Raw genomic sequence first — 72089 nt, forward strand, 5'->3', positions numbered from 1 at the left:
AATTCACTCAAGAACACTCACCAATAATCTGAGGCTGATGTTTGTGCGCACACATTTGTGAGAGAGACAGAGCACACATGCAGGAGTTCCAATGAAAAAAAATATTGCAGGGGGAGGTAGGTCAGCTACAGTGCAATAATAATAATAATAATAATAATAATAATAATAATAATAATAATAAATTTATTTATACCCCGCTCATCTGGATGGGTTTCCCCAGCCACTCTGGGCGGCTTCCAACAGGATATTAAAATGCAATAATCTATTAAACATTAAAAGCTTCCCTAAACTACAGTACTCAGAATTCTTTCAGAGAACTCAAATGGTATATGAGATACAGTGGTATGTCGGGTTACATATGCTTCAGGTTACAACCGCTTCAGGTTAGACTCCGCTAACCCAGAAATAGTGCTTCAGGTTTAGAACTTTGCTTCAGGATGAGAACAGAAATAGTGTGGCGGTGGCGCAGCAGCAGCAGGAGGCCCCATTAGCTAACGTGGTGCTTCAGGTTAATAACAGTTTCAGGTTAAGTACGGACCTCCGGAAGGAATTAAGTACTTAACCCGAGGTACCACTGTACTTGTTTTGCTTTAGCTTCCCCCTCAATAAATTGCTTCTTTGTTCCCTGGGTCTTGGTTTCAGGAAAGTTAAAATGACAAGCCACCATATGTTCTAAGGTCTTGTCCAGGGCCAAAAATATTACTCCCGTTGCAGTAGAAATCTCCCCGGATGCCTCGATATGTGGATGATTTAGCAGGGAAAGAACTGAGAGGAGGAGGTTGCCAGGAGTAACAAGGGTGTATGATGTCACCACAGGAAGAAAGGTGTCCGTTTGAAACAGGAGTGGTTTCTGCAAGTGCTGCTGGGAGGGGGAAGGAGGACGTAGGCAGAACTGCATGCATGCTGGCTGAATCAGGCTGTTACAGAGAGACACGAGGATGGTGCTGCTAGGAAGGACAAGCCCCTCTTGGGATGTAAACGCTGTGAACTCTCTCTCTCTCCATAAAACCCAGGTGTAAATATGTTTGAATAAAACATATTTCTTAAAGGAACACAAACCCTGGTTAAGTGCCAAGACCTCTGGAATCTTGCAACCGGTCAGCAGAGATTGGTGTGGCCTGGAACAATGCAAAATGAGAACACAAAATTCATACTAAAAACAAAACAAAACAGGGACAAACCAATAACCCCTTCCCACAAGAACATTTCAAAGGCCATATCAATCAGCCAAAAGCCTGGTTATAGAGAAACGATTTCATCTGGCACCTAAAGGCGCCAGAAAAGGCCCATTCTTGTGTTGCCATCCTCTGGACCTCATGTAGAAGAAGGGCCTCAGGTGGTGTTCATAGGGTCCAGGTCAATTCATATGGAGAGAGGCAGTCCTTGAGGTATTGCAGTCTTAAGCCATTTAAGGTTTTATAGGTCGAAATCAGCACTTTGAATTGGGCCTGGAAACTAATTGACAGCCAGTGCAGTTGGGCCAGGATCAGTGTAATATTAATGTAATATGCTCAAACCGTCTTGCCACAGTCAGCAACCTAGCTGCCAAATTCTGCACCAGCTGAAGTTTCCAAACCGTCTTCACAGGCAGCCCCACATATAACGTGTTGTAATAATCTAACCTAGAAGTTACCAGAGCATTGACGACAGAAATTAGGCTATACTTGTACAGATAGGAGCTGAAGTGGGCCACCAACTGAAGCGGATGGAAGCCACTCTGCACCACTGAGGCCACCTGAGCCTCAAGCGACAACAAAGGATCCAGACGTAGGACAGCATAACGTGTCTTCGTAAAAGACTCTTGAGGCGATGAAATGCTATGGTGGTGGAACTTGCCATTGTAATTAGACCCAAGTGATGGAGCACCATTGCAGAGAGCTGCCAGCCAGCCAGCCAGCCAGCCAGAGGAAAGGTTAACCAGAGCCCTGTGATTCCTGACAGAACCTGCAGCCACGTGAACACCATTTTGTAATTCTTCAGAGGGCTGAAATTGCAGCCGAAGGTTCTTGAATTTGTGTTTGTTCTCTTTTCTGTCAGAAACTCAGAATGCCGAGTGCTTTCTCCTCATGGGGCCATCGCTCCCATTCGTATCCAGGAGAGCTGTTTACAGACTGCACAGGGTGGGACTGCAGAAACAAGATTGTTTTGATTGTTCTCAGAACAGTGCAGTAGGAAAAGTCTTCAGTGCTTTTTTTCTCCTGTGCCACAGGGGAGGGAAGAAAAAACACCAACTGTGCTTTAGTGACATTGTATGTAGGTCATATGAAAACTGAAGACAAGCACAATTAGAAAGTATGTTTTCTGAAACTGCTTCACAAACTTAACTGATCTTTGGAAAGAGTATGGTCACCTCCCTTTCCTTCCCCTCTTTTAAAGATTTTTTAAAAATAAGCAGCAGCAGGATAATAAGCAAACAAAGTGATAAGCACTGAAAGGGCCTTTTGGCATGGCCACGGAATGCATGTCCTCCCAACAAGTTAAAGTGCAGCTTGGCCCTTGCATCATACTCCGTCTCCCTCCAACATTTTGCCAGTGAAAAATGCAGGCGGATTATTTATGGGGCAGATATTTAGCTAAGGGTCAGAGAGCCTTGTTGTAAAGGAGCAGTTATGCTGCTATTTCCTTCCCTCTCCTCCCTTTGGAAAAAACAACAATGCTAAATCTGCTTTTGCAGTAGTGAGCTTTGCAGGGGATTGAGCAGCTTTCGAAGAATGTTAAAAACCCTTTCCAATTACCTAAACATTAGAACAGATGGCTAATTAAATGACACCGTTGCTGCTGCTGAAGAGAGGGAGGTGGGTGAAAAAGAACAAATCTTAAAAGAGCTAGTGTGGTAGAGCGTGGGGAGAGGCAGACTAGAGTTCAGATCCCTGCTCAGCTGTGAAGCTCATTGGGTGACTTTGGGCCAGACTTTTTCTCTGAGCCTCTACTACAGGGTCATTATGAGGATATACAAGGAAAGGAGGAGAATCATGTAAGCTGTTTCCTTAATGGCTGCAGATGAATTGGATGGGAAAAGGTCAGATTGCTAACATTTCAAAAACATAGCTGTTAGCTTTTCTCTTTTCTTGTGAGGAATTCTATTCAGAATACGGGAATTTCCCTTTAAAAAAAGGGAAACATTGACAGCTATGTTCAAAAATCTAAAAGATTCATTGATTTTAAAAATCTGCCAGTTTAAGACCAGAGTTAAAACTACTTCATGTTGGCTCAAATGCCATAAAGCCAGGAAATTGGAAGCTAAGGCTAATTACATAACAGATGTGTCCCATGATCAGTAATGATTTGCACTGTCATAAACTGTGTTTGCTTACAACTTAAGTGTCATGCAGCCAAATCCATATGCGGAGGGTGGAGTGCCTGGAACCACACTGTACTGATTCTATATTGCCTTATGAAGCATCTGAGCCATACTGTGTTGCTAAAGGCCTCTATTGGCACTCCCAGTCAGGCAACTTTGACTCTGAGCTTATATTTAAAGAAAGAAGTAAGTCTCTATCCCACCGAGAAAGAAAGTTAAAAAGCAAAATGTGCAGGCACCCATCTAAGCCATTTCTGCGGAAAAAAGCCAGCCTGTCAGGATTTTTAGATACTGTAATGAGTTTTGATTGATAAGTGCATTGTTTGGACACCAGTAAGTAGGAATCCCTGGAGTCCTAAAGAGTTGTATTTTTCCTCTTCCATTTATAGCACTTTTCCAGCTTTTGTCCAGTAGTCCTTGGAATCTCCAGCATTTGCCCTTCCTTCTGCCCCTAGCAACTAGAATGCATCTTTCCTGGGTGTGTTTATCAGGTGCTCCCTAGAAGCTATATTTTGCAAATGCTATTATGTGATAAGTGAAGGCGGATGCTGAAGAATCCCCTCCCCAAATGACAGGTGCAAAATGTGAAAACTATGCGCAGATGTTTCGGCAGGACCTAGAGCCAGACACTCAATAAAAATTCACTGTGTGGTTAGTTACCTTATAGTACAATGTCAACTCAGAAGTGAGTCTCTTTGTGGGGCTTATTCCCAGGTAAATGGGAACAGGATGACATTTGGGGTGGGGGAGGTTATTGTGCCATTAACAGCTGTATCTTCACAATCAGGACCAGCAGGACAATGGCTGATTTCCTACGGCAAGCGTGAATTTGTCTAGGGTGTTGAGAGAAGCAGCAATGACCGCATTTTTCCTAATGCCGGCTAGGGATGATGGGTGTTGATGAGAAATCAACATCAGGCTGGGGAGAGGGGGTTTCATCTGATGAAGCAGAGATGAGAGTGGTACCACTGTGAATGTTTGGGGGTATGTGAATCCCACCTGAACAGTCTGGAAGCACTCATACTCCAACTAAACCAGAAGCCCCTGTGGGGATGGAACAAAGAGCAAAAGATAAACTCACATGATCCAACTATGAGAGAATGCATATCTAGGCGGCAGCTGTTTACGCTTCTGGCAGCAGGACAGATGTCTTGGGGGGAAACATAAATGTTAGTGTGACTGGAAGGATTTCCAGAGGGGTAGACATGCTAGTCTGGCTGTGTGTACACACTTCCATTTACTCTACATTCTATGTGCTCCCACTGCTGCATTGGGAAGTGGTGTACACACAGTATTAGCTACAATCCTTATATATCCTTGTGTTTCTTATGAAATACAGTACCGAGTCCCCCTCCCCAATCAGCATTAATCCGAATTGAGAAAGAAAAAGACCTGGCTGCGTTTTGAGCTGGTAATACTGTATGTACATAGCCACAGTTGCAGCAAAAAACAGCAAAGAATTTTGAGGCACCATAAGTTGTCTTCAAAGTACTCAAAACTCTTTGTTGTTTTTGAAAGAAAGAAGTGGTGTAGAATAATAATTCAGCAGTGAATTATTCCATGCTGTTTCAGAGTCATGAAATGCCCCCTCTCAGGTTGCTGTTGAGGCACTCCTTTAGGTATTTCTGCTTGCCACTTCCTCATTCTCTCCAGGAACCAGGAAGAGCTAGAACTCTGGAAATTTCAGGCTTTCTCCCTTTCAGACTTTCCCCCCTCAAATGGGAAGCTAGCCAGGAAGCCTATGCTGGGTGGACTGCAGGGATCAGATGGACTGCAGCAGCACCACAGATGAGCTTTGTAGTCACCCTTCCTCCTCACGTGTTGTAAGTTAACTTGGCCTGTGGGAAATTCTTTCCACTGTTCATAAGTCCACAGGGCAGATCCTGTCGTGAAGCCTTTCCCTGGCATGTATTGTCTCCACCACTAGAAAAATAATTTCCTTTCCCCTCATGGAGTGTGAGCTCATGTAGTTATTTGTGTTAGCACACGGAAGTGAGAATGTATGTCAGAGTTGTGTGGTGCTTGGCACTGTTCAGTACAGTACCCAATATGATTAACCCCTGCCTTGAAAATGTGTGAAGGCAATTTTTCCATTTATTTGACGGTTGATTTACGTATTATTTAAATACTGTACTGGATACCCCATGCTTTCAATAGCGGGAAGAACGGGGAGTTCCCCAGACAGCTTATAGTCTGAATTCAAACAGGAAAGTGTAAAACAGTAAAATTATATACAATACCACAATATAAAGCAATAAAAAAATCCATAAAATGCAGTATATGAACAATGATGCAACAGCATCACATTAAAAACACCAACAAAAGCATAAGCACACAGGGCATCACGTAACGGAAACGTGTGCAGTATCTGGGATCAGAGAGGGATCAGACGATGACAAACCAAATGTGCTCTATGCGCTGTGAAACAAAATCATACATAGTATTAGCAGGAAATACTGCAGTGCAGGCATGGCCTCTGGCAACAATAAGATGGAGAGTGAAGCATATGACTACCGGTCATGTGCTGTGTTGCGACATGGTAGTTTCACTTGAGTAAAAGTTGTAGGTGATTATTATTGTCCCCTGAGCATATTGCATCTGGCTCTCCACACAGCTGACCCAAGTTACTGTTTTGTGCATGACTACCACTGGTGGACCTCAATGTTTTTTTTTTTGGGGGGGGGGAGAACACATTTAACAATATGTTTATGACTCTGATGCCTGTCCTCAGGCTGCTTTGCAGGGTTGTTGTGAAGGTGAAATGCAATAATCCCATATATTCTATAGGGCTATTGGAGGAAGGACATGATAAAAATGTTAAACAGACATTATGCATTTAGAATAGGCTGATTCAGCCAGAGATATGGAGGTTGCAGCAACTTGTATTTTTCTGTCATAATCATTATCCAGCTCTCTTCATCTTGGGTGATTCAGGGCCTTTTTCCACAGAAGAGGAAAGGAACAGCATAATAATGCTGCAATACAACACCACAATAACTCATAATAGGCCAATGTGGTCATTCTGCAATTATTTACGCTTTAAGTGGTTTATGTTCCTTTGGCATAGCTGCTGCACAGCACATCCTGGTTGTGCTCTGAAAAGACTCACCCATCATCCCTCAGCTCACTGTTCTTGACAGGTGCGTTTTGTTGTGTTTCTTTCAGAATACACTCCCTGTGCTATCAACAACTCATGGTTTTGACATCCCTTTGGTTACACTCCAAGATTTTACCTCAAGTGCCCATCATCCTGAAGCACGTTTGCTTGTAAGTGCTAAATTTTCCTCAGGTGGCAGCATCATGTGGGATGAAATGAAATCTGTTGGGTGTGCATTTCATTCTTTCTGGGGGTGTTTATTTCTAATATGCCATTTAGAAGCCAATTCACTGGGATCAGTTGGATTGTACGACACATTTTTTCTTCTGGGTCAAACCTCTCTTCAAGACCAAAGGGTGAGATGGGCTGAAGTTTCAGTCAGCCCTTTTAAAATAGATATTTTAATTATCGGCTTGCTGGTGCTAATCTCCATGCTAAACCATCATCATTATTATCTACACAAAGATAACTGAAACCCTACACCAATAAAATGATTAGTTATGCCATCTGAATATGATATACACAGTGTATACATTGGTTGTACTGTGACGCTCTGGGAACTTTGGGAGGATGTAATCTGGACATTACCCTGTATTTATTTATTTATAGTTATTGCATTTATATCTCACCTTTTCTTCCAAGAAGCTCAAGGTCTTCCCCTCCTCATTTAATCCCCATAACAACCCTGTGAGGTAGATTAGGCTGAGAGGCAGTGATAGGCCCCAAGTCACCCAGTGAGCTTCACGACCAAGTGAGGATTTGAACCCTGGTCTCCAAGATCCTAGTCCGACACCCTAACTGCTATTCCAGTCACACCGACTCTCTTGTTGCCTTGTTGTTTACTATTTCTGGAAAGAAAACGACTTTGTTCTGACTAAAAAAGTATGTTTGCTCCATTAATTTCCCTGAACGTGTGCCATAATAGGTAGATAAAGAGCAAGGCCGCGTCCCAGCCAAGTGAACATAGCCCTCCATTTGTGACTTGAGGGATATTTTTATTTAGCAGCGTCGCTTTCCATCATCTGCAGTTGCTGCCTCTGAAGCTGCTCAAGGTTCTGTGGGCTGGTTGCGTCACGTAGCATTTAAATGTTTAAAATTGGCTTTGATGTTCCTGTGGAAATTAGCAGCACGCTGTCTCCCACCTCTCAAGGCTCTGGGGTTTCAGCTGAGTCTCCTCCAGTGCTGTATTTTAAAATATAGCGCTGTGCAAAGGGATCAAGGCAGGGTGATAAGCCGTCATGAATGTTCTTGTTCTGAAAGTGCTTGTTTCTGTTCTGTCACCCAGGCTGAGAAATGGTCTGATGCCGAATTGAAGGCTAGGAGCAAAACGCACATCTGTGTCCACAGACTGATAGGGAAGCATGCGATAGAACACCACAATGACTTCAAAGTTTTGTACAAAGGAAGCAAACCTCTCGAGGGAAGACTTGGGAAATTCTGTCATTGAGAAATAAACCCAACTTACAGAATGTGACTCAGTTCTCTCTCTCTTTTTAGACCATGCTTCAAAAGTAGGTAATTTGTTATCTTCTTTATCAGTGATTAGGATCTTTCTTTTAAAAAACACAAACTGGACCCTGACTTTAGAGAAAGTGCTATGCCACTTCTGGTCTAAAGTCTGCTTTCATATGTGACTCCCTGCATGTCATGTCTGACTCTTGCAACAGAACAACAGAGTGATGAGTACAGATACAGCTGTTCTTGAGCCAAGATGGGTATGTTCCCTCTGAAAGAACAAGCTGGGATTTACTGGGTGCTTGTGGATCTACTTTTGCTGCTAGAAGCTCAGGTAGCCTCAGTGGCTAGGAGTGTCCTTTACCAGCTACGGCCAGTACATCAACTACAGCTGTTCTTGGGCAGGGATGGTTTGGCCATAGAGATCCCTACACCAGTAACCTTAAGACTTGATTGTTTAAGCATGTCCTTGGGTCTGGTCTAGAAGTTCCAGCTAGTGCAAAATGCAGCAGCTAGACTGTTGACGGGGCAGATGATTGCCAACATATAACTCCAGTGCTCAAAAGCATGTGCTAGCTGCCCATATGCTGCTGAGCAAGCTTCAAGGCTCGTGTATCAATTTGCAAGACCTTTATAATAATAATAATTTTATTATTTTTACCCCACCCATCTGGCTTGGTTTCCCCAGCCACTCTGGGCGGCTCCCAACAGAATATTAAAAACACCAAACATTAAAAACTTCCCTAAACAGGGCTGCCTTCAGATGTCTTCTAAAAGTCAGATAGCTGTTTATTTCCTTGACATCTGATGGGAGGGCATTCCACAGGGTGGGCGCCACTACCGATAAGGCCCTCTGCCTAGTTCCCTGTAATCTCACTTCTTGCATCAGGTAGGTAGCCGTGTTGGTCTGACACAGACAAATAAATAAATAAATAAATAAATTGTCCAGTAGCACCTTAGAGACCAACTAAGTTTGTTCTGGGTATAAGCTTTCATGTGCGTGCACACTTCTTCAGATACACTGAAACAGAAGTCATCAGACCCTTATATATAGGGTCCCTCCCACTATATATAAGGGTCTGGCATCCCAGAACATGATGCCCCAATTTTTGCCTTCAAAGGCCCCTTCCAGCTGAGATAAGACAAGCACCCCTCCCTGTTGAATATCTGGTTTCATAGTTCTAACCGGTTTTTAACTTTTCTGTGTAATATTTCCTGTATACTGCTTATCGACAGTTGCAGTTAAGTGGTACATAAATTGCTTAAATAAATATAAACAAATATTTCTTTCAAAGCTGCTGTATGAAAATAGAGGGAAAGCACAATCAAACACACACACCTGTAACTGCTAGCAGACAGGCATGTGAGGTAGCGCTGGCCAGCAAATCAAATAAAAACCTTCTAAATGCCAGAGCACAATGGATGTTGTGGGCTTAGTGCACATGTGCCTCTGAGATTTATATAATACCGAACTCCTGCGGCAAAGACTTCGACAGCCGCAACAAGGAGACAAAACAGCTTGACTTCTTTGTGTGGCGGGCTATAATGAGGCTCATGTGGCGAGTGAAAGCTGATGCACTCTACAGTGGACTCTTAATAATTGCTGTGGGTGGGTATAAAGGCACATGGCAGTTCTTATGCAGCTGACTGTCCTCGCAAAATCTCACCTTTGCCAGGCCTCCTCTATACCAAGAAAGCAAGCGTAGGTAGTTACTACTGATTGCTCAGCATCATCTTGATAGGGGCTCATACCCTCCCTTGAGACAGAGAGAGAGAGAGAGAGAAGATATCCCTGAGTCTTACACCTCAGGTGCTACCAGAACCAAACATGTAATTATATTTCATTATAATTTAGAATAATATGTTGATGAAGTCAATTACTTAAAAAAGAATAAATAGGATAGTCTACACTAGGGGTGTAGGTAGGGATATACTGGTGGATTTATGGGTGGTTTAAAGCAGATCAAGGAGGATTTGTGACTCCCAATGGCATAACAACATGACTTTCCCCCCTCCAAATTATACTGCTGAAATGAAAGCTCAACAGTGGGTGGGCTTTTAGTATGGAAGGATTGAGTGCTCGGTTAGTTCTGGTACTCAGAATAATTCTTTGACTCTGGGTTCTAGTAAAAAGCAAAGTAGGTCCCCCAAGCCAGAAGTCTGCCTTCCCATGGGTCTGCACAACATCACTGACTGCAACTGCTGTGGTTTGTATTATGCACTGTACCCTCCCAAGCGTTAGAAAGCATCCTTATTCTTGTACAGGTTCAGAGGCTCCAGATTATAAAGCAAGGATATGGACAATTAAAACATTATTCTACAAAGTTCAAGCCCCTCCCTAGTAAGAGACAGACATTCCGAATATTTACAGTGCAATCTTATGCACATCTAAGCACATTTCAATTATTTCAATGGGGTTCTCTCCTGGGTGAGTGCAGATAAGATCGTAGCCCTAATTTTCGGAAGCAGCTCCAAGGAGGCAAGAGTCTTTCAAAACAATGACTCATAAAGCTGAGCTCAACAACAACAACAAAAGCCTGGCACAGATAAAAGTCTGCCCAGGCTGGGTTTTTTTTTTTAAAAAGGCCATGTGGCAAGCAAACACATGGATATTTTTAAGCTGCTCAAGCAAGGGCTGCTCTTGCATCACAGTAATTCCTTCTACCCTTTCTGAGGCACTGAAGTAGACAAGTCATAAAGATACATGCCAGTTGGTGGTGGTGGTGAAATCACTGTCTCTAAAACACGATTTTGTTTGAAGTAAAGATGGTGCTTACAGAACTCCCCCCCCCCCCGCCCAATGTTGCACAACAGCCAAAAGCTGCTCTGTAATCTTGGCACATCTATTTTGCACCTACTTCCAAGACTTGCTGCTCTTTTCCACGCTCAAAAGCATTCTTTCATGCATGAGACATGTTAGGCAAGTTTCTCTCTTGTATTAACTGTTGATTAGTCAAATAATAGTCCTTCTTGATTAGTGATACCAACAGTATCATTCATATTTGCATTCAATCTTGAAGTTTCATGGTAGAGATTAGGGCTGGGCAATATATCGATGTATTGTCCAAAACTGGTTTGAAGTCCGTATTGTGATATTAGTTTCATAATTTTTGACCTGGCAATATATCGCAAATCGTGATGTGTATTAGGTCTGGGCAATAGATTGTCCGAAACAGGTTTGAAGCCATGAACTTATCATGGCAAGTGTGGTTCACCAGCACAAAGTCATGGAAACATCCAGAGTAATACCAAGTTATGGTGATCCTCTGGTATGGATGCAGGTTATGGTTCACATGGCTGAGCCCACAATCTGCACAAGTGTGCTAATTTTATTTTCCATAAATATGGAGCACATGATCAGTACATCTTCATTTAATTGACTTTTAGAATGTTTGCAATGGCCTGGTAAAAATGACAATCTATATGGTGAATCAATCAGGAAAAACCCATATGGATTCATTGCATACCATGCTAACCTGCACCCCAGTGACCAAAAGGGTTGTTACTTTAAGGCAACATTTGACTCCTAGTCTAATGGAATAGCCTTATCAAAGGAGGTTCTGCTACCTGCTTGGTTGGTACACTTGATACCTTTCTAGTTAGGCACTCCCAATCAGATCTGTAAGATCACTACTCAGCAAATGCAGAAGGGTTTAAGTACTTTGCCTTCAATTAGGCTTCACATTTTGCCTCCTCAATGCTGATTTCCTTTAGATGATCTTGTAAGTCCCGAGACACTTGGCTGACTTTGGTGCAAACATTTGAGAGCAGTTCTGTTCCCTGCTGTATCTAATATGTCACATGGCTTTTGCTTTGTGCCTTTTCCTCTCTGAAGGATATGACTGATTTGATGATCTCGTGGGTCCATCTATCAATATCCCTGTTGTTATCTACAAAATTGACAGGCTCTTCATCTTTTCTATTATGCTCCATACACATCTAAACTACATTTTTATGAAAGGTCTTGTCTTATTGAATAAATCCCTTATTGTATGTGTGTGTTTTAAAAACAAAGCCCTTGCTATCTGTATTTATCTGAGCTTTTCCATTGGAGTTTTTGCTGTCAATGTGAATAGTAACTTGTGCAGGGAGGGGGGACATGGCGGCATGAGTTTTGCCAGAATCATGAGGGGGGGGGGAGGTTAAACAATTAATTCTATGTCTACTTTGGCCTTCCATCTCCTCATAGAATTATCCTTGTGCATTTCACTGGCAGCTCACACACGATTGTGATTCTTGAGCCAAACTAGACATGATGCTAAATGTGTCACATGGAATTATGTTACTTAAAACACACACAACAAAAAGCAATCTAGCAAGCACAAGGAAGAATGGGGAAGCCCTTCAAATTAGGGGCTATGTAGGGCAAGATCAGGAAGATGGATTAGCCCCAGGTCTCTAGTAATTTACAGGGCCGGCCCTACCATTACAAAGAGTGTGGCAGCTGCCTCAGGTGGCAGATGTTGATAGGGTGGGCAGCTGCAATGCATATACAGTACAGTATGTTTAGTTTCTGACATCTCAAAGTAGGACTGGGAAAAGGTCCTCTCTAAAATCCTGGAAAGCTGCTGCTAGTCAGCAGACAATGCTGATATACTGAGGCAAAGCAGTGGTCAAAAGCAGTGTTGCAGACACTCACAAATAACAGTGCTTACTAAGAATAGCTTTAAGCTAATTGGGCAACTTTCAGCAGTTATATGTGGAGATCTGGCTGAGTTGGTCACCAAAGAAATGTGGTGGGAGATGAAGATATAAAACAAATGTTTTGAGGAGCTGAGATGTTTGCAATGTGTCTTAATTCACAATGGTGGAGCCAACAGAATAATAATAATAATAATAATAATAATTTATTATTTATACCCCGCCCACCTGGCTCGGCTTCCCCAGCCACTCTGGGCGGCTTCCAACAAAATATTAAAATACAGTAATGCACCAAACATTAAAAGATTCCCTAAACAGGGCTGCCTTCAGATGTCTTCTAAAAGTCTGGTAGTTGTTGTTCTGTTTGACATTGGTGGGAGGGCGTTCCACAGGGCGGGTGCCACTACCGAGAAGGCCCTCCGCCTGGTTCCCAGAAGACAACAGAACACCATTCATGTGTTTCCCTCTTCCTTCTGTGTTCTCAATGGGAATGCACAGACAAGGAAATCCCCTTTCTACCTCTTCTCCTAGGCTGCTTGGACTCTTGTAAATGATTAAGCTGAATGCCACATTCCCCCCCCCCCTTTCAATGGCAGAGTCCATAAACATAAACTGTATTGAGAGAGCAGCCATAAATGGCTCAGTGAACTGGACAAGTGCAGAGAAGCAGATTCCCAAATCACAGGCAATGGAGAAAGGAAATAAAGAGGAAACGTGCAACAGGAGGACTGAAGCCGGGTACAACCGGATTTTCTTTGTTCTGCCCTGTACAGTGCAAGAGCCTTCTGTAAAGACACATTTATAAATAAGCCTGTGTGCCCTGCATCCAGATTCAAGTCCTTTACAGACATCCTGCCAATTAGCTGCCAACAAAACAGCAATGGCAAACTTTCCAGGTCACCTGCTCGACTCCCACACAGAGAGGCACATGCTCTTTAATGTTTCAATGAAAGTAGAAGGTTGGGCAACTGTCTTAGAGATATTGTGTAAGGTCTGAATTACCCATGAGAACTTTAAATATTATTGTTTGTTTGTTTGTTCATCTATCAGTTTTTAGTCATACTTTTCTATAAAATGTATGGCAACTTTCAAGACACTTACGGTAGAATCCTATGCATATCCACTCGGAAGTTAAGTCCCCCACACCCTGAATGACACAAAACGTTAATATCATCTAATGCGATAAACATAGCTATGTATAATCTTAAAAATTATGATATGAGCAGATAAATAAGCAAGCAGTAAAAAGTCATACATTTAGACAGTGGGCTGTAAGGATACACAGGCTCGCTGCAATTAAATGAAATTCAAGGGTTCTGTAGAAGAAGGGTTTGGATTTGATATCCCGCTTTATCTCCTACCCGAAGGAGTCTCAAAGCGGCTAACATTCTCCTTTCCCTTCCTCCCCCACAACAAACACTCTGTGAGGTGAGTGGGGCTGAGAGACTTCAGAGAAGTGTGACTAGCCCAAGGTCACCCAGCAGCTGCATGTGGAGGAGCGGAGACGCGAACCCCGTTCACCAGATTACGAGACTACCGCTCTTAACCACTACACCAGTGTTTCCCAACCTTGGGCCTCCAGCTGTTTTTGAACTACAATTCCCATCATCCCTGACCACTGGTCTTGCTAGCTAGGGATGATGGGAGTTGTAGTCCAAAAACAGCTGGAGGCCCAAGGTTGGGAAACACTGCACTACACCACACTGGCTCTCTGTACTTTGAACCATTGCATTCATTTAATTGCACAACCTCTTCCCATTGTAGAAAAGTGACATACATATTTCCCACAGTTAATAAATGACACAACTTAAGATGCCCAAATGCTTGTTGAAAACAAAATCGCCATTCATGGCAATACTGAATAAATAAGGAATAAAATAAGTGAGCGCATGCTGACCATGCTTGATAAAAAGTAAGCCCCAATGAGTTCCTAAGGAAATGAGCATCAACTTCCTATGCTTAGTGTATAACAAAAGTCCCTTAATTCAATTCTCAGCACCTGCAGTTTGGGCTGGGAAAGAAATATGAGAGCTGCTTTTCTGGAGATTCACCTCACAAGACTCCTGTAATGTCCTAAGGCTTGGAACCAACTGGGCAGAGCCAATTGTGCAAGCCTTTCCCACACAGTTGCCAGCCGGCAGGGATCAAGTACAGTGGTACCTCGGGTTACAGACTCTTCAGGTTACAGACACTTCAGGTTACAGACTCTGCTAACCAAGAAATAGTACCTCAGGTTAAGAACTTTGCTTCAGGATGAGAACAGAAATCATGCAGCAGCAGGAGGCCCCATTAGCTAAAGTGGTACCTCAGGTTAAGAACAGTTTCAGGTTAAGAACGGACCTCCAGAACGAATTAAGTTCTTAACCCGAGGTACCACTGTGATGATAGTTGGAGGGAAAGGAACAGTGTGAGTTATTCTGCCCATATTGTGCTAGCACTACAGTAGCCCCATGGGGTGGGAATGGAGGCTCTGAACAAAGGCTCTCAGCCACTGCTGTACCTGCAAAGCAAGCCTTGAAGTTGTCTGTGAAGATTCAGACATGCAGGACGTCATTTGAAATTGTGGGAATCAAGTGATAACGTATAGCGTACACTGAGCTGTCCAGAAGAGTGACAGTATAGCTTGCCTTGGAGAAGAACCCAGATGTGAATCTTGAAGTCTCCCTGCAACCACCACCCTTTTTTTTATTGCTGCTACTGCTGCTGGCCCAACAAAGCGAGTGAGGTGGTTCCTTCCGACTGGGGTAGGCACCAGTGCTTTAAACACCAAGATCTACAGGAAGCATCTAGAATTCCAAATCATTACACGTGGCATTCAGCAAGTTTTTATCTAGACTAGGCAATCTCTCATTGAACTTGTATGAACCAGCTGTCTCTGTGTCATGAAGCCAACCTTTCAGATTGAAAAATCTGCAGAATGAGAAGAGTGGTGCAGAAAAAGGGCTGGTGATAAAAGATAAGAGTTCTGGATTCCGTTCAATGCTACAGTACATCAATGTTACTCATCCTTTGCCAACAGGGTTCTTGGCAAGGCATAAAGCAGAAATAAACAGTGTGTGTGTGTGTGTTCTGTTTCTTTTCTTATTTATTTCATCTGCATCTCACCCTTCCTCCAGGGAGCTCTAAATAGCTACAGGTTTGTCACCCTCAGTCTCACCAAAACCACCTTTTGAGTTAGGATAGGCCAAAGTTAGGCCTGATTCTCATAAATGTGATAAAGCTTGGCCAGCTCTTTCCATTCTATGAATAACAAAATAAATCAGCATTCAAATGGGGTAGGAAACCTGAGTACACAGAATGAAGTCCGCTTGCGCAAGGAGAAGATTCCCACCTCTCTTCTACCCACCTCCCTGAAACTGTTTTGGGTTCCACCCCCATCCAGAGCACTTTTAGGGGGACCAGGGGGAGGGGAATTGGGGAGGGGGTCCCACTGTGTGAGCAAACCTTGTTATGTGCAAACAACTTAGCTGAATCTCATCCAGAGGTTTCTACACACCACCTCCATATGAAACATTCTCCAGGTATAGGCAATACATACACAGGGTTATATTTTGAAGACAAAGTTGTGAAATTGCTACTTTGACTTGTGATGGGTTTGCTCTACCGACAGATGGGCTGCAAAGGGGGTGCCTGTTACCTACACACCTATAATTCTCCCAGTCCTTTGGGTGTTCAGAATGACTCAGCAATTAGACCTTGAAGGTAATCAGAGGGAGCAGGGAGGAGGTGAACTTCCATGAACTCCAGTGGCGTTCACCTGATACTAATCTTGGCATCCGGCCTATTTGTGTCAATGTGTCCCTGAGTGCAGCACAGGTTGTGAACTTTGTTGACCTTCGCATGCAAACGCCAGCCCAAAGGAGTGTGTGTGGTGGTCCAGCAACAGAATGAGTACACATCAAGGCCAGAACTTTGCACAAAATGAATGTCATGATTTCCCCCCTCCTCTTTAAAGGAATGTTTATTAAAAGGCTAAGTATCTCCTGCGTCAGAAGTTTCAGAACACTTGTTCTCAGGTTTTTGCTCAGTCATCCCTGCCTCTTTCAAAAACCTTGACTCCTCCTGAGCTTTCCAAGTGATGGTTGGGCAAAATGTTCTCCAAGCCCAGTTGCTCAGCTGGTCTTCTGCTCTTCCTTGGGTACGTTGTCACTTGTGCCAGTGTTGGTTCCTCTCCTGCCCTGCTTCAGAATGCCATGAAGAGGCAAGTCCCTCTTTCCATTTCCTGTAGATCTACATATACCGTATCTTCTGCAAGAAGGGGTTTCATCTAAAGGTTTTGAAAGCTGGGTTGCTTGGAAGGGAAACATCCTCACACCATTAGAATACAGGCACACTCATAATTAACGACCCACTCTTACAACTGAGGATTCTGGATTAAGGGATGCATATTTTTAAAGAGCTACAATTGTGGAACAGAGTCAGACTCATTTTCAGACAATTTAAGAAGATCCAAAACATCCACCTTCTAGTCCCTCTCCCAGCTACACACACACACACTCCTCTGCATTTGCCACACAACCACACAAAAGCTGCCTCAGCCATACATACGTTCCCTCTCGACGTTTTCTGAATTAGAGATACCATCTCTTCTTACATAAAAGGTCATCAAACTAATTTGCTCTCTGAATTTCTATGACAGGAAAGAGTCCATTACTGTGAAAACAGTTCTCTCTGCTTCTCCCACCCCCACCCCCACCCCACCCCTGCATCTGTTGTGTCCAGAGATGGAGGAAGGGGGGGGGGAGGACACTGATAGGCATTTTATTTTCTTCTACAGTACTTAGTGGCTGAGTTAGTATTTCATTAAATTAACCCAGATAACTGGAATTTGAGACAGACATAGGAATATAGGACACAGTCTTATACTGAGCCAAAGCACTGATCTACCTTTGCTGACTGGCAATGGGTCTCCAGGATTTCAAGCAAGGATCTCTCCCAGCCCTGTTTGGACATGCCAGGGAATAAAATCTGGGTCCTTCTGCATGAAGAACATATGCTTTTAGCCTAGGATATCCTATCCAGTAGTGAAACATTTTTTTTAATAGAGAGAGACCAGGAAATGCAAGTAAAAAAGAGCAAAGGCCCATCCCAGCACTGCTACTTGAGATCTTAAAACACACACAGAGAGAAACTGGCAATGTCAGGGATTCAACCTAGGATCTTAGAGATGTAAAGCAGGCACACTTATCATTCATCTCTCTGTGGTGAAATACCAGCCTTACCTGCACTGCAGGGATTTTCTCTACCCTTCTTACAGGACTAGCAAAGAACTCAAAGGCAATACAAAGTCAATACTCAGAAAAACCGTTTGTTACAATTCAGCAGCATACAGCGGGTTTTCCCAGGGGAAAGCGGGGAAAGCAGAAGTGTGGCCGAGCCTTCAAATATTTCAGATTAGACATTGTATTCAATAGATCATTTTACTAGCACTTTTCTAACACCTAGATTTTAGTCGCCATCTGGTGGTTCCAATATGGAACAACTTCCACCATTGGAGGAACTTGTTAACGTGCGTTTTCCAAAATGAGGGTTGATCAGTTAATGAAGGCAGGTCCAAAGTCTGTTTTGGGGGCCTAATCCGGTTCCTGTAGCAGTATATGTCCTGGGGTAAAATCCTAAAAAAAGCTTAGCAACTCCAATCCTAAAAAAAGCTCAAGAACTTTGGTCAGCCCTCATGCATATTCACTTCATCAAATCTGGCCCTCTTTGAAAAAAGTTTGGGTGCCCCTGAGTTAATGTAATTTATAGAAAAGAAAGTTTTCTTCACAGTTAAGACTAGCTCATAGGAATGTAGTAAGCTTCATTATATCAAATCAAATCAAACCATTGGTACATCTAACTCAGCATTGTCCACACTGACTGGCAGGGGCTTTGCTGTGGATTGAACCCGGGACCCCAAGGAAAAGGCAACTCAATGCAACTGAGCTCCTATATTGTTCAGTGATGCATACTCCTGAATAAGCACTTTCTGCACTTTTCCCAAGTCACAGTTACTTGGGAGTAAATCTCACTACACTCAGCGAGAATTACTTCTTGAGCTAACATGCATAGGTCTGTTCTTTTAGGCACCCTTACTTGGGAAAAAATACAGATGAGATCAGTGGTGATTACTTTTGCATCAAAATGCACTGGAAGTAGGACTGATTTACTTTTCCATTAAAAAAATCACATTCATATGTTGCTGGACCACGGCTCCTATCAGCCCAGCAGTGCTGGACAATGTTTGTGGTAAACTGCTCAGTGAATTATAACAACAACAACAATTTATTTATACCCCACCCATCTGGCTGGGTTTCCCCAGCCACTCTGAGCGGCTGCCAGCAGAATATTAGTAATAATAAAAAAGCGATAAAACATCAAACATCAAAAACTTCCCTAAACAGGACTGCCTTCAGATGTCTTCTAAAAGTCAGGTAGTTGTTTATTTCCTTGACATCTGATGGGAGGTGTTCCACAAGGCGGGTGCCACTACTGAGAAGGCTCTCTGCCTGGTTCCCTGTAACTTGGCTTCTCACAGTGAGGGAACCGCCAGAAGGCCCTCGGCGCTGGACCTCAGTGTCTGGGCTGAACAATGGGGGTGGAGACGCTCCATCAGGTATACTGGACCGATTAAATAAATAGTAGGGCCCTCAGTATCTAGCCATTTCCAACCTGACTCCCCCCCCCCCCCCAGTCTTAGGCTGTAATCTTGTACACTTTCCTCGGAGTAAGGTTTTCTTCCTTTATTGCATTTATATCCTTCAAGGAGCTCAAGGAGGAGCACATAGTACTTCTCCTCTGCATTTTATCTTCACAACAACCTTGTGAGGTAGGTGAGCAGAGCCGGATTTAGGTTTGCTAAGACCCCAAGCTACTGAAGGTAATGGGGCCCTTTATATGTCCAGCAGTCCCTTGTCAACAACAAATTGTCACTGTCTTTTGTGTTGAATATATGCTATATGGCAATTTATGGACTTAATAGCCATTTGCCACGGTTGCTGTATGTAGTTTTTATTTTATTTGTTTTTTATCTTACATTTTGGAAATGTACATCCAGGTTTTTTCCCCCTTTAAATTTTTTTTGGGGCCCCAAGAGAGTGGGGCCCTAAACTATAGCTTGTTTAGCTTATACGTAAATCCGGCACTGTAGGTGAGGGGAGAGGGAGTGCCTGGCCCAAGGTCACCTAGCGAGCTTCATGGCTGAGTTGGGATTATGAACCCTGATCTCCCAGGTCCTAGTAAGACACTCTTAACTTTTGCACCACTGAACTCAACGAGGCTTATTCCTGAGTAGTTATATTCATCCATCCATCCATTGGAGACCCCTGCATGCCACATTCTGGCGCCGAGAGCGTCTCTCGTGCAGCATGAGCTCCCCGCCCCCTTCGATTTGAAAACCAAGCGCCGCTCCCTCCATTCAAAGGACGACGCTTTCCAGTCGGCGGACATTTTCCCGCTCGCTGCCCCGCCTCCCCTTTAAGCGCACGACGCCGTTACTAAGGCGGCCCGAGGAGCGGGCAAACTGAATCGCTCCGGCTGCGAACAGCAGCGGCGGCCCGTCGGTTCCGCTCCGGCTCCCGCAGCGCCATGGCGTTCGCCTGCTTGGTAAGGGGCCGGGGTGGAGCGGGGCCGAGGAGGGTCGGGCAGCCTGGCAAGCGGGGCTTCGAGGCGGCAGGAAGAGGGACGCCCCTCGGAGCAGGGCGGGCGATGGAGACCGCGGCTGCTCTGTCGGCACAAGTTTGCAGAGCCGCGGCTGCCTGATAGCAGACAAAAAGGGGTCGGTGGGTGGGGGGGCGACCAACATCACACGTTCCTCTATTGCAGTTCTTCCCAAACTTTTTTTGGCCAGGCCCCACCTAAGCATTTCTAAAATCCTAAAGCGCCGCCCCCCGACATATAATGCTTATTACAGTATTCAAAAAGTGAACTCCTATTCACATGGAGGAAGCCTAAAAGGCCATTAACTCTTCATAACTCATTCTCGAATTGCCCCCCTTAAAAATCAATTTGCCCCCCTGTGAAACCATGGCTCTATTGGGGCTGTCTAAGAAGTCACAAAGAGAGGAGCCAGCATTTACTTCTCATAAATATATGGGGGGGGGGGGGGAGAGAAAATAGGGTTTGAGAGCGAAGTACGTTGTTTCGGCGCAATGTTAAAAGCTCCTGCCTGTAACACGCTTAAAAATGGCACTTTGGGCTTGAAGTCGGTTGGATTGTGCTTGGTGCAGGAAGAGCTGTTTGCCTTTCTGGGTCTAGGAAGTCCTGCCACCTGTCTCTGCCCGCCCCGTTAAATAACAGCTACAAGAGAGTAAGTCAGGGACCATTTCGGCTTTGCAGAATCCCTCTGCTGGGAAAAGCATCACCTGAATGTCTGCCAGGAATCATTGTAATGAATAAAGACACCGGCGGGGGTGGGGAAGGCTATGGGTCCGGATGTGTTGTCACAGTTTGTCAGATTTGGGATGATTCTGATTACTTCCTAAGACCAACCCTGCCCATTTTTGCTTCTTTGCAATTTTAGGTTGTATTGTTTTTCACATTGCTCCCCTGAGTGGGTTTTGTCGGGATTGTTTTGCCTGACTTGCAGGAACTAACTACCTGAAAAACAACGTGTAGCATTCTTGAGCATTGCTGTTTTTATATCATTTTAGTGGTGCTGTAAAAAAACAAAAAACCTAAAAACGTTTTTAGATCAAATACCACAATCCCCTTATTGCTACTTAGAAGCAGTGCTTTTTTTCCAGGGGGAATTCAGGGGTATGCAGTACTGGCACTTCTTTTTTGTTGTTGAAAAGTGTAGCACTTACTATAACAACTTCATGGTGAGTACCGGTACTGATTTTTCTAGGAAAAAAACCCACTGCTTAGAAGTAATGTTGCTTCTAGGTATTCATTCTGATCTGTTTGCACAAAGTTTGCAGGAAGGTTATTTAACAAGCATTCGTTCTGATTTGTGTTTGTGGGTGTTAGACAGCGCTGCATCAAGCAAATGACTTCCACACTTTCCAGTGACTTTCCTGTCAATTTCCTTACAGCAAAAAAAGTCTGATTTGTGGGGAGAAAATGGATTTGTTGCATGAGAGCTCCAAATGATCCTCAGTTTGCCTGTTGCTGGATTTGAGCCCCACTCCAAATAGCGACGATCTGGAAGCTCCCTAAGTCTCCATTGATTCTAGGAGAGTTTCCAAGGAAATGTACTTAGGATTGTGATGTAATAGCTGCTACACACAATACATTTTATAGAGACAGGTGTGTACACCTGTGGCTGAAAATATGTATGTTGCATGTACACCGTATATCAGTGTTCACGTTATATAAACTGTAATTCTTAGAACTGTTCTATAAAAAGTTATCACAAGATTTAGTGATGGCCACAACTTGATGCCTTTAAAAGAGGATTAGACAAATTTATGGAGGATAAGGCTATCTCAGTGGCTACTTGCCATGATGTCTGTTTCAGAGGCAGTACAGTATGCCTTTGAATACCAGCTGCTGGGGATCATGATCAAAGAGGTGCAGTTGCACTCATGTCCTGTTTGTGGGCTTCCCATAGTCATCTGGTTGGCCAGTGTGAGAACAGGATACTGTACTAGAGGTTTGGTCTGATCCAGACATTTGGTCTGATTCAGCAGGATCAAACTGTTGTCATGGGCACCTTAAGGACTAACAAACTCAATAGATGGTGTTGGCTTTTGTAGGCTAAAGGCTATTTCATCTTCCTTTTTTATATTAAAATCCATTTTGGATAGCTTTCTTCCCAAAAATTATCCCAGGTTTATGTGTATGGTGTTTAGTAAAATTAAATTTTACACAAGAACATCCAGTTTATGTAACAGGATGAGCTGGAGTATTCAAGTTAAACCAACTTGCAATTTGAAACTGCTAAACAAATGCAAGAAACCTGGCTTTTGCAGTTTTAGCAGGAATTGATAACACACAGACAAATATATTCACAGTCACAAGTGATAGAATTTTTTTTTTAAATGAGTACGGACTTTATTAGGAAGCTGAATTCTGAACTCTGCTTCTTTGGAATAATAGTTTATATACAGCCCTGCACTGATCCTTCCAAAGAAGTATTTGTGTGTTGAATGTTGAGAGTATCTAATCAGAGTATTAAAGTATAATCCTTGGGCAGAGCTCTGTAGCTTAAAATGGCCTTGTGTATCCTAAACTGGATTCTGAAGAAAAGAATCCCAGGAAGAGAGGTATACTGCAAAGCTCAGTGTACAGAATATACATGTGTGAGTTTGGTGCTTGGCATTTGTCTCTGCCGGTATTGCACTTCCCACAGAGTATGCAAAATGGTACAGTATTTAAATGCTTACATTTAAGAACATGGCTCCAGCATTTTTGTGAAATAAAAAAAAAATCCGTATGAATTCCTTCCTTATCCTCTACTCTCCTTGCCTTTGTGTGTTTTGTAGTTGTTAACTTTTTTACTGATAAGAAATGCATTGGAAAACAAAAAGAAACAACAACTAGCAGTGCTTGATTTATAACATAGAACACAATTACTTTATAATACAATCATTGGACATCCAGAAAGTATGATGTTTTGCACAGCGATTCTGGATCACAACTAGGATTTTGTCCTCAGTATCACTTGGCACTCCTGCTCTCATTTTGAAAAGATATCTATCCATACAGTATTATGCAAATAAAAGAAATAAATTGATTGAAAATGTGTTGTAACATTTGAATAAATGTTTTTAAATTTTAAAAAAAGAAATATTTTGGTAATATACTATACTATGCTACACTGAAATGTTAAATTGTTTTTTGATTATCATTGAATCTTTCTGCCACACTTGCCATCTTCTCCTGCCACACCAATGTGGTGTGCCACACCCTTGGAGAACCACTGACCTAAAGGATTATCTTACTTGGCTTCTACCAAGTGAACCAGTGGAGAACAGATGGATCTCGCCAACCCTTGTCTGCCTTCCAGTTCCAGCCCACTTGGTTTCTACACTGGCTGTGGAGGACAGGACTTGCCTTCCCCTATGGCCACTGCGGAAATGCAGTGGGCTGGCCGACGAGGAACTGAGTGGTCTGTCCCTTCTCTGCTCGGATGCATCCTGAGCTGCTTGGAACTCCTTGTTGCCTGTTCCAAGCAGGCGAGTCACGGTAAAAGGCTATGCTATCAATCTGAAACTAGATTGAGCAAATTAGAAAATGAAACTGTTAAACCAGTAAGAAATCACAATAAAAACGATGCCTGCTATGGCAGATATGCTTCTTGCTTCGGAAATACTGTCTGTAGCCATACAAAAATTTAGTCCAATATCAACTTCTTTCTTCCTGCAGGAAGATCCAACATTGGAGAGGCATTTCAAAGGGCACCGTGATGCTGTAACGAGTGTGGATTTCAGTCTAAATAATAAACAGCTAGGTAAGTTGTCAGCTAAGCAGAATTTTCTTTAGTTTTTTTTTTCATAGAACAAAATAGCATTCAGTCTGCTTTTAGCGGTTCTCCCAAATTGTTTGGACTTAACAGCATACAGAGTATCCAGCGTGGGATTGGGCCTTAGCTAAAGTACCTTCCTTGGTTTTAGCTATCAGATATTAAGAAAAGTAGCAACAAACCTGAGATTGTACAGCAGAGCAACTGAGTCATAAGACGAAAGGCTGGTTCAACCATGTAGATCTGTTAAGTGTTATTCGGTTTTTTATTATTATTTTTTTAAAAATCATATATTTATGTATTATAATCTTATTTTTTAGTTGAAATTGCCCTTGAACTTTTTTTGTTGGATAGTATATAAAAATTTGCAAACAAATAGCTTGGTGGAGGCAGTTAAAATGATGTGATAATAAAATACATTTGTACTAAATTCTCTAAATGGTTGGTTGTAATTCTTTGGTTTCCTTCCTTGCCTGTTTTTAAGGTGAGACTGCAATTACGGGGATGAACTGGAAAGCTTGTGTGCTTGCTTTCAGTTCTGTGATTAGTGAATACAGTAATACCTCCGCGAATGTCCGCCCTGTCGAGTATCCATTTCGGCGAACGTCTGCGGCAAACCCGGAAGTACCGGAACGGGTTACTTCTGGGTTTGCAACTCGCACATGTGCAGAAGCGCAAACCGCTCCGTGTGTGTGTGCAGAGTGGCTCTTTGTCGAGCGTCCCTTTCGCTGAGCTTCCGGGGCTCCGGAACAGATCCCAGACTCAAAACAAGGTACCACTACTTTCATTCAAGGAAAGGAAGAGAGAAATTGAAACTAGTGACTGAAATTCCTGCCAAGTGTGTATGTATATGATCTCTCCTTTGAGTATAATTTTGAAAGGTAGTATATTCTTTTTGTCAGTAAGTGGCTCTATGGATTCATGCCTGATGATCTGGAGTATGAAACCTCAAATGAGAGCCTACCGCTTTGTGGGTCACAAAGATGCAGTCCTGAGTGTGCATTTTTCACCATCCGGCCATCTGATTGCTTCAGGTTCTAGAGACAAAACAGTTCGCTTGTGGGTTCCAAGTGTGTAAGTATATGCTATCTGAGCACTTTGTATGTGTGTTATTTCTCTTATTAGGAACACAGGAAGCTGCTTGTACAGAGCCAGACCATTTGCTGATCTTACTCAGCATTGCACTGACTGTCAGTGGTTCTCCAGCCTTTCAGAGCGGGATATTATTTCTATCCTTGCATGGGGATCCTCGTCAGGGATTGAATCTGGGATCTAAAGTAGGTGAAGCCTGAGCTCTGCCACTGAGTTACAGCTGCTCTCTCCAAAGTCTTCCAAGATTTGAATTTGGCTTTTTGTTTTAACCAAGTTCAGTTACGGTGAATATGACAGCGTATTAACGATGAAGGCGGACATTATTTTTCTGGATAAAGTGCATCGACTTTCACTGTAAAACAGGTGTATATAAGGGAAGAACAATGGCAAAGACTCTGTTGCTGTTCACACTAAAGACAAGGGTAAGGAGCCCTTTGTGTGTCAGCTCATGTGGGTACACTTATTGGACGGAACTCAAATTACTGACCTCTAGTTGTAGATTGATTCCAAATACAGCCATACCTTGGTTTTTGAACACCTTGCGAGTTGAACGTTTTGGCTCCTGAACACCGCAAACCCGGAAGTGAGTGTTTCGGTTTGCAAACGTTCTTTGGAACCCGAATGTCCGACGGGGCTTCCACAGCTTCTGATTGGCTGCAGGAGCTTCCTGCAGCCAATCAGAAGCTGCTCCTTGGTCTCCGAACGTTTTGGAAGTCGAACAGACTTCCAGGACACATTGCGTTTGACTTCCGAGGTATGACTGTATGGTCCCTGTTAAAAATGAGTTGACGATCAGCATATTGCTTCAACAAGAAAAAGCTACTGCTTCATCCCATCTAGTTTGTGTTGCATTGGAAGGCCTCGGTGTACACTTTCCTTGAGGAAAGGTTAACTATATGGATATTATAAATGTTCCTTCTGCGGTATTCAGTTTTTTTGGAAACATGCTGAATTAGAAGTTTTTAATGCTTGTTCCATGTATGTACAGTAACTATGGCAAAGAGCTTTTCACTCCAGTTTTTAAAAAGTAGCCACACACTATTTGAGAAGAAAATACAGTGGTACCTCGGGTTAAGAACTTAATTCGTTCTGGAGGTCTGTTCTTAACCTGAAGCACCACTTTAGCTAATGGGGTCTCCTGCTGCTGCCACGCCGCAGGAGCACGATTTCTGTTCTCATCCTGAAGCAAAGTTCTTAACTCAAGGTACTATTTCTGGGTTAGCAGAGTCTGTAACCTGAAGTGTCTGTAACCTGAAGCGTCTGTAACCCGAGGTACCACTGTATGTGTCAGTTGGCAGAGGAAGGACTGTAGCTCAGTGGAAGAGATTCCATGCAGGCGGTCCTGAGTTCAAATCCTTGCATGTCTAGGTAGAGCTGGGCATATTTGTGTTTGCAATCCTGGAGAGCCACTGCCAGTCATTGCAGACAATATTGAGCCAGATGGATGGGCGGTCTGACTTGCTACAAGGCAGTTCCTATGTTTCACACACATTTCAGGTGTTTTTACAATCAAGTGGTGTATAAATTTTATGAAATATATTTAGAAGAGGGACCTCAATGCCTTTTTTTTTCTTTTTTAAACCCTGGCTCTGACCTTTCCTAGCTTGATGTTCTGTACTTTCATGTAAGCAGTAGAATCATATACAAGAATACACAAATATGCTTGTAGCTCATCACTTATTTGTACAAAAAAGTTCAGGGCGGAATGATGTATGTGTATAATTAAATGTGAATTACTCTTGTAAAGTTTTCAAACTCACAGTATGTCCCTCATGTTTAGACGTCTTTTTCCTTTTTGCAGAAAAACCTATGATGTGACGTTCTTACATGATTTTTATTTAAATTGCATCATTGGAACGAGTCTGTTTGCCGTTTACTAAACATTTTTTTTTTTTAGTTCTGCGTAAAAGATACAAACGCAGGCTGCGTTAGGAGCCATTCCAGTAACTAGAATTAAGTAAAACAGTTTTCTTCCTGTATTTGGTATGCTCCAGAGGCCTAAACCAACAGCTTTCTCCTAATGTAAATATATATATATATATATATTAGAAGCCAGTAGGCAAATGTGCATAAGCTTCATACTGTGTGGAATGCAGTATGTTAATCTTTTGTGCTTTCCCCCCTAAACTTAGCAAGGGAGAATCGACTACCTTCAAGGCTCATACAGGAACCGTCAGAAGTGTTCACTTTTCTAATGATGGCCAATCATTGGTTACAGCTTCTGATGACAAAACAGTTAAAGTTTGGGCTGTCCACAGACAAAAATTCTTATTTTCACTAAGTCAGCACATAAACTGGGTTCGCTGTGCAAAGTAAGTAAAACTCTTCCCTCCCCTTTTTTTTGTTGACATTGTTGCGGTGATATATATATGGCATAAAACCAGTTTGTATAGCAAAAGTACACAACTGTAGGAAGATCTGAAATTCTGCTTAACTCACTTATAAACCCACTCATCTTTTAACCTGGCTATCAATATACTTTAGGAGTTAGCCACCTTTCAGAGCTTCAGTTGTGTTTCCAACTAATTCCTGTCTAGTTGGAAGGGAGCTGTCATTGTTAGAAGAAGCAGTCAGTTGGATATAACCAAGCAGCATTATCTAAGTCATCCTACTGAGTGCACTTTCTGAAATCCATAGATTTCAATAAGTGCTTTGGTTTCTTTCTTTTTTTGTAATAATTTTTATTATTTTTTCACAGTTTTATACATACTGTATTATCTCTCACATATATCCAATTACAAGGTTGCGTGAACCTTCCAATTTCCTCCCCTCCCTCCCATGGGTTCTTAAATTAAAAAAAAAAAAAATCTTGCATATTGTAATTTTTCCAGCTATTCTGTATCCCTAATTTATCATAATCCGTTTCACGTTACAAATTTCATTACAATGCTACCAATGATTTTAACTGCTTACTGTGGTTTTTTAGATAAACTATGGATTTACTCCAATCTCTAACAAATACTTGGTCGTCTTGGTTTCTGATCTTCCCCATCCGTTTCTCCACGTGTTTTCAATAAGTCTACTGACTATGACCACTGTTCTTTAAAATGGTTTCTAATAATTACTGTTACTTCCAAAGAGGCTTAAATTTTAGATAAGAAAAAGAGGGGGAAAGGGGGAATAATTGTAAGGAAAAAAGACTTATCTGTACAGTATTTCATTAATACAGTACATTTCATTAATTACTGGTCCAATAGGATTGTTTAATAGAAAAGCTTACATTTTAATGCTATGGTTTTTGTTGGTTACTGTAATATCTCAAAAGGATTGTCCATGTATGGAAAAGTCCATTGTTCTGACTACATGCATAGTTGATGGAATCCTGTTGAGATAGATTGTCAGAGAGGAAAAAGAGTTAATCAACAGAAGTATTTATTATTTATTGAATTTCTTACCTGCCCATCATTTTACAGTCCCAGGGCAACTTACCAACTATAAGTAAACATTACAATTGGTTAAAACAAATTACAATCAGAAGAGTCCTTGAAAAAGGCCTATGGGTGGTATTCAACTACATTTTAACTCAGAGTAGACCCATTGCAATTAATGAACATGACAAAGGTAAGTCTATTTTGAGTAAAACTTAGTTAAATAACACCCTCTTTGCTTAGCACAAGTGTCTCTTAGCCATTGACTTTTGAAATAATGATCTTGTTGTCACTTGAGGACAATCCAGATCTAGCTTATATTGCTCCTAATCTTGCTTTAATGAATGTATTTATTTTAGGTTTTCTCCTGATGGAAGATTGATAGTATCATCCAGTGATGACAAAACTGTCAAACTTTGGGATAAAACAAGCAGAGAATGTATACATTCTTTCTGTGAACATGGTGGGCAAGTATCGGTGCAATTCCTTGGGGCTTCAGGGGACTGGCCTTCAGCTTGTGGAACCTCGATTAGAGCTTTGCTATATTGATGTACAAGAACATATCTCCTTATGTGCTGTATGTTTCATTCTGTGAACATTCTCTGTAATTTGGTCGCATTCTCTAAATTTTTAATATAACGTTTTACACCACACTAATGCTAAAGTTGTCACAGTTTCTTTAAAAACAATGTTGGTTTTACATGGTGACCGTGCCCATTTGAATGTACCCACGTGTGATAGATATTGTGAGGGAGTCTTGTTGAAGACTAGTGCCATAAATATTATTTGTAGTCTATGCTTAAAACGTGTCTGTGTTCTGGACATTGTTTTCGCTTGGCTCAGCCATGCCCCTTAGGACAGCTCCTGCAGCCAATTAGAATCTGTGCTTTGGTTTCCAAACATTTTGGAAGTCGAATGGACTTCTGGAACGGATTCCATTCGACTTCCAAGGTACGGCTGTACTTCTCTTTTTTAGCCTCTTCTGTGGCAATGCAAGGTTCTTTGTGATTCCTTCTCAGCCCTGAAGTTATTTAGGTGACCATGGGCCTTTCACTGTCTTTCAGCCAGCCTACTTCATCTCACAGGGTTGTTGGTTAAGGTAAAGCAGGATAAGTAGGGAGAAGTGTAACCTTGAGTCCCCCGGTGGAAGACTGGGGCAAAATATAATAAATAATGATTGTCAGCCAAGGGCTCAGCAGTCACTTGCATCTGGACCTTAATTGGAGAAAGGAATATGTAATCTTCGGGGTGATGTTGCTTTTTTTTTTTTAATGTCTGTTTTAAAAATCTGACAACAAAACAAACCCAGTTACAAAAACAAAGTTCTATCTAACGTAACATGAAGATGCAAATTTCAATAAGCTATCAAATTCATTTATTGACAACATTAATAGTCAAAATAGTTGCACCATTAATGGTCTCAGCAGTTCTCAGCTTTCAATTATTCCTGTTCATTTTTCTATGTCTGACAGCTCAGATGTTTCAGGAGACTATAGGATGCTGAATGTTGTTCCATTTTTTAAGTCCTCAGTATTTTAGCAGGAATCGGTAATTTCATAATCCACTGATTTCAACACGTTAGGCTAATTTTATTTATTAATGTTATATAACATCATTAAAGGCTCTAAATTAAGAGAATATTGTGTTACCTGTGAGATTGTATGTTACAGCTTTCAGTAGTTTTGTGCAGAGAGGACAAGACCTCTCTGGAGTGAGCAGTGTTCTGTAGGGCTCCTTATAATCACATCCAAAGAGATAAGCGTCCTAATGGAAGTTTCTCTAATCCCCAAACCATGGGAAAGATAGTGCAGTAACCCTTCTGTGGCTTTCTTTGCTGCACAGAGAGCCAGTGTTGCAGTGAAAGAGTCAATACAATGGGCTGAGCAAAGTCTCATGGTGACTTTACCATGTGGGAAAGCAAATACTGGCTGATAAAAACCTTTAATATCCATCTTACACGCTTTAGGGGAAATTTACTATGAAGTAGCACAATGTTTTGTAAGAGCAACTTTTGAGGAGCTAGTATTTTTCGCTACTTGCTTAGATTAAAATATTGTTTTCTTCCTCCAGAATAGAAGAGAGATTTGATCTTGTCTTCCCATCTTTTTGCAGCTTTGTGCCTCATGTGGACTTCCACCCTAGTGGTACATGTATTGCTGCAGCTGGCACAGACAACACAGTGAAAGTATGGGATGTTAGGATGAATAGGCTTCTGCAGCATTACCAAGGTAAGCAATGCGCTGTCAGAAGTCTTCATTGCTAAACTTGTAGCTTGATTCTTGAAGTGGATAATTAAACAAAAAAGGTAGTTTTGCCATCATAGCTTCCAACATCAGAAAGAGCTGCGTGCAGAATTTTGAATTAGAACCATTGGCTTAGGACAGGCATGGGGAAGCTTGACCCTCCAGCTGTTGCTGTACTACAGTTCCCATCATCCTTAGCCATTGACCATGTTTGCTCAGGCTGATGCGAGTTGTAGTTCAGCGACATCTGGAGGACCAAAGCTTCCCCACACCTGGCTTAAAAGAAGATAATTTTTCTAAAACGCACAGTACCAAAGCTAAAGAAATTAAATAAAATGTGATCACACCATTATGCAGAGAGAGTACACTAGTTTTTAGTTAAACTTCAGGAATGACATTTTTGTTTCAATAAGGTATTTTGTGTATAATATTCATAATAAAATGCTACTGCAGCTGTAGGGAATTCCTCTGCGTAAACAAATTGGATTGAAGACTCCAGTTTCTCTCTTCCTTTTCAAATATACAGAAGCTGGTTTAGGTTGCTTTTAATCCAAAGATGTTTCACATACCATGGTCTTTTGAATTACACTTTGCTTATGGTATCTGGGCCATACATACTGTTTAATTTAATAGATGATGCTGATGAACTTTGGATTTCCAGGTCTGATGTCTGTCTCCACAACTCTCCCTTACTACTCAGTTGCCCTCTCATGGCTTCCCATGCCCTATCTGACATCAGTGCAGCTAACCAGAGGGGCTCAAGACGGGTGTAGTGGTCAGAAATCTTTGTAGAGTTGCTCATTGCTACAACTGGGACTAATGTGTTTATTCTGTTAAAAATTAAAATTTGGAGGAAAAGAAGTGTGTATGTGTTTTAACTTGCAGTTATGGCAGACCTTGAACTTCTGAGGCAGTGCCAGTTTTCATAGGACTACATTTTTCTGAAGGTCCTTGAAAACTTACATTGATATAAGATGAAAATCATAAGCAGGGGGGGAAATGCCTTTCAGCCATTTTTTGTATTGATGTTTGGACCTTATCCACCTTTCTTTTTCAGTTTGTAGTTTTTAATGTCAAACTGTATTGGTAACTTGTGCTTTCTTTCTTTCTTTCTTTCTTTCTTTCTTTCTTTCTTTCTTTCTTTCTTTCTTTCTTAGTTCACAGTGCTTCAGTGAACTGCCTGTCTTTTCACTCCTCTGGAAACTACCTCATTACTGCTTCCAACGATTCAACTCTAAAAATACTGGATTTACTAGAGGGGAGACTGCTGTATACACTTCATGGCCACCAGGTGAGGAGAACTTCTTTAGACATGAGTCGTTTATTACTGTAGACCTTTCAAAGCTCCACACGCATGTTTGTGTACACTACACCTTCTCCTGTGATATTATAATGGATTCAAGTAGATTTGCCTCCCCTCTCCTCTCAAAGGCAGGAGTGCAGTTGTCTCAAAAGTCTTTTTGGCTCTCCTCTCTTATGTTCCTGCCTTTGCTTTGAGTCGTTCACTGAGAATTCTATTTCTTTGTCTGCTCTTTTCTCCTTCTCTTTGGCTTCCAAAGAGTCTGAAACTCCATTTCATGGAGTACATTTCAACCGATGCTTGCTTGGCAGTACAGAAAAGCCATTGCTCTCGTTGCCATGCCTTTCTTCATTTGCCTTGCTGCCTCACCTGGATCCAATGTAAAACAGAAATAGAGAAGGGAGTGTAAAATCTCTGGGTGACCTTGCTCATCAGTTTCATGTAGGTGCTAACAAGTGTGGGAGATGAGATGTTTTGTGGGACCTAATAACATAGATGTTCTGAATCTTATAGGACTAATAATTAGGCTTTAAATGGCTTTTGATAGAAATGACAGTAAGTCAAGTGACTAGTCTACAGGGAATATTCGTTACTTGGATGAACAGCTTGTTAAATTCTTGTAATTTGCGTGTTAGTGCCTGGTTCAGATTTGGTTCTTGTTCTGGCACTGGACTGGTGCTCTGGGACAATTACTCATGAGAGAAGCCTCGGATTCCTTAGAAGCCCTTTGCTTTGACGCAACTATTGGTTTACCAGGAATTCATTACTAGCTGATTAGTACTAGCTTACATAGAGAAGGTTGCCAAGTTTACATTGCTGTCTTCAATTATAATGGTGCTTACTCTTCATACCAGAAGGATCATTGGGGAAATGGTGTTTTAACTCGCTGCTGATATTTGCAGCTGCAAAATTTGGTTTGCTGTGATTGCGTCTTAAGGCTTTCAGTTTATGGAATACATTCTTCTTGAAGTACAAACAGGGCTTGGAATGAATACATAGGCCCACTGCTGACATTTTACTTGTACAGAAACAGAACGTTTCAGAACTATGCAATTCTTGGGTGGTCATTAAAACTTGTGCAGAAGTACAGCATCTCTCTCTCTCTTTCTCTCTCTCTTTGTGTGTCAATTGGAGGGTTGTGGGATTTTTGTTTGTTTTTTGATAAAGCTGTGCTTGCTGTCTAATTTGTCCTACATGATAGAATAATTCATCCTTCCACAAGCTGGTGCCCTGCAAATGTTGCTGGACTCCAACTTCCATTAGCCCCACCCAGCATGGCTGATGGCCAAAGACGATTGGCATTGTAGTCCAACAACATCTGGGGGGCACCAGCTTAGGGAAGGCTGGAACAATTGTTGGGATAGCAGGTTAGACCCATTCTTAGGACATGTAATTGGATAGATAAACCAGGCTTGATAGAGACAAAGCTATAATCATCTTTAGAGAAACAACTTTTTTTTAGTGGGGAGCCATAGAATGTAACGTATAGACCACAAATGAGAGTCTGTTTCAAAGAATTAACAAGACTGAATAGGTGTGGGTACAACACAGGAGTACTGTATAATGCAAGTAGAAGCAAATCTAAGCATATTTATTGAGTCGTTTTATCTGGAACAAGTCCCAGTGGATGTGTCTATATTAAATCTGGACTAATATTAAAATGCTTCTATAATGCTACTGTTTTTTATGGTTTCTCACATTAAGGTCCCATCTGCACTATATATTAAAAGCAGTCTTAAACCACTTTAAATGGTCGTGGCTTCCACCAAAGAATCCTGGGAATTAAGGATGATGAAAGTTGTTAGGATATCCCTATTATTCTCATAGAGCTACAGTTCCCAAAATGGAAATTGTAGCTCTGTGAGTGGAATAACAAATAACAACTTTCAGCATCCTTAACAAACTACACTTTGCAAGTTTATTTAGGGGAAGCCATGGTTGATTAAAGTGGTATCATAGCGCTTTAGATGTATAGCGCAGATAGGGTTTTAAGATCAGTTCTGCAGTAGAATCCATATACCCACTGTGGTTGCTTTGTTTTAATTTAATCACATCAAGGAAGATAGTTGTGGGAATTTGCATTGCTCATTATTATAAAAAGGTCCCTAAGCATAATGTTGAAGATAATGTACAATTGCAAGTACAGTATCTCCCCTGTGTGAAAAGGTTACATAGATTATAATCCGTTGAGGTAGGAATCATCTGATAGTAAAGCTCAGCAATGCACATTTCATGTCTCCTTCAAAATGAGATCTGGCAGATACTGGACATAAATGTTTGGAATTATATTTCCCGCACACTTATTTCTAGATTAATCATACCAGTGACAAAACTGTCCCAAACAAATGGTTAGTCTCTTGTTTACATTCAGTGGCCATGATTTGTCATCTGGGGATGCACAGATGGCCCTGTGCATGTGTGTTGTAAGTCCCATTGAGTTCAGAAATAAGTCCCATTGAGTTCAGTGGAGCTTAATCCCAGGTAAGTGGCTAGAAGAGTGCAGAACAAATCTGTGGGTAGATTCAGTTTTTACTCAGGGGAATTTCTGGCAATACCTTGGGAGAATCACTAACCTTGGAATATTGGGATTGAATGACTGCGCTGGTTGAGCATAATATTATTGTAACCAAGTTGTATTCTAGCTGCTTCTCAAAAGTTTGCATGGCATGACTTTGTTCACATAATTTAATCAGCCAGCAATTTTTTTTTGAGGTTAAATCTAGTATTTTAGTAGTTTGGAACCTATCGTACAGTTTTGGAGATCTTTTTTAAAAAAGGGAGTAGGCACTTCTAAATTTTGTATCTTCCCTTGCTCTGCTTGGCTGTGGGTGGTTCTGTGCAAATCTAATTGAAGGTTCAAGATACTATCACTGGGTAAGGTTATTTAGCGTGTCATAGCTGTACATTCTCAGCTCCACTCCCTTGCCTCCGAGGACGTCAGTGGGAGTTGTTGCCTGCCAGCAAGGGAAAACATGCTGCCATCATGGGTTGCGTGTGATCTAGCTGCTCAGCCTCACCCCCTTGCAGCCTCAGAGGACCTCAGAGGGATGCAGGTGGGAGGGGGAATGCCACCTGAATAATCTTGGCATCATGGGGACACCATGTTATTTCTGTTCCTGACTCCAGAGAACATTTTGTCAGCTGCTGCAAGAACCTCTTTGCTTTATACCCTCTCGGGGCTGCAAAGCATGATATAAGTATGCTTTCAGTCAACATTAATGCTTAGTTGTGGTTGAACTACATGGGGATTGCAACAAATATATTGCAATAGATAGTAGAGAAAAGCAGGTCCACTCCCACTGCCCGTTTCAATATATAGTTTCTGGCTGTTCAATCCATACTATATGAGTTGTTCTCTTACAGGGACCAGCTGCCTGTGTTACTTTCTCGAGAACTGGAGATTTCTTTGCTTCTGGAGGCTTCGATGAACAGGTATCTGCTTCATGTTTATTTTCTATACCCCCCCCCTTTTTCTAATTCATACACATCACTCAAGATGGATTACAACAAATTTATTTTATTTTAAAATATATATATACAGACAAAATGCAGTGGGCCAAGGGCAGGCATCACAGATAAAAATTTTTATCCTACTTTTTTAAATTCATACACATCACTCAAGATGGATTACAACAAATTACAATTGCAATTTCACAATAAAAACCTATTTTATTTTATTTTATTTTAAAATATATATACAGACAAAATGCAGTGGGCCAAGGGCAGGCATCACAGATAAGAGTCTCTTCTGATTCTTTAGAAAACTTTTCTTCAGCAAACTGTTTTTCACCTGAGTTTGGAGATTGAGTATAAAAGGCCACCAGCATGTTAATATTGCCCAGCCCTTTCATTCCTTTTCATCAGAGTCCAAGATTGTGGGCTGTGTTGCAGTGTTGAGTCATGACTGGTAGTTGAAGACGGGATAAACCAGCTGAAAATGAGGAAAATGAGTTTCAATAAGTTAGATAAATATAACCCTGTCATGTCTCAACGGTGGGATTTTAGGGCCAGTTGGAAGACAAAATATTTTGGTGGTGTTTCTAGGCCTAAATGGGGAAAGAGAGAGAGAGCTTTAGATATGGCCATGCTGTTCTTCTGTTTACTTTCTTCTCTGTGTCTGCAAACTTGCCTTAAAATATTGAAATCTTGTTTTTTATTTGAAAGCAATTGAATGCAATTTAGAAAAGAAAAATTGCTACCTTTTCATAAAAATGCCCAAGGCAGAGTACAAAAGAGTATTGCAACTAGAAACAAACAAGAAGATATCAAAAGCAGCCTTTTAGAAGCCTGGAAGAGTGGAAATATGGCAAATTGGTGTCAGAATTAAGGAAGTTCTTTGATGAGCTTGTTCTAGAAGTTGCAGCACTGCTAGAGAGGAAGCCCTGGCCTCCTGGTACTGATATGTCTGGCATCACTGGGGTGATGGAACTTGGAGCTGACACTTCCAGCTGATCTTAAAAGAGCAGGGAGATATGTATGAGGGAACGCATTCCCTAAGGTGTGCTGGGCCTAAGGAGTCCAGTACCTACCATTAGTTAGCTGTCTGCACCTGAGCAGTATTCCCCCATAGTCTGCCCTTGCCAAGAGGTACTAATAGGAATCACAGACATTGCCCAAAGGATCTAATCTATGCTTCTTACCTATTTATTATATAGAGGCAACTTACTAATGACCTAAATTTTTCATTTTTGTACTGAGTGGCGCTCTCTCTCTCTCTCTCTCTCTGTGTTGTTAAAACAAATAAAAATAGGAAAGCATTAATAAGTGGCTCTTCCAATGAAGGCTTGTTAGATACAGCCCCAAACAATCTGCATGCTTTTGAAAACTTTTTTTAAAAAGTAGCCAGTTTAGTTACTAATCTCAAAGTTGCTTTTGATCATCTGAAGGCAGCCCTGTTTAGGGAAGTTTTTAATATGTGACATTTTAATGTCTTTTTAATCTTTGTTGGAAGCCACCCAGAGTGGCTGGGGAGACCCAGCCAGATGGGCGGGGTACAAATAATAAATTATTATTATTATTATTATTATTATTATTATTATTATTATTACTATTAGTTTTATTTTGCATCGGTGCTCTCTGGCAATACGGAATCCTAGCTTCAAAAACTTAATAGCATCATGTGCTCTCTGGGCCAATCTTGCAAAAGCTTTTTAAAAAAATAAATAGCTTGTAATAAAACTACTCTGTTGGGGAGGCAATATTAATTAAACATAGTTTGGAAAAGCTTCATGGTATTATTTATTCTGGGGAAGATGTAATCTTAATCCTGTGAATTGTACACAAGTTATTACCCAAAACGTATGTTTGAAAGCTGTTTCAAAATGGCTTTACAGGTAATGGTGTGGAAAACAAACTTTGATGCCGCTGATTATGGCGACCTGCTGAAAACACGGAAATCCAATATGAATGTGAATGGCACTGACTATGGTGATGCACTGAGAACACAGAGGTCCAGTATGAATGTGAATGGATCTTCCAACAGTGTGGTAAGTTGATGTCTTTGATGGTCATTCTAGATTTTTCGGTTCTCTGGTTATTCTACACTTTGGTAGAACCGATAGCTCTCAAGAAATTCCATTACCATAGTTCTAGTTTTCTGGGATAGATTATTTGTACTCCCGGTTGAGCTTCTCATTGCGTGTTGGTGATAAAGAAAGCAAAGCCTGGCATTCAAGTCCAATAATCCCATTGTTACCCATCTGGTTACCATGTAAGGCACTCCACTTCTTGCATTTTGTCAGTGGTCTCTTGTGCTGTTTCTGTTGCGGACTATAACATTTTGTTCTTTTTCATCCAGCTATTCTTTATGTAAGCAAATTCTTCTCAAACTGCTCATATGCCAGATGTGCTTTCTGTTCTGACCTTGTGGCTCTCAAATTAGGAATTCATTCTAATTTTGGGCATTGGTTCATCTCCCTCCCCCCACAGCAGATTTTTAATGCATTTTGAGGGGATGGGGGGGAGTAGGATAAACAGTTTCCTTGGAACTTCTCTTAGGAGAAATGATTAAATTAAATGGCTTATACTGTGCACAATGTAATTTTTTGAGTATGTCATAAAAAGCAACTCCAGTGCGATTTTTCTAGAAAAAAGAATGCCAGAGCTCACCATAATAAGCCTTGTTCTCTTATAATGGCAATGGCATCCACCTGAGAGGTGCAGGAACTGAGTTCTGGCAAGTTCCGGCTGACAAAAAAGCCCTGAGCAAATTTCTATACATAGTGCAGTCTTTTATAAATGTCTGTTCAGAAGTTAACCCCACTAAGTACAGCAGTACTTCTAGCTAAGGTGCGTTATAGGATTATAGCCCAAACCTTTTTTTTTTTTTTTGCAGAGAACCAGTTATTGTTTTTATTATGTCATGCATTTTGAATTTTGTGTTGTAAACCACCCTGTGATCTTTGGATGAAGAGCGGTATATAAATTTTATAAATAACAATACTATCCCGAGGCTTGTGGAAGAATCAACCCAGAGTTTTGTAAGAGTTCCTCTTTGTCTTTCTTGACTATTATTCCCTGTGCTTCTTAGAAGCCTACACCTATCCCTTGCTGCTAAATCTTTTCTGTTTATCCTGTCTCTGTGGCCCCTGTGGGATAAAAAAGGTTCATCTTAAAAACAAAGCAAAAAAATTAACCAGGTTAGTAATCATGAGAGATCTGAATACCTCTGAGCACATGATTTGGGTTTTTTTCCTGGCTTTAGTCACTTTTGCAGTCCTCTTCTGGCCTGTATCACTCTAAACAGGTGTGGGTCAGTGTTGACTACCCTTCCCTCTTTGGCCTGTGCCTTCACAGGTACATTTGTATGCATGAAGGATTCCATACAACCTGGAAGCCCCAATTGTGTGTACAGCGAAACCAGGCACATCCCAGCTCCCATGTAGAGCAGCACAGGAGCTGCGATGCTTCAAGAGGTCTAATGCATGCCGTGCTCCTCACATAACCTCAGAATTGAATGGGTCTGATCTGTTACCCATTTTTGTCTTTAAAGTATCAGAAAAAGAAACCAGGGCAAAAGGTTATGGCAGTGTTCAGTCAGTCAAACTATTTAAGTGTTCTTCATATTAAAGACACCTTCAAAAACTTATTTATTTATTTATTAAACGAATGTTTCGGATTTGGGGGAAATAAAAATGAAAGTGGTTAGACTTCCTGCCTCCCTCCCCCAACTTTTCCCAGACTGTGAATAAGAGGAGGAGGAAGGAGGAATCAATAATTGGTTCCCTGTCTTCAGTGGGAAACCTTCACTGGACTGCAGTCTCTTCTATTCTTTGGCGGTGGTGGGGGGGCAGGGAGCAGCTCTGGGTCCACCCCACTGCTAATAATGAACACCACCCTGGTATGTATTCATTTATTGAGCAACAGAGAAAGTGGCAACAAAACGTTGCTGAGCAACCATGAAATTGCTTATATTTCTAAATGCAACTTGGAATTGTTGCCGTGTGCATTCTTTTATTTTTATGGTTGACCCAAGTTCCAAAAGACAGAATGCAACTTTTCTTTCCCCACACTAAACAGTTTTAAAATGGTACAAAATAAAACAAAACTATCAAGTGGCACAAATAACTCTAGAGTAGAGAATAGTGAGATGGTGTGTATTGAAAGCTGAGGGTCCCCCCCCCCACTTTAAAGTGTTTTTTTTTTATCCCAGCTCCTCCAATATTAGGCAGTTTTAATTAGTTTAGATTAGAATAATATGGCATAATCCTAAAAGAAGGACTTCATATTTGCAGAGCGCTTGTGAGCATCATCGTCACCATCTATTTATCATCCTCCTCTCTATTTATTTATATCCCGCCTTTCTCCCTGACAGGGACTCATAAGAAACATTTTTTAATCCTTAAAAAATTATACACTAATAGAATTAAAAATTATAAGATCTATTAAATATGTACACATAATTACAGTAAAAACATTGCAGCACCTGCCCTTTTCATTAATAGCAGTCAGTTCCCAAAAGTCTGTTGGAATAAGGAAGTCCTCACTTCCTCATTAAGTAATTTGCTAGTTCCACTAAGCAGCACCTCCAAAATCAAAACCAGATTGTGCATTGTCTTTCATCGTTGCCTAAAGAAATACCTTGTTTTGACTGTACAGTGCCTTACTAATTTTGATGCTTATTATTCCTTTCTAATGTTTGTGGGCATACTTGACACGTTTTGTTTTGAGCTGAACCAGACTGTTGATGGGTTTGGCTTTTAGGTTTCAAGAAAGCTTTTGGAAGAATGTAGATTTATTGTCTGGTTGGATTATCTTCCAGTCACCTTGACTTTATCACCTTTTGCTTCTTATCATGCATTTTATAACTGCCAGTTTTCTACAAAAACTCATCCCCCAGAGGATCTGCTCAGTGTTTTCTTTTTCTTAGGAGAGTTATTCCACTGGGTGTCACTCTTTACTCTTTTTCTGTGCAGCTAGGGATGAAATAATCCTTTACCCATATCTAAAATAACTCCTCTGATAGGTGAAAATATTTTTATTATGACCTGAATTTTGTCATGAGATGTAAGCACTTCTTTAGTTTAAAAATGAAAATCGAATGTTTCTCCTTCTATTCCTAACTAGACTATCTGATGCATTAGATTAGCCATATACTTTCAGTTATATACAATCTCCATAACTTTGGTTACTCTTGAGTGAGAGTGGACTTTCTAGTTTGTACCATGGCTACACAATTTCTAGGGAGGATAGGAATACAATTTGCTTTCTATTTATGGCATTCTTTCTCTTATTCGGAATTCCCCTAAATGTAAAACTGCAGAGAACTCAGTAAGGAAGAGTCGTATGTGTTTGATCTTTCTCATTTTACATGGGTTTGTATTTGAGAAATGCTAGCTGGAGAAAAGAAACTTGAGCTGTGAAGCAGAAGGTCCCTGGTTCATATCTCGCCTCTCCCATGAACTTGCTACAGTATGTAGTGCTAGGAGGGATTTCAGCCTCAATCTCCCCCAATTTGTGATATGGAAATTAAAACCTGGATTTTGTAGAGGAGTTGTTGTTAGGATCATAAGATAACATACACAGTATTAAAACATTCAAAAGCAATATATAAATGCCAAGTAATTATTGTTGAATTTTATGTTTCTATGAAGGATGGCTGCTCTTTATAACCCAATAAATATGGACTGACACCATTGAAACAACTTGTGAATAAAGTTCAGCTTCTGCAGGCCCAAATAAGTTGCTGGACAAACAACTTTTTTTTTTTGCAAACACTTGGCAGGAGCGAGCCAGCAGTAAATCACACTGAGCAAGTTGGAGTTAACTCTTTGTTAACAAAAACAGGATCTGCACAGGGCAGTGACTCGTCTGCGGCAGGTTGCCTCCATGAAGCAGTTGCTGAGACTGAAGCTTCATGTCTTCCCACAGCTGCCCAAGTCCCCTCTTCGTCAGGGTTTTCTCCAAGACTTTGCCTCCCACTAAGCTAACCTCCTCCCTCTTCATTCCTCTCCTGGTTCTGGGAGACCAGTGGGAAGGGGAGCTTGTCACAGCAGGAGGGGCCTTCTTCGCTTGGAGGTTCCCCAGCTGGTTCTTCCCACCATTCCTCTGTGTCCAACCAGTCTGTGACAACCCCCTTAGTTAGCAAGACTAGTCTGCTGCCTGGGAGTGTGGTAGGGATTTTCAAAAGAGGATTGCTTTTATTCTCCTCCCCAACCTACAGTAGTTGCAGCTCTCATCTAGTAGAAGCTATAAATTAGTCAATTATGTTGTTGCCAATAATAGTCCCACAAACGGCTTGTCTCTCCTACCGTTCAGTGTTCTGTTCTTTTGAATATTTCCAGTACCTGTTAAGTAGGTACTTAGTATCAAATACCTTTGTTCTGTTGTGCTCTTCAAATTGTGCACAGGAACAATGAACTAAAATAGGATTATTCTCTGCACTTGTGTAATTATACAGTACCCCTTCTAAATAGTCCCTGTTTAGAATTTTGCATATTGGCTGCGAACAAGCTCTGAAAAGTGTCTTGTGCTTAATTTTTCTTTCTGTGGTTTGATAACCATTGAGTGAGTGCCATTGTCTTCATGCACATGTATGTGTGTTTGCTTGGCTGAAAGGGTCTGAAGGCTCCAGCTTCCTTCATTGAAAAATAAAGTTAAAAGCGCTAAGTTGTGAATGACATTAAGTGTGTGCTAGGAATTAAGGGCTTTGGCACTGATCTTATGATTCTTTCTAGATAGTACCAAATATTGGTTTGCTGATCATCGGTACTGTGATTTTGGGGTGGGGGCTGATCTTCTTAAAAGGCTTGGGAAAGCCCCATTTGAACCTTGTGTAAACTATAGGTGTAATAATGAAGAACTTGAGACAGTTTTACATGCCCTTCTTTAAATTTAGTTTTTTACCACAGGGCTAGAAAAACTCATGATATGCTCCACTCTGCATTCATTCTCAGGCTGAACTTCAGAATATCCATTTGATTATTTTATTGGAAGGTTCTATTTTTATTCTATTTTTTAATCAGAGCAAGTTGAAAAATTCTTAAATGGAGCCATTTCACTTGGACAATCTATGACTGCTTTTATTTTATGTCATACCTTTTAAAGGTTTGTGTCCAGTAAGCCACAGATTACAAGGGACACGGGTGGCGCTGTGGTCTAAAACACGGAGTCTCTTGGGTTTGCCAAACAGAAGGTTGGCTGTTCGAATCCCCATGATGGGGTGAGCTCCTGTTGCTTGGTCCCAGCTCCTGCCAACCTAGCAGTTCGAAAGCACGCCAAAAATGGAAGTAGATAGTTACCGCTCCGGTGTGAAGGTAAACGGCGTTTCCGTGCGCTGCTCTGGTTTTGCCAGATGCGGCTTAGTCATGCTGGCCACATGACCCGGAAAAACTGTCTGCGGAAGCAGACAAACGCTAACTCCCTTGGCCTGTAAAGCGAGATGAGCGCCGCAACCCCAGAGTCATCTGCGACTGGACTTAACTGTCAGGGGTCCTTTACCTTTACCTTTAAGCTACAGATTATGTGAAGCCTCAAGGGAACTAAAGGAAGTGATGGTGGGGCTGTTGCCCATTGTGGAGAAGCCAGGCCCCTTGCATTTGAAACCGTAATCCTGGATGACCTTTCCTTCTACTCACAGTGCAGCTGCTTGTTAGAAATGCTTATTAAACTCCCTGCTGTTCTATCACCCTCTTTTCCACAGTTCGAGTAAGGCAACTGAAATTATTCTTCAGGATCAAATTATGGGGAAAGCCACTTACGTAGATCTTGAGGAGCAGTGGCTAATGTCACAACTTGTGGGAATAAGTGAGGAAAGCACTTAGTCTTCATTTTTTTGACTGCATTATTTGAAACAATCTTGCAGAGCAGAACCCCAAGTTTAGGGGCTGTCGAATTGGACATCAGGGCACTGCTTTGCACTGTGACATTGAGGTCAGGTCAGTGTGCAGCTCAAGTCAGCAGGTAGCTAACTTTTGAAAATCTGTCAGAGACAGATGGGAATATTTAGGGTGCATTGAGTTTCACATCTCAGGTAATGCAGAATAACACAACCCTCTTGGATTCCTTGCTTGTAGAAACCAATGGATACTGGCAGTAGAGAGATTCAGAAATCTGGAATTTACAGACAAGAAAAGGTAAGTGAAACCAAACATCTCTGTAGGGGATTTTTAATGTTACTGTGATGAGTAGAGGCAAGCCTTCACAAGTATTTTGACAGAGCTTTGTCACAGCCTCACTTATTGACTTTGACAGAAACACGCTTTGTGAGCTGTGGAAAACGATAATCAAATGTCCGCTCTGAGTTGGTTCGCATGTAATGCTAAGACATGGTTTTAGCGCTACCTACATCAGCTAGAATGAGATCAAGCAAAGCCTGAAAATTGCACATGGCCCCCTCTCTATCCTGCTACACAGCCAGAAGGAAGACTTATGTAGACTTTTTTCCAGCTTCCACAAATACTATCATTGTCTGTGACCTAGAGATGGTGGTTTAAAGCAAATTCTGCTCAACCACCCATGGCTTGAAGTTAGCTTGTATTGAAACTTCCATTAGTTGGTTTTGAACCATCATCTTTGCTTCATATGCAACAAGAAGCCAGGATTTGTGGAAACTGAAAGTAAACACTGTCAAAGTCTTCCCCTAGCATTAGAGAGAAGAGGGCATTGTGCAAGACTGAGGCAGCACATGAGTCTTTATAGCCCATGCATGTAGCTAAACTTTAATGAGTTACGGACCTATGCGTGCTTGTGGTGAACATTGGAATACTTGAAGGGTAGGCCTCTGCCTGCAAGTGTGATTAATAAAATCCTAGAGGCCACAGACGTCCAAGTCTCCTTTGCTGCAGGAATAAATCTATTATGGTGGAAACAGTGCAAATGCTCTTCTTCCCTTTTGTGGAAAATAGCCCTATACAAGGATTTGAACCTGCAACTTTTCCAAATTCCACATTCATTGTAGGTGGATTCTCCTGGCCTGTGCACCTGACAAGAAACACTGAGGAATTATTGAAAGAGAATGTATGTGGATTGAGCTAGAAAGGATGGCCAACTATCCAGTAGGCTAGGAAAAGACTGTGCTGTTATTTAATAAACACACACTTTACATTATATTTTGAGTTATATTCATCTAAAGGTGCAAAATCATCAACTGAAGTGCCTTGGGGTGTGAGAAATGTTTCTCCCCTGACATCAAATTGAGGAGCCAAGGGCTTCTAAATTTCTTGATGAGTATAAAAATATCAGTTGTCTGCTCTTCCTTTTGATTCTCTGGTTATATTTCACTTTTATACAGTCATACCTCGTGTTGTGTTAGGTTCATGTTGCGTCTTTCTGGCTTGCGAACGCAGCAAACCCGGAAGTCTATACTTTCGGGTTTTGCTGCGCGCACAGAAGTGGCACTTTAGTTATGGACTTTTGGGGTGTGAACGGCACCCCGGGATGGATCAAGTCCGTAACTAACTTTAATTACAAGTCCACTAACTTTAATTAAAAGATAAATGCCGCACTGGGAAGGGGGTGGGTGGGGATGGCTTACGGGCAGAATGTCTGTGTTGCTGATCCCTACTAAGTAGTCTTCATGGCCACCATGCACAAATTGGAGGGTTTCAGCAGTACAGCTGCAGTACAGTGACTTGAGCAGCTTCCCTTCTCTGAATTTCTGATGCACATGATCCTTAACTGTGTATTTCATTTGAGCTGATGTCTCTCTCCACTAGTCTCCACCTACCCACTCCTCCAATTTTCATTGAATGTGGTAAGCAATGTTTTTTTCATCCTCTAGCAATCAGAGATGGATTTTGCAGAAGTTCCAGATAAACATATTCAAGGAACTGAAACGGCAGAATCTGCCAGAAGACAACCTGAACAAATTGACGAGGCTGGTCTTGCCAGCACCCTCCAGCATATTGTGGGACAGCTGGATGTTCTCACTCAGGTATGCAATACTTTCAGGAGTCTCTATGAAACCTTGAATAGGGTCATAAACCTTCTGCATTTCATCCCATTATTTGTTGATAGAGCAGGTATTAAAAGGAATTACTACTTGAGACTTTTCCTTGAAATGGATGCCTTGAAATGGAATATCCCAAAAGATATTCTCAACCGATTCTTCTTTGATGTGTCTTAAGTCCTTTTCTACTTGTCTAGTCTGCAAATAAAGAGAGGAAATGTTGTATCTTATAATTCAGCATGTGTGTGCTTCCTATCAGCCCAAGTTTTATTTGATTTAGCACTGGGGACAAATGGCGAGGCATGGCCCATGAGACCCTGGGAACAGTGTTCATGGCAAACCAAACATTTGTGCTGAACTTCACAAATGACAGCTTGTGTGTTTTCTCCTATAAGGGCATTATCTTAGTAAAGGAAAAAAACGTCATGTGTGGCTGGCCCCATTTGGAGGTTGCAAGGCATGGATTCGTAGTATCACCAGCTTCCTCTAAATTATAAAATGGGATATTGTGCTCAGAATAGTTTCTCTCTTTCGCAGACAAAGACTCTCCCCCTCTAGTTGTCATTGGTATGCAGCTAGCTTTATTCTAATTCTGTTGCTTTATTTGAATTCTGCATCTGGGGAGGTCTGTTCAATACTTAAATCATAGAACGCACAGTTCTTCAAAAATGAACTCAGTTCATGTTTATTGTGTGTTTAATTGTGGTGTTTTTGTGTTGTGAGCTGTGCACCAGGATGGCAGGATAGAATTTGTTTTTAAATTAAGATTCACTGGCCTATTCTCAAACCACTGTGGTGGACGACTCCAGTTGCGGCCAGTGGCGATAGTGTGGAGTAGTCCGCTTCCTACGGAGACAAAAGTGTCAAGTGGCGTTTCTGTGTACATGAGAACAGCAGGACTGTTTTTATTCTGTTAAGTAGCTTCCATCTGCCAGACACGAATTATTTAGCAATGATGAGGCTGGAGTGGTATTACGTCCCGCACAGCAAGATGTTCATATGCAGCCTTGCTTCTTTTTGCACTTTAGCTGAAGTGTTCATTTTGTCAGCAGCCTCTGCCTTGTTCTAGCTTGCTGAATGGGCGCTCCCTGACAAGTCAAGCATATATCTGAAACCCCACAGCGATTGAGCGAGTTGGTGGAAAGATTACATTAAAGAGACGTAAGTCCACCCCGGTCCTGGTCTCCGCAATTGCTAAAGACAGTAGCATCATCGTGAGATCTTTCTTGCTTGGAGTTATCAACCAGGAGGCTAGTCCAGATAAAGTTTCCTGGAAGAATGCGGAACTGGAAATTCAGTGGCCCAGAGATTACAGTTGAGTGTTTCCAAGTGGTTATAGTCCTTGGCCAGCTTGCTAGTGCTGCTGCTACCAGGGAAGCCTGCCAGAGGAGCCCTCTGTTGAGCATTCCTGGCAGTAGCAGCTTTCCAGGAAAGCAACATGATGGTGGGGGAACATTGTGGGAAACTAAAATGGCAGGTCCCAGTTGCTCAGACTGTATTTGTTACAGCAGTTTGAAACAGCTATTGTCCCACCTTGCCTGTACAAAAAAGAACAAGGTTGCTGACGCCAGAGAATTGACTTTAGACAAACAGAAGCTGATAGGTAGGGGTGTTTGTGTGTGGCATCTCAGAGTGACAGTATTCCCTTCTGGCAGGTTAATGTAGCAGAATGGTTCCCTTCTAATTGAACGTCTTGTTTCTTGGGTCATGCTCTAACCACCGGCAGCCACTAGTGCATTGAAATTGTTAGTTATGATCTGGAAGTCTCCAGTTCAGACCTTAGCTCAGCCTCTCCCCTCTCCATTCTGTAATACAGGGATGTTAATATTGGCCTACCGTACAGGGTGTTTCTGATGATTACTGAGAGTGTATATGATACAATGCTTGAAGGAAGTGTTGTATAAATACTAAATGTACTGGGTAAATGATCTTTCACACTTCTTTTACAGTTCCTTCATCAGTGCGTACAACAGCATTAAATGTGAATATATAGGCCTCAACTTGTATTCTGTTTTGAACCTTTACAAACCATATTAACTGCACAAATTCACACCTGGTACTTATCGGAGATTTCTTACTATGCCATTCCTTTGGACAGTGCCATAAAAGGACCAGCAGAGGGCCCTAATACCCAACACGCTATACTGAAAGATATATGTTTAGCTTTATATACATGTGCCTTCTACATTTGAACTTCAGGGTCAGGTTCCAATATGATTGCTTTAAATATGTGCCTTTCTCACCCATAAGAGGCTTCAGATGGATTAAGGAGGCTGTTATTGCTGGATGCCTTAATATTACATATCTGCAAACATCATTCAGCTCATCTTGCAAAATATTCTTCCCCCAGGCTTTGCAACACACAATGAAGTAGCAGTTTGCTATCTATTGAAGGGTGACAGCAGCCAGTTTTCGGTTGTATATGACTGGTGATTCTTTGGCTTCTAATACTTTCCCTGTATAGAGATACCTGTAAAAACCAGTTGTCAGTGTCCTGTGACCAAGAAACGGAACCCAGGGAATGGCTAGGCAGATCTGGGTTGATTCTCACTTGCTCCCATTCTTCTGCTTTAAGTCTGTGTGGGGCACACTTAAGAGGAGGCAAGCTCTCCTGTCAATCCAAGCACTAGGGTTTCTGGCAAGCAAGACCCAAGGCTAGCCAGCCCTATTACCACCCCAAGGTTGTCTCTCAGTGTTTAATATTTTCTTTTAATTTTTTTTAATTACTCTTGCTTTTCTGTCATATAACTGAATTGCTAGCATTCATTCCTATGGGACAGATTAGAGCACCACATGGAATGATGCAGGGGGAGGAAGAACCTGCCAGTCACTCATGATGTGGCTGGAGTGGCCTCCACTGATGGTGAGCCCGCGAAAAGGGAGCCCACCTTCCTTCCCAGGTCACTCAGTAATCATAGGGTTCTCTCCTCGCCCCGCCCTGGCCAAAGAAACTACCTCCCCATGCCAGACAAAAATCCAAGATTTGACAGCTCAGTTGGTAGAGCATGAGGCTCTGAATCTCAGGGTCGTGGGTTCAAGCCCAACGTTAGGCAAAAGCTTCCTGCATTGCAGGGGGTTGGACTAGATGTCCCTAATGGTCCCTTCCAACTCTAGGAGGTCTAGGATTCTATGAAAGGGCGTGACCTTTCATCCCAGGAAACACAGTTCCTGATTGGGGAATGGGGGTATATCTGTTGTTGGCTTTGTCGTCTTGAGGGCTGGAGGCTATATTTGCTTGGGGAACGAGGACACCAGCTGTGTTTTCACCTCTCGCTGTGCCTGATGCAGCAATGTAAATTAATGGGAGGGTACAGGTTGGGTTTGTGGTGGGGGAATTCTCCCTGCCTTCCCTGTGGCTCAGACCCAGTGGTCCTTTAGTTAGTGTACAGTAAAAGCCAGACATTCTTTCACACAGTGACTTTTTTCAGCAGGACAATATTATGGCAAATCCTTTTAATTAAGGTTATTTTTCCCGGTCGGGAATTAATTGTGGCATGAAATAGTGGAGAGAAGCAGGGAAATGATCTGCAGGGAAATAATTCCCTCCCCCTGATCACCCCCCCAAAAAGTCTGCGTCTAAAATCGAAAATAACAAGCTGCTTTGCTCCCATGTTGTGCCAGCACCCTACATCTCAAAAGTAGACATTTTAAGTTCTGTTGTAACTTTGTGTGATTGTTATTATTCTCTTTGGAAGGCTGTTTGGTAAGGCAGCAAAACAGTCCGCAATGCATAAATAGAAGATGTGCTACACACCCTGATCCTGGGCATATTTGCTGAGAGGGAAGTCCCACCGAGTTCAGCTTTGTCCCAGGTGGTAGGTTTGCATGCTAAGGTTTTCCAACACCTTTCAGCTGTTGCCTTTCTCCTTTCGCAGACTGTTTCCATTCTAGAACAAAGATTAACATTAACTGAAGACAAGCTGAAGGAGTGCCTTGAGAATCAACAGAAGATTGCTCAAAGTAAATCCAACTGAGTTTGCTGGGGAACTGACGGCAGCCAGCATTGTGAGTGTGTGTGTGTGCGCACACGCGAGCACATTCTCAGCATATATTGTGTGACTGATTTGTAAAGTGAAAACATTTCCTATTTTATTAGAATGAATTGTACAGCTTAATAGTGTCTGTAAATATATACTTTTTTTCATATTAAACTTTCTTACTAACGACGGTCATTTGTGATGCTTGGCTTTACTACCCCGATTCGCATTTCCAGGTGTTGAGGAGTTGTTCACTTTTAAAGTAACACTGGCTTTGCTTCTCAGAGCAGCTCTGTTAAGAATTAAGGCAGCCTCATTTTGGAAATGACAAGCTTCTGGAACCTGTGTCGTAGACTTCTTGAAATAGTGTGTGTGTGTCTGTGTGTGTGTGTGTGCGCGCGCGTGCGCATCTGAGAACAGTGTGGGAGTTTCCCTTCAGACACAGATTTCCCAAAGCACTAGAGGAAGAGGAGGAAGAGGACTCCGCTCCAAATGTTCTGCAAGCATTTCAAGCAGAAATATGACTCACTTCTGGGAGATACTGCTAAAAAGCTTCCTCTTAAAATTTGAATGTTACCTGCACAAAGCAGTCCTGCTATGTAGGATCTTTATACATCTCTTACAGTTCATTGAAGCAGAAAATAACACATGAAGCACTCAGAGTCAGATCCAGAATGGTTTCTATTTTTTTTTAACATTAGCTAAGTAATGTCAGATGCCTTGTCTATTTTTCTACATGTGTATTTGTGTAGTCCGTGCCAGCTTTGCATGCATGTTCATGATCATAGATTTCTTTTGCCATGAGTATACTTATATTCCTGGTGGATAATTCCCCCCCCCCATCACCTTTGCATACATTGGAACTGTGGCGTGGGAGACCTTGCAGTGCAGCTTTTTCGCATAGTGCAAGGATGACACAAAAAGCCCTGATTCGTGTGAAAGGAGTCCCAAGACATGGCTCCCTGCCAGATTATTGTTGCCCCTCCTAGAAGGTGGGGCAAAGCTGGCATAGGAAGGAGCCTGATGGTGAATTTCATTCATGTGATCCTAGGTGTCTGATGGTGACCTAAGCAGAATAGGAAGGGACCAGTCAGCGGTTTCACTGTTACTATAAAGGTAATCTATGTAGGGTTATATGCTCCTCATCTTAGCTTTGGGACCTTTAAGTGTTGCCGGTTTCAAAGACTGACCTGCACTGATTTTGCTCATTTTATCACAACCCCCACCTGATCTTGTGGATAGAAAATCTCCCACTCCCAATCTTTATATATTCTAGAACCATATCTCTTCTCCGCATCCCTTTCCATGGAAGCCTGTATCGGTCTGTGTTTTGCTGAAACCTTCAAAGTTGGACCTTACCATTTCCACGTGGGAGGATTTTTTAAAAAAATCCAATTCCATTAAAAAAACCCCCCACACCTCCTTTCATTAGACTGTATTCCCACCATCTCAGAAAGTCTGTTAAGAAACTACAGGTTATTTTGCTTCCTGGCTTGAAATAAAAAAGGGGAGGGAGAAGATTTGTTCCCTGCTTGGTTTTTGAAAGCCATTTTTGTTGTTGTGTTGTTTTGGAAACACTTTACCCAGGGGTTTCTTGCCCATTACGGGAATCGGGTCAAGGAGGAAGCAGGGGTGGTTTGGGACTGCATGAGTTCCAGATGTGAGAATAACTTGGCATCTTCCCATGGCAAATGCTTTTTGTCTTCTGTACGTTTATAACGACGATGGGAAAAGGGCTCGAATGAGTTAGGCTTTCTCCTTTGTCATTTGCATAATGTGCAAAAAGCCGCCTTGCTTGCAGGAGTGGTTTTTGCATCTTTCCCTCTGGAGTTCCCTGTATGGAAACACCTTTTTGCAATGCAGTCCTGTGTGCATGGGATCCTTGTTTAGTAGGGGGGAGAGAGAGCAAGTATGTACTGCAGCAGAACTTTTAAACAGAATGTTCTTATCCAGGGGAGCTATAAATACACTCTCACTCCTTGTATTTAGCTCTTCTTCCTGACAATGAAACATCTGTTGTGATCATCTCGCAGAAAACGGCTGGTGCAGGAAGCAGTGGAATAGATGGTTGAGGGGGTGTATGTTGCAAATTCCAGGGTTAAACGTTCCAAGAGTTGAGAGCGGATCGTTTAAAGGAATTGCTCTGGGTGGCTGGTCCGGAGGAGCTGACAAAGGGTTAAGGATCTGCGAGGCAGTCACTAAGCCAAGTTCCTAAAAAAAGCAGTTTAATATGTTGCTATTAGGTTTGCCAAACATATGACCTCACTAAAATTTTAGTAACAGCTCTTTTTATTCAGATTGGTCCCCGGGGAAGCTACATATGCCAGAGGGCTGAAGCAAAGGGAATTTTTGGCTGTTACGGGCATGGAACATGTTAAAACATACTCTGACACTGTGAAAAATAGCAGTCTCTAAGCAATGCCCACTTTTCTTCCTGTCTGGGAGTTTAAATTAAAGCAACATCACGGTTAATTCATAATTATATTGGCAGAAAGGTGCAGCACTATGAGAGTGACTGTAGGGCTATATATAGGTCAGCTGTCCAGCACAAATTGGCTTCTTTCACAGTGACTATGTTTGTTAAGACCAATCCTAACCCCACTTAAGTGGGAGGAAGCCCACTGAATCCGAAAGGACTTTTGAGTAGCCAGGGATAGGTCTGCAGCCTGAGTCTGTAGAACGTACCCACAGTTTTTAATATTGATAGTTGTACATATTATTTTTGCTTTTAATTAAATGGCATGAACGTTTTTTATCATGTTTTATTCACTGACATGATTTCATTCACAACTGATTACAAGATAGCGGAGCTTTCCCAGGCTATTCTGAAAACCCAGCATATAGGAAGCTTTCTCCTATTTTTCAAACGTATCAAATAATGTTTGTGGGTTAGGCACACATGTTCTGTGACTCCTACCTTGTCAACGGATCATTCAGTTTTGTTTATAGCAGACAGCATTGGGGAAGCAGGCGAGCATGAATTCAATTCTTCTGTAATTTAGTACTGAGCACACACTACCCCCCCCTTTTTAACAATTTTGTTGAAGGTTTCTAACATATTAAGCACTAGAATCCAAACACATTTATAAAAAGATAATCAAAAAGAATATATTGAAAAAGAATACAGAAAAAGAAAATATAGAATACTCATAATCCTTGCAAAACACAATTATAGAGAAAAAAGAAGAGGGGAAAAATAACTAAAAAGACCCTTTATCACATTTATAGCATATATATCATATCATTTATCCGCACATAGAAAGGGTACAACTTGTAGATCTAGGTCAGGCTTCCTCAACCTCAGCCCTCCAGATGTTTTGAGACTACAATTCCCATCATCCCTGACCACTGGTCCTGCTAGCTAGGGATCATGGGAGTTGTAGGCCAAAAATATCTGGAGGGCCGAGGTTGAGGAAGCCTGATATTGGTAGCTGCTCTATAACAGTTATTCATGGATGTGACCAGAGGGGCCACCACAAGTATCTCCTGGGAGTGGGGCTTGGGATACGATGTACCTGCTGTTGAACTGATTGGGAACTGACCATAGTGCTATCAAATTCAAATGCAAGTGGGCGATGGCCAAGAAAATCTGTCACATTCAGTTTTTATTTCAGAACAGGGAACTGGAGGAGATTGGCAAAAAGGCAATTGGAAGGGAAAGTCAAGAGAGTCAAATCTCTCCAGAATTCTTGGGGGTTCCTCAAAACCACAATAGTAGAAGTGTAGCTAGAATGTATATTGTATTTCGGGAAAGTTGCTCCCAGGGGCAAGATGATGTCAGCATGGTTTCCTGAGTGGAGTCAAGAAAATCTGAATGATAAGAAGGCTCCCTTTAGAAAATGGAATTATTGTCCAAATGAGGATAAAAAAAAGCACAAACTTTAGTAAAAGAAGAATACAAAACAGTGTGCAAAAAAATAATAAAAAAAATACTATCAGGACCAAATTCCTAAAACAAAGCCCAACAGCGAACAATTCTTTAAATACATTAGTTACAGGCCCTCAGCTAAGGAAGGTTATATAGACCTTTGAACAACAAGGGAGTCAAAGGTGGGCTAATGGAGGGAAAGGAAATAGCAGAGAAGGTGAATGAATTATTTGCACCGATCCTCACAGAAAAATATAAAGCACTCCTTGTGCCCAAACTGTCTCAAGAAGGGAATCTGAGGAACTGAGGCAAAAAGCGATGACAGGCAACCAAGTTCCAGGCCTTACTGCTAAATGAAAAACTGACAAATTGCCAGATGCAGATGGCATCCACCTGACCATTCTTCAAGAACTTGAATGTGAAATTGCTCATCTAAAATAGCTACATATTGGAGGACTGGAGAATGGCCAATGTAACAGTTCTTAAAAGGGGATCTTGAAATTATAGACTGGTTATTAAGTCTATTCTGGTTGGGGGTAAGCAGTGAGGTAGCCAAGTGACAATACTAAATTGTTTAGGGGCGTTTTCATTTATTTATTTTTAAACGGAATTGTGAAAAGCTTGAAAAATCTAAACTGGGTGAATGGGCATCAAAATGGCAAATGCAATTTAATGTAAGTGTAAAGTGTTTCACATTAGGGTAAATCCCAATTTCACAAATATGCTAAAAGGGTCTGAACAGGCAATGAATGACCACAAATGAGATCTTGGGCTCATGGTGGATAGCTAGATGAAGATGTCAGCCCAGTGTGCAGCAGCTGCGCAAAGGGTGAATTCAATGTTGCTGTTTTTTATTAGTTATTAAATTTGTATACCACCCTTCATGCGGAGATCACAGCAGTCAACAACATAAAAATGCAAAATGAGAATACAAAATGCATACTAAAACAAGAGCAAGAACAAGCCAACTCTACAAACATAGGACATCATTAAGCCTGTCACGCCTTTGATTGATAAATCCTTGGCTGCGTACACATTCTTTGGGAACGCTGTCATATATAAATGTACTTACTACATGAATTGGCCCATTCACACTTAGCAGCATGCCAGTAATCGGCTCCTGCAGGCGTACTACTAGCCTGCTTAACGGTACATGGGAATGGGAGAAGCCTCAGTTGTGGGCCCAGCGTGGGGCAAAGATTCAGAGTGTTGCTGCTGACCCTGATGTCTACCATGTCTGTTTTCTTCCTAAATCTTGGTTTTGATCCGTGGTTTCTAATCCTGGGTGAGGATATTCCCTCCTTTATGCCTCCCCAGACTCTCTCACCCTGACATTTTCATCTGAGAAAATGAATTGGCTTCGATGCATCTTCTAGGGCAGTGTTTCCCAACCGGTGTTCCGCGGCACACTAGTGTGCCGCGAGACGTTGCCTGGTGTGCCGTGGGAGGGAGGCGGGCGAGTCGGGCGGCGAGAGGCGGGGCGGCGGCGGCGAGGATCCGCGTCGAGCCGGGGGCGGCTCCGCGGTGGTGGTGCCGAGGTTTCTCTCTCCATTCTCCCCTCACACACACACACAGGAAATAACACAGGATCAGCTGACAGGACCCGGCCAATGGGGCGGCGGCGGGGCAGCGCGCGCAAAAGGGAGGAGCGCGAGACAGCGGACGAGGAGGAGGCCGGCATGTCCGGGCAGCAGCAGCAACAACAGCAGCAGCAACTCCCGGCGACGGCTCCTCAAGCCCCGGGCAACCCTACTCCCTCACCGGCCTCGGCCGCCCTCCTGCTCCACCCGCCACCGCCTCCCCCGCCGCCGCCGGCCACCTCGGCCCCGCCGCCGCCCCCTCCTCCGCCCGCTATCGCCACCACCACCACAACAGCCGCCGCCGCCTCAGCTGGGCCCATGCCTGCCGGGAGCGGCGGCGGCAGCAGCAGCAGCAGCAGCGCCCCGGCGCCCTTCCCTCACAGCGGCGACCCGGCCCTGAACGAGCAGGAGAAGGAGCTCAAGCGGCGCCTCAAGCGGCTCTACCCGGCCGTGGACGAGCAGGAGACGCCGCTGCCGCGCTCCTGGAGCCCGAAGGACAAATTCAGCTACATCGGCCTCTCGCAGAACAACCTGCGCGTCCACCACAAAGGTAGAGGGACGGAGGGAGGGCGAGGCCGAGGCCACCGCCATCCCCAGGCCCCCTCCGCCTCTTCCTCCGAAAGGCAGGCTGAGAAACTCCCAGGGAAGCTCTGAACGTCTCCCCGAAACCGTCGGGAGGCTTTGGTTGTTGCCTTTCTCCGCCGAGGTCGGTGGACCCCGAGCCTAGGCTTCCTTCCCGCACCCCGCTTTCCGAAGACCGCACACCAGTTGGGGCAGTACATATTCCCCTCCCGTGACTGGAGCGGAATAGCCCTTTCTCTTCTTCCCCAACCCTTGTCGTTGGAGGAGTCCCTCAGTCCCTCGCTTTGCTGCCTCCTCCCCCCCCACCCCCAAAGCTTGGAGGTTCCCCGGCAAGGGGGAGGGAAAAAAATTGAAACTTACACTTTCGTGCGTCCCTCCCGGCGTGACGCTGCGCGCTGACGTCACGGGGCTGTAATGGTGGTGTGCCTCGAGATTTTTTTCATCAAATAAGTGTGCCTTTGCCCAAAAAAGGTTGGGAAACACTGTTCTAGGGCCCACATACACAACTGCTGTTACAATACCCTGTTTTGTTTCCAAAGCTAATCATTATCTTCCAACGCCTGCATCCATCTCGGGGGTGGAGAGGTATCGCTTTAAATCATTCTTAATTGTACCATGCTGCCTGCATCCACCTCACTTTCCTCTTCCTCCTCTTCAGTTCAGCCAGGAACCATCAGCATCATCCCCACCCCCACAATGGGTCACAGGAGCAGACCTGCCTGCAAAAAAAGGGTTAATGTAATACTTTTGCCGTGCGGGCTGTTTGGACGGAGTTCAGCATTGCTTCACTTCCCTTTTACACTCCCTCTGTGAGTATTTTCTTAACAGCTGTCTGGGATCTGTTCCATTCAGACTTCCCCTAGTGTGGGCCTAAGAAAACATGCAGTCTGCAACTCTCAGTAAAGTTTCCATTGTCGCACCCTTTACTGGAAAGACAGAGAAGCGTACTGCACAGGGCTTAAGTTTGAACATACAGTGCAACGTTTAATATCCCTTTTTAAAGGATTAATGGAAGAGGATAATCCCATCACGGTCTAATGCGATGATGACAAACCTGTGACCCTCCAGAACAGGGTGGTCCAGAGCATGGCCTGAGGGCTGCATGTGGCCCTCAACACCTTTTTTGCTGCCCTCAGCAACATTTGACACTCCCCACCCCCAACCGCAGCCCTCACCCTGCCTTTCCAAAGCAAGGCGCTGGGCTTTGGGAAGCAGGCTTTGGCGGGTCCTAGGCTAGTCCTTCCTCCTTCCCAAAGCCTAGTTAGCTCTTTCCTAGCTTTGGCAAGGAGGTGGGAGGGCTCTAGGACCCTGCCAGAGCTTTGCGCCTCCTTCCCCAAGCCCCGTGCTTTGCTTAGCCACTTTGGGAAGACAGCATGAGGGCGTCCAATTTTGGCCTCGCTCCCCACCACCCTGCATGGCAAAGCAGTGAGCAGCCCGTGGGTTCCTTGTCAAAGTACTCTTGGTTTGCAAAGTTGGGCCGCCCTGCTCCAGATGTTATTGGACTAGCTAGCATGGCCAATAAAAGGTAAAGAAAGGTAAAGGACCCTTGGACTGTTAAGTCCAGTCAAAGGCGACTCTGGGATTGTGGTGCTCATCTCGCTTTCAGGCTGAGGGAGCCAGCATTTGTCCACAGACAGATTTCTGGATCATGTAGCCAGCATGACTAAACTGCTTCTGGTACAATGGAACACTGTGGCGGAAACCAGAGTGCATGGAAACGATGTTTACCTTCCCGCCGCAGCGGTAGCTATTGATCTACTTGCACTGGTGTGCTTTCGAACTGCTAGGTAGGCAGGAGCTGGGACAGAGCAACGGGAGCTCACCTCATTGTGCGGATTCAAACTGCCAACCTTCTGATCGGCAAGCCCAAGAGACTCAGTAGTTTGGACCACAGCGCCACCCGCATCCCCAATGGCCAATAGTCTGCAGTGATGGGAGTTATTGTCCAGTAACATCTGAAGGGCCACAGGTCCCCCAGTCCTGTTCTAACACTATATATCTAAGAACCTCTACAATCCTTGAACATCCTCACCACTCTGGTGGGTGTAACTGAAACTCCTTCTGAAATGCACTTAGAATAAGGCAGTAGATGAGGCCTTGAGTATGAAGTAGAATTGCTACCATTGCTACCATTATTCCACCAGAAAGTGTTTGCCTTTTTAATAGTAAACAACTGCAGGGCATGCAGAAAGTCAGTGGGCTCCCCCAATATTGCAATTGCAGGCCAGGAAGCTGAACCAGTTGAGTACCGTATTTTTTGCTCTATAAGGCTCACTTTTTCCCTCCTAAAAAGTAAGGGGAAATGTGTGTGCGCCTTATGGAGCGAATGCAGGCTGGGCAGCTATCCCAGAAGCCAGAACAGCAAGAGGGATCGCTGCTTTCGCTGTGCAGCGATCCCTCTTGCTGTTCTGGCTTCTGGGATTCAGAATCCCCCCTCCCCTTGTTTCCCTCCTCCAAAAACTAGGTGCGTCTTATGGTCTAGTGCATCTTATAGAGCAAAACTACGGTATTTGCTGTTGTGTAGGTGGCGCTGTGGTTAAAACCTCAGCGCCTAGGACTTGCCGATCGCATGGTCGGCGGTTCGAATCCCTGCGGCAGGGTGCTACCCTCGTTCGGTCCCAGCTCCTGCCAACCTAGCAGTTCGAAAGCACCCCCGGGTGCAAGTAGATAAATAGGAACCGCTTACTGGTGGGAAGGTAAACGGTGTTTCCGTGTGCTGCGCTGGCTCGCCAGATGCAGCTTGTCACGCTGGCCACGTGACCCGGAAGTGTCTGCGGACAGCGCTGGCTCCCGGCCTATAGAGTGAGATGAGCGCACAACCCTAGAGTCTGGCAAGACTGGCCTGAACGGGCAGGGGTACCTTTACCTTTACCTAGGTGCCCCAAGGGTACAGAATTCCTCCTAATGCCATGTCTTTACCTCCTTTTGTGGTTTTGAGTAGGCCACTGTTTTTTCCTGATCTCCAAAATGACAAGAGTTGTCCCTTGGTGAGGTTGGAAAAAGTAGCTATAAATCCATTTGCAGAATTAATGAGCTTTAAAAATCATTTTTTTCAAAATTGCCTGCATTCAGATGTGGGGTTTAATGTGTTAGCATTAGTGGTTATAATGCTAGTGTTTCTAGCCTGACTTCTAATATTCCTTTTATATTGTTGTGTTATGCAACGGTGGCATTTTAAAAATCAAAATACTGCCATCTTGGGCTAAATTTTAAAAGGTGGTTTGAATGTTAAAGTGATGCAGGATATAAAGATAGTGCGGCATTAGTGACATAGTTGAAAGGAATGTGTAAAGATGTTTTATGAGTAATAAGTAAAGAAATATGGTAAAATTAACCAGTGTTAAAATGATGGGGGATTAGAGGATAAGTGGTCAGTAGCGGAATGGTTAATTTAAAAGAAAATAAGCAATATTAAAATTAATCAAAATAGTGGAAGGATTTGCTGAAAACAAATTAGAAATTGGAATATGGAAAGGGAGGTGTGAGGAAGTCGGGAAAGTAAGCTACAAGAAAATAAGATTTGAATTTATATACCTTTTTCTGTTTTTGTTTTTTTTTTAAGTTTTATATTATGTTTTGTCTGTTATTGTGTTGTTTTGTGTTCTTATGATAAAAATTTGTTGAAACTTTAATAAAAATATTAAAAAAAAAAATTAAAAGGTGGGAAGGAACTGTGTGCCAGGATACCATCCCAAACGTCATCACATCAACAGTGGTGGTGTGATCATGAGAACCATGGGAAAATTACAATGCAGAACTCCCATGATTTTCTTTGTTAAAGGATCTGCAAGCAGATTTCTTTCTGCAAACAACATGGAAACGAGCGCTAAACTTCTGCTAGGTTCAGCTGGATTTCCAGAAATGGATTTTACGTCGTGTGAAATATCACATAAAATGTGAAAATTAACAAGTAAGAAAACTCATTGAAATTGAGAAAAAGAACAACCTGTCTTTGAAGCGGGTAATGTGAACTCACCTTCTGTGCCATCTAATTGAAGAAATGTGTGCTTTTTCTGAAGGACCTTGTCTATTAGCAGACCAAATTGGGGGTTCAGCTGTAGCTAATCTGTAGCACACCAGGCACCAGGTGCAGGCACCAGGAGGCTGTGGTATACCTGAACAGGTTCAGGAGGGTACCAGGGCATCTCTGTTGCAGAGAGTGTGACCTGCATTCTTAGTGGCCATTTCTGTGCCCTGCTGCTGCCTTCTTTCCAGAAAAGCAGGCTAGTTTTGAGGCAAAATGGTATCAACACAGCTGCACAGGAAAGTGCTTGAGGGACAGTTTCATACTTTTGATGTGACATGCACAACGCTTGCCAAAAAAAGTTGGCCGCTATGTTGCCTTCAGTCATTCACGAGAAGAAGCAAAGCCACTTCTCCTCCTAAAACTGATGTAAGCTGTTTCCAAAACAGTACATTTGCACAAGGACACACACCCCGTTTTTGCCTTTTAGGTATAACCCTAAAGTACACATCCTTGAAAGTTAAGTTCTATTTATAGCATTAATGCAGAACAGACATTTTCTTGTGCCTCTCCTTATCTGTAGTAAATACTGATGGGTGAAGTAATATATTTCCCTGCATAAAAAAGAAACTTGAGTCTGCAGAGCTGAGCCAAGCACAACAGTGGCTGACAGATTGCTCTAATTCAGGTTCATGAGAGGAAAAGTTGAGAAGGCTCGATGGCCACTCGTAACTGATGTTTGATGGAGCCTCGCTGACCAGTAAGAACAAAAAGAGGCCTGCTGGATTAGGCCAAAGTTGGTGTAGTTCAGCGTCCCAATTCTCACAATGGTCAACAAGATGCCTCTGAGAAGCAGGATATGAGCATAATAATAACCCTCTCCCTCAGTTGCCTCGCAGCGACTAATATACAGAGACATGGTGCCTCTGAACCCAGAGGTTTCATACAGCTATTGCAAGTGTTGCCGTTGATAGCTTGATCCTCTACGTGTTATGTGAACTTCAGGGCTGAATTGGAGAGACTTGTCCGGAAGGTCACCAAGCCAGCCAAAGGTCCCAGACAGATGGAAATGGATAAAGCTCGATAGACCAGCTCCAGACCATTCATTTATCTCCAGTTCAGGGAATGGCAGTAAGCAAAATTCAGAACATTAATTCCCCTCTGTGCTATTCTGTTTGTGGGTATTTAGGTCTGAAAATCACCAGCCTGCAATTTGCCAAGCATCTGTCAGTAAAATAGGGGGGAGGGGGGGCGTGATTTGTGCTATATAAACACCAGCATGCAGAAGCCATTATGTGCTTAGAGTACTAATCTATTACTGTCACTCTACGTGGTGCTTTTCAATGTAATTTAAGAGAAAAGGGGCCAGGTACCTGTCCTGAGGACCTTATGATCTAAACCGCCAGAAGTCTCTTTTCCCGTTATATGGGGTAAAACATCATGCCACATTTTTTTCTTTTCTTTTCAACAGATAATATGCTTTTTTAAAAAACTGCTACAGAATTTACCAATCAGTTCGTCTCCATGCAAGGAACTCTAATATCTGTTACATTTGTTCTTTTCATGTACTTGTTAAAAGACTTGAAGTACATAAACCTGTCCACTTTGGTTTCTCGTTATTCCATTCTTACGTTCTGTTCATCACACTTCTCTACCAACTTGCAACTTTTTAAAAAACAAAAACAAAATCCTTATAAAAATTGGTTGACATTGTAAAGTGCTGCTCTAATATACTGTACACATTTCTGAATGTGCATTTGCCTTGAATAATGCATTTTAATATGCTATTTTCACCAATATATGCATTTTTATGCTGACATCCACTAAATACTTGCATTTTTTTCAATAGATACATTTAGCGGAGAACTGTATTGCAAAATTTAAGTTAGGTCTTCTGTCCACCAGCTTATCATGTGTAGGCTGGCAATCAGATGTCAATGCCACTCAAAGCAACCATTTTAGCTCTAAGCAGATGGCTGTGCTGGCATTTCTGCTTTCCTGATAGAAAGATCTACCCTCTCACCCCCCTCCCCACTCTGTGCAATGTTCCATCCCCCACACCCCTGAGCAAATTTTTTTTTGGCGGAGGGGCACAGGGGAAGAGAGAAGGGGGAAACCCTGTTGCACCAGCAAAAGCCATTGTCTGGCTTCTGCCCAAGGAACTGCTTGGTTTAACCTGGACCTTGATCTCTGGTTATGCCCATCTATTCATTCTGAGATGAGGATGGTAAAGAATAATGCATACAATTCATATGTGAAGAAGAAGAAGAAGAAGAAGAAGAAGAAGAAGAAGAAGAAGAAGAAGAAGAAGAAGAAGAAGAAGCCATTTGCCATTGCCTTCAGTAGGATTTTGGGTTTCAGCTGTCCTTTACTGCCTCTCTTGTTTCAGTCTGAGAAGGAAGGCTTCTACAAAGGATAGAAGTTTATAACCTAAACTGATGGAACACTGGCATGAAAACGCCACGTGTTGTTCTTTTTTAGATTTAAAGGAACGATCTGCTAATATGTCAAAAGTGCTAAAAAAGAGACTAGGCTGAGAAAATTCTGCTTCCAACAGATATGGACTGTGCTTTCACTTTTCAGCTTTTACTGCCGAAAAGCAGTTTAGGACCTGTAAGCAGAACAGTGTTTGCCTTAACGGTTTGGATAGCATCTGACACGATCTCTCAGTCAGCTGCTTTTATAAGATTATTTTGATATGGACCTATTTTGGGGACAGCCAGTGATTGCAGATAACCCAAGCGATTTGGATAGTAATAATAAAGTTTTGGACAATGGGTACTCTCTTTGTGCTACAGTTGCATGTCAAGGGGCCCTCTGAGACAGAGCAGGCGCAACACAAACACTGTGGTCCGCAGACATGACACAGACTTCACCCACTTCACAAACTTTACCCGCAGACCACAGGTTCAGCTGTAGCCTCCAGCGAGATCCCCCCGTAGAACATAGAAACTACCATGCTCCCTCTTTTATTTCTTCATTTGCCTTTATATCTTGCCTTTCGACGCTCAAGGCAATCTATTCACTACGGTTTTGGATCCCATGTATGTAGTGAAAGGAAGAGCAGCAAGCATCAACTTCTGATGCTGTTGCTATCCTCAGGTCATTTATGGAAGTCTCTCAGGCAGCCTCTTGAAAACAGATGCATTCCTTTCCCCTGTGTTATTTCCACGGTCATAGGAAGATGCTAGATGGACCACTAGTCTACCTAGCTTTGCATTGCCTACACACCATGGATGGGAGACCCTTTCATATGTTTCTGGATGACATCTCTCATCACCTCTGATCATCAGCCATGCTGTAATGGGAACTGGAGTCCGGCAAAACTAGAGTTTGCCCTCCCTGGTTTCCAGCCCTGATAGGCAGGATCTCTTTGGGGTTTAATGCAGGACTCTCCCATTTCTCCCAGGGACCCTCTGCATGCAAAGCAGCCGTTTCCTCAATTCCGATTCACCTGGAGCCACAGCTTAAAAAATATATTATTAGGTGCCCCTTTGAGGTCTGTTTGTGGACAGTGCTTGTGTTGGGAGAAAGACTGCAGTTCCAAGCTGTCCTGCTAGACTCATTTTATTCATTTAGAGTATTTGGCCCCTGCATTGGCAGTACCCAGGGGTGTCAACTTAAGAGGGTGATTCAGGGGGCAGGGGCAATATTGCACACATGATATCAGGGTGTTGGGAGGACCTGGGGGCGGAGCCGAACACGGCAGCTGCATGGCTTTAATGGTTAGTGGCTCCTCCTCCTCCTCCTCGTGCTGCTCTGACCCTCTTTCCCCTCTGCGGCAGCAGCAGCAGGAAGAAGAACATCCACACTTTTCAGACAATGGGGGGCCCCTCAAAATGGCTCATCCCCCTGGAGCTAGCACCCCTGACAGTAGGTAAAGTCCAGTCAAAGGCGACTATGGGGTTGCGTCGCTCATCTCACTTTCAGGCCGAGGGAGCCGACGTTTGTCCACAGACAGCTTTCCAGGTCATGTGGCCAGCATGACTAAACTGCTTCTGGCGCAACAAAACACTGTGACAGAAACCAGGGCACATGGAAATGCCGTTTACCTATTTAGCAGTACCTATTTACCTACTTGCATTGGCATGCTTTCAAACTGCTAGGTTGGCAGGAGCTGGGACAGAGCATAGGAGCTCACTCCATCATGGGGATTCGAACCACCAACCTTCTGATCGGCAAGCCCAAGAGACTCAGTAGTTTAGAGCACAGTGCCACCCACTGTACAAGGCTCTCTCCTTGAAATCCCTTCCTGCTCAACATGGTAGGTGAGGGCTGCAGTCATAGTTTGACTTCCCGTCCCCTCCAATGTCGGTAATTGTGCGATGAAATGTCGAAGAACAATAGGGACAAGTGAGGCATATTCTGTCTGGAACAAGAGGTGGGGATGTTTAACAGGGTGTGTGTCGTGTTAAACGATTCCAAGCAATTAGCAGGCCAACCTGAACTCCCACAGCAACTGCTCGCATTAGATTGTTAAGGCCTGCAGGAGACTTAGCAACCTCTCCCCTCCCCTCCCCTCTTGTCTTTATTTGGAAACATGGGCTGCACAGCCCATTAAACCTGCTGCTACTTTATGTAAGTGAAACCTCCACAATTAGAAGCTGGGGGGGTGGGGGTGGACCTGGATCTAGAAACCTTCAGGGTTTGGATATTGATTTAATTCAGTTGATTTAAGAAGCCAGTTACGGAAATCGCTTTGCTTAAGAATCCATTTAATGGGAGGCTTTTTAAAAGACACCACTTCAAGCATCCTATGGGAGATATCATTTGACTGTACACTGATGTTGGGTTTTCTTTCAGTGTGTAATTTAACAGGCTTGATAGACCATAAACAGCAGCCTACTCCATAGGGGCAAAATTACTCAAGCAAGCAGAGTCATCGCTCTTCCTATAGGGAAACTTAAGAACTATCTTCATGCAGGGACTGGAGAGAAATCACTCCCTAAACCAAAACATAATTTGTCAGTTTACATATTCATTCATTCATTCATTCATTTAGAGCATTTATATCCCTCTCTTCATACAACCTATTTAGGTTGTATACAACTTATTAAGACAGTCCCTGCTCACCTATTTAAAAAGAATAAGAAAAAAAGACACACACAAAGGAAAAAGGACAGGAAGGGAAGAGGAAAAAGGCAAACTCAGGCACTAATTCTAAAACAGTAGTTCATATAATGATTGCATATGTTATAGTTCCATGATATTTAACATTTATCTCAGGGTGGTTTACAATAAGAATGAAATGCTGCAATAGAGTATGGTACAAAATACAGGTAACACACAACTTATGTGCATTTAACTTGTGCACATTCAGCTTTACACACTTGGTAATAATAATAATAATAATAATAATAATAATAATAATAATAATAGGGCAGGTGTCTGGCAAAAAATACTTTGACAATCCCACCTGCCATTGAACCCAGCATGTATTGACTATATGTGATTTTGGCTTTGTGGACTAACCCTGGAATGTAACTCTTGCATAAGTTGAGAGCTGCCTGTAATACAAAGTACAAACTCTATGACAAAAGACAGCAGAATGAGCTGCATGTACAATGGAAGAGCCAATGTTTAAATCATGTGCAGACCATAAACAGAAACCTTAAGTCTTCAGGAAGTATCATTTCACAATCATTTAAGAAGCACAGAGAGTATATAGAAACTGAATTCATGCAGAGGAAGGGAGAAAGAATGGGAACGGCATGAGAAAGTGGTGACACACCTGACAAGGGTCTCGGATAAATAACGTTGGCCAGTGCTTGAGGTGACGAACTAAGTGCCAGTCTTCCCCAACAGAGGCAGTCACTGACTCTGTTGCTGCTCCCACAAAACAACTCATAAATTTGTTTCCAATTCCATCACTCCACGTAGCTCTACAGGGTCACAGGTGTAACACAACACATTAGCTTTCTCTGGCAAGTCTGTTCAGGAAAACGTCTGTCCTGACTGCAAGAGTAGAAACCTCATTCTCAGGGAAATTCCTTCCATACCACTAATTACGGCACCATGCAACTTAATTCAGGAAAGTTATGGAAATTCCAGCTTTGTCAGTAGCTGATGAAACTTAATTCCAAGGGCAATTTCTGGCCTGTTGGTAACGGCAGCTCTGTGCAGCCTAACTCCAACAGTTATGGGATATGCAGGCCTGTCAGTAATAGCTGCACCATTCAGCCTGCAAATACAAAATGTATTGCCAATCTGTCAAACACCAGCAATGATGACAAGTCATTCCCATAATCGGTCATCACTAGACAAGATGGCCCATCTCCTTCTACTGAAGGAAAAAGGCAATTATGGGAAGCTGCTGAAGAATATTAATGAAAAAGTATTGTTACTGGATTCCCCCTGGCCATCTCCTCAAAACAGGTGCCAACATGTTGAAATTCAATATATAACTGATATTTGTCTATTCCACAGCAGGAACATATTTGCAGCTAGAGTTTAGGGAAGCTTTTAATGTTTAATAGACTATTGTATTTTAATATTCTCTTGGAAGCCGCCCAGAGTGGCTGGGGAAACCCAGCCAGATGGGCGGGGTATAAATTATTATTATTATTACTACTACTACTACTACTACTACTACTACTACTACTACACTTTGTGGATTATTCACTTTTCAAGGTGGTGCAATTTACTGCACAAAACTGATCTTTGCAAAACATTGCTTAGTATGTGTTGTTTCTGAAATGCAATTATGTCTATACGTACTTCTAGATATGTACTTTTATTTTGCTCATACAAACCTATGTGTCTGATTCCAGAGGTACAGTCACCCCTCAAAAGGGGAGGTTCTCTTTGCGTTTGAGAAATTGAATGTGTCTGTACTTAATCAGATACAACACTTCTGTTTTCAGGGTTACCTCCTCGAAGGGAAAAGAAGACCCAAAAGTTTTGAGTTCCCTGAAAGGCAGAATAGGGAACATCCCTAGAAATGGTTTCATGAGCTTCCACAAAAGCTTGTCAGTCACACAAATATCAAAGTGAATTCCTTTTGCTTCATGAGGAATTGAAAAGAAATGTCAGAAGGACAGTTTCAGAGCCAACCTCCCCCGCCCCAATCTCAGAAGAGAAGCATTTGAAGGACTTCCTTTTGCTCTGTAGGTGTAGCAATGCAATGTCAGAACAAACTGTTGGAAGTGCTGAGCAGTCACAATCATAGAATCATAGAATCATAGAATCATAGAATCATAGAGTTGGAAGAGACCACAAGGGCCATCGAGTCCAACCCCCTGCCAAGCAGGAAACACCATCAGAGCACTCCTGACATATGGTTGTCAAGCCTCTGCTTAAAGACCTCCAAAGAAGGAGACTCCACCACACTCCTTGGCAGCAAATTCCACTGTCGAACAGCTCTTACTGTCAGGAAGTTCTTCCTAATGTTTAGGTGGAATCTTCTTTCTTGTAGTTTGGATCCATTGCTCCGTGTCCGCTTCTCTGGAGCAGCAGAAAACAGCCTTTCTCCCTCCTCTATGTGACATCCTTTTATATATTTGTACATGGCTATCATATCACCCCGTAACCTCCTCTTCTCCAGGCTAAACATGCCCAGCTCCCTTAGCCGTTCCTCATAAGGCATCGTTTCCAGGCCTTTGACCATTTTGGTTGCCCTCCTCTGGACACGTTCGAGTTTGTCAGTGTCCTTCTTGAACTGTGGTGCCCAGAACTGGACACAGTACTCCAGGTGAGGTCTGACCAGAGCAGAATACAGTGGCACTATTACTTCCCTTGATCTAGATGCTATACTCCTATTGATGAGGCCCAGAATTGCATTGGCTTTTTTAGCTGCCGCGTCACATTGTTGGCTCATGTCAAGTTTGTGGTCAACCAAGACTCCTAGATCCTTTTCACATGTACTGCTCTCAAGCCAGGTGTCCCCCATCTTGTATTTGTGCCTCTCATTTTTTTTGCCCAAGTGCAATACTTTACATTTCTCCCTGTTAAAATTCATCTTGTTTGTTTTGGCCCAGTTCTCTAATCTGTCAAGGTCGTTTTGAAGTGTGATCCTGTCCTCTGGGGTGTTAGTCACCCCTCCCAGTTTGGTGTCATCTGCAAATTTGATCAGGATGCCCTTGAGTCCATCATCCAAGTCGTTGATAAAGATGTTGAATAAGACCGGGCCCAAGACAGAACCCTGTGGCACCCCACTAGTCACTCTTCTCCAGGATGAAGAGGAACCATTGATGAGCACCCTTTGGGTTCGGTCAGTCAGCCAGTTACAAATCCACTGAGTGGTAGCATAGTCAAGACCGCATTTTACCAGCTTCTTTACAAGAATATCATGGGGCACTTTGTCAAATGCCTTGCTGAAATCAAGGTAGACTACATCCACTGCGTTCCCTTCATAGTTAAGATTAATATTTGTGTTAAGATTAATATTTGTGGCAGTTGCTTCACTTCTGGTTAAGGGTGCATGAGTATGTAAGAATTCTAATGCATCAGAAAATGAAGATTTTTGAGTTGATTTCGCGCTAATAATAAAAAAATGGAGTGATAAACTGGATAGGAATAGCCATTAGTGTTCTCCGTTATGGGAGGAAGGTCTGCAGCTCAGTGGTAGAACATCTGCTTTGCATATAGAAAGTTCCTGATTCAATTCCTGGCATCTGCAGTTGCAGCTTGGAATGTCCCTCAACCGAAACCAGGACAGCCATTGCCAGTCAGTTAAGGCAACATTTTACTGGATGAACCAAAGGCTGCTTCCTATGTTGTGACGTTCCTATGTTGGAGTAACTAATTCCAGTGATGCATTCCCAACACAGAACTGCAAATTAAATGCATGTAATATATATATATATATATATATATATATATATATATATATATATATATGGCAAAGCAGTTGTGCAGTTGTCTGTACCAACCATGCCATCACCACTACACTGGCCAACCAGTCATCCTATGCGATGTGTGTTCAGACTGGGAAGAGAGTGGAGAACACACAGCTGGAAGAATTAAAAAATGGCATTTAAAACCACAGATATATCCCCCAGCAACCCTGGAAATACTACGAGCCCCCCCCCCCCCATCAGGGATTGTGTTGGTGATAATGCCCAAATTACCCATATGGAGACAGCCAACCAGTGCAAGTTGAGTCAGGGTTGTGTTTGGCATTTCAGCAGCATGCAGGGAACACAGAGAAAGCAGGCACCAGCTAGAGGTGCCCAGCCAAGCAAGCTCCCTGACACTGCCTGTTAAAGCAGGCCTAGCAAATATGCTGGTCAGTGGGAGGCAAATGCTTTGTGTGGGATCTGGGACTGCGGTGAAGTTCTGCTTCTCATGGGGACACATGGCCGTGGTTTGGAGGAGTGTAGGATTTAGCTGTGCTGTTGTTGTTATTTAGTCGTTTAGTCATGTCTGACTCTTCATGACCCCATGGACCAGAGCACGCCAGGCACTCCTGTCTTCCACTGCCTCCCGCAGTTTGGTCAAACTCATTTGGTCAAACTCCCCTGTGTAGAGGTGGCCAAACTACCCATTTTAGTTCCTCTCAGTTTGTCCTTTTTCCAACCTTAAGTTCAGCCCTCCACATTTCCACATCAGTGTGTGATATTTTTTTTTATAAGTCCTCATGAAAATTTGCTCACATTTTAGAGCACATTTCTTGTAATACTTTGTGCGCAATTTTGCGTAATATACATATTTTTAGAAGGTAATTTCCCCTAAAAGAAGGCATTTTTTGCATGCTATTTTCACTAAAATTTGAATTTTGATGGACACTTTACCTCCAGTATATGCACTTGTTTATATACATAACTGGGCATTGTAAGATTCAGAGAAACGCAGATTTTGCAGGACAGCCTTGTCTTTTTGAGTTGTTTCAGAAAGGGCAAATTAGTTAGGTTCGCCTTTAAATGTGAACTGAATTGAATTCCTCCCCATCTTTATCCCCTTGCCACCTCCATGACTCAACCCCATTTTGGCTGCTTCACCCACATATCTTCACTGACAGAATGGCTGCCCTGACAGTGTTCTGCTGGCATATCTGTGGTAAGCCTACGGAGGCAGCATGTTTTGCATTCCACCTTTGTAGCAGGGCTTCCACTGGATCCTTTGGCCATGCAGCTGCAAGATTGCAAATGGCACCTGTTAAATAGTGGGTAGACATGGCAGACGACACAGCGATTTCTCCAAAGCAGCTCTTTATTTTGTAAGCTGGAACAGAACTGAACTGCAAACAGCGCAGCTGGCCTGCTTTTATAGGCAGCCGGCTGTCAACATTGTAGCAACAACAACCCAGGGTTTCCCGCCTAAAATAACTGACGTGGACCTGAGTGAAAACTATCTTAATATGTAATGCTGTACTGTTTTTAACACTGATTGGGAGCCGCCCAGAGTGGCTGGGGAAACTCAGCCAGATGGGCGGGGTATAAATAATAAATTATTATTATTATTATTATTATATATCTACAGTATCCCCCTGCTGGCCCAGGGTGAGAACTTCAGTACATAACAGCACCCTGTAGGAAATGCTCCATAATCAAAGAGAGAGACGTTTCAGTTTCCATTTTCTTGAAGATTGCAGAAATATTAATAGTGGTCCTCCTCAAGTGGCTGCTTTAGTCAGTAAAGCAGCAGATTAAATAGCTCGAGAAAGCAATATGACTTAAATAACCAGCACTTCCCTTAAACAACTGAAGCAAATTTGTGGAACACCAGTAGGATCTTCTCCCTAATATGATGCTGGACTTTTAATAACACTGCTACATAATGGGCAGTAGCCTAGAATCAATGTGTATGTGAGGGTACACAGATATATGTGGATCCCTAGTTAATAAAGGAAATCCCACAGTACTGCTTATCTAGGATATTCTAATTTTCAATTAAAATGAAAACAAAGTTGCAGACAAATATGGGGACATGGCTTATAAAGGCTAGGCAGGGCTCAGTGTGCACTTCCAACACTCTGCTCCTAGGAAGAGGGGTAGATACCTCTTCAAGCTTGGGGAAGTAGCCATTGGGGATGCCAGAGGCTGGAGTGAAAAGATTGGCATACATTACAAAATACCATACTAATGAACAGTTCAGAACATAGAATCATAGAATTATGGAGTTGGAAGGGACCCCGAGGGTCATTCTGACATGGGTTTGCGTTTGTACCCTAAATAACCCTCAACATGGTCTAACCACATGAAGAATGCTTGGAAGATGTCCAGACTTGAAAGCTGTGGTTTAACCACATGGGGGAGACTTGCATGCAGGCATCTAGCACCAAACAGCCACAGATTCCCCCCCCCTTTTCTAATTTGCTGTCTGCAGAGCTGAAAATTCAGAAGAGGAACCTGGGATATCTCTGAAGCTCCACCTCCTCCTGTCTCTACCACCCTAGAGAAAGAAGCAGTCGGTTTGAGCTTCAGCAGGGAAAAGTTTTGGTACGACTGAAGCAGAGGGTAATAAAACTTTACAAAACCCTGGGAAAAGCTGCTTTGATCATTCTGCCTCTTGCACTCCATAATTAACTTTCCCTTTTAACTTCCATAATTCAATTAACCTTCATTCTAATTGTTAAACTCATTTAATTACCTCATAGTTGCAAGACCATTGTATGCCTTGGCTGGCTTATTCTGCCATGTCCTTCAGCTGTACAGAGAAGTCTCCAGTGGAATAGTTTATCCTCCTTTCCATCAAATTGCCTCAGAAGTCCTTGTATTTGAATGTTTGTCTCCTTATGAAGTGGTCAGAGACAGTGACAAGAGTAATATTGCATCAACCACCAATATGAAACTGAGTTTGTGAGGAGCTTGAGGAACATTCTACCAATGCCTAGTAGTCACGCAACCCCGGCATGGAGCAGTTGGGGTGGTGGTGGTGGTAGATGAAGACAAAAATGACAGAAATCATGTGGCAAAACCTTCAAAAGCTTTGACCATAGCAGGGGAAGGAATGGGAGACCACTTGGACTCTGCTTCAGGTATTTCATTGCCACACAAGCACTGCTTCTATGGACAGGTCAAAAAGCTACAGGCCGTTGCAATATCCCTTGATTCCTTGTGCATCACCAATCCATGACCAGGTGGCTGACATTCAGTTAGGTCCCACTCAGAGTAGACCCCCTGAAATTAACGAACCTACATTAGTCACGTCTGCTAACTTTAACAGGTCTACTCTGAGTGGGGCTAGCATTAGATACAACCCTGGGTTTAGCAACCCAAGCACAATGTATGGTCGAAATAAATAAATTAAATAAAAAAATTGTCCAGTAGCACCTTAGAGACCAACTAAGTTTGTTCTGGGTATAAGTTTTCATGTGCATGCACACTTCTACAGATATGAAAGCTTATACCCAGAACAAACTTAGTTGGTTTGCTACTGGACAATTTTTTTTAATAAATTTATTTTGACTGCGCCAGACCAACATGGCTACCAACCTAAATCTACAATGTATGGTGTCAGAGTGTATTTTATTTATTATTCAGTTAGGTTCCGCACAGTGAGTTTCATGGCAGAATGGGGATTTGAACCCAGGTCTCCTAGCCTAGGATGCTCTTTCCTACAATTCCAAACAGTATGCTTGTACAACTGGGAAAGAAGGAAGCCCTTAAGGAAAATGCAGTGCCCTTCTTACATATCGGATGGAAAATCTTTTTCACCTCACCTCAAGGACCACTTAGTCTTGTGGGGAACATTTTGGGAGCCACATGCCAGTGATGTGTGAGGAGCAGTGGACATGGCTTTTCCCCTTCCACAGGAAGCTACATTCCAGCCACGCAAAGGTTAGAGGTCATGCCACACACCACTCCCCGTCCTCCACAATCACATTATTTCAGACAGGCCAACAGCTGAGGAGATGTTAGTTCAGGGGTGGCAAGGGGTGTGGTGTGGGAAGGGTCAGAGAGGCCGAA

The 72089-nt window shown here is 42.7% G+C and overlaps 1 protein-coding gene and 1 long non-coding RNA gene across 6 annotated transcripts; both read left to right on the forward strand.

Moving 5' to 3' along the window:
- The first annotated feature begins 5828 nt into the window (after positions 1-5828).
- LOC114592760 (uncharacterized) lies at positions 5829-7872 on the forward strand. The gene is made up of 2 exons (XR_003705528.2): positions 5829-6568; positions 7684-7872. It is a non-coding gene; the product is annotated as an uncharacterized LOC114592760 (long non-coding RNA).
- Positions 7873-19873: 12001 nt separating this feature from the next.
- POC1A (POC1 centriolar protein A) lies at positions 19874-49437 on the forward strand. Of its 5 annotated transcripts, XM_028718769.2 has the most exons (13): positions 19882-20078; positions 21509-21722; positions 23784-23868; positions 24787-24954; positions 27105-27284; positions 28700-28807; positions 30453-30568; positions 31741-31874; positions 35247-35315; positions 37217-37369; positions 43397-43456; positions 45103-45255; positions 49146-49437. In XM_028718769.2, the coding sequence occupies exons 4-13, from the start codon at positions 24794-24796 to the stop codon at positions 49242-49244; spliced, it is 1233 nt and encodes a 410-aa protein (XP_028574602.2). In that variant the 5' UTR covers positions 19882-20078; positions 21509-21722; positions 23784-23868; positions 24787-24793; the 3' UTR covers positions 49245-49437. The 5 variants fall into 5 exon arrangements, with proteins under 5 accessions (XP_077780915.1, XP_028574600.2, XP_028574602.2 ...); XM_028718766.2 differs by lacking the exon at positions 21509-21722 and having other exon boundaries at positions 19884-20078; positions 24783-24954; XM_077924790.1 differs by lacking the exon at positions 19882-20078 and having other exon boundaries at positions 21517-21722; positions 24783-24954.
- Positions 49438-72089: the final 22652 nt, after the last annotated feature.

The sequence above is a fragment of the Podarcis muralis genome, chromosome 2, assembly GCF_964188315.1.
Source record: "Podarcis muralis chromosome 2, rPodMur119.hap1.1, whole genome shotgun sequence".
NCBI classification, from domain to species: Eukaryota; Metazoa; Chordata; class Lepidosauria; order Squamata; family Lacertidae; genus Podarcis; species Podarcis muralis.

What these genes read in the sequence shown, in the direction of transcription:
- POC1A (XM_077924789.1), top strand. An exon ending in GCTTCTGCAGCATTACCAAG is followed by an intron (nt 30,569 to 31,740) that starts GTAAGCAATGCG and finishes TTTCTTTCTTAG; the next exon opens with TTCACAGTGCTTCAGTGAAC. An exon ending in GAATTTACAGACAAGAAAAG is followed by an intron (nt 43,457 to 45,102) that starts GTAAGTGAAACC and finishes TTCATCCTCTAG; the next exon opens with CAATCAGAGATGGATTTTGC.